Source organism: Triticum aestivum, chromosome 6D (assembly GCF_018294505.1).
Source record: "Triticum aestivum cultivar Chinese Spring chromosome 6D, IWGSC CS RefSeq v2.1, whole genome shotgun sequence".
NCBI lineage: Eukaryota > Viridiplantae > Streptophyta > Magnoliopsida > Poales > Poaceae > Triticum > Triticum aestivum.
In genome coordinates, this window is record NC_057811.1 from 487,745,793 (window position 1) to 487,817,881 (window position 72,089).

Below are 72,089 nucleotides of genomic sequence, written 5' to 3' on the forward strand. Positions count from 1 at the left end.
ACGCCCACACACCAGCACCTTCGCGTGTGGAAACGGACGTGTGGGCGACCAGATGAATGCCCACACACCAGCCCAATCCTACGTGGCAGCAAAAACATGCAAAGATTCGTGCAAACTCAAGCCGACGTTGATCCATGTGTATGGGCAAGATGCAAACGCCCACACGTGTGGGCGTTAGTGTTTCCGAAAACTTTTGAACGCCTAATCAATGATGGTTATGACTTTTTATTAGTGTTGGTTAATACGAATGGACTTGTGGATTATTTTCCAACTCTTTAAGAAGTACGGACTGTTACCACTGATACAACTTCTGGGATTATTTACTCCTAACCGCAAATTAGAATTCTACCAATGCATTTTTTTCTGGCACGTGCTTAGTTTTTTTTTTTGAGATAATGCCACGTGCTTAGGTAGTTTTTTCTTGAACGCATGCCTGTGCACGAAAAACAAAGAAATAAACGAAAGGAAAAGAAAGCGTTGAATGCCTGGTGTCCGCTGGGCCGTACAAGATCGCCCCTCCACCTAGCTAGGGTTCACTAGTAGAAAAAGGGTCAAATGTGAAGCACATTAGCGCCGGTTTGATTTTGAGCCGGTACTAATGTGTCCATTAGTGCCGGTTCCAACGGCTAGGCGGGCGGAGATCATTAGTACCGGTTCGTGAGCAACCTTTTGTACCGGTTCGTGTCACGAACCGGTACTAATGATGCTGCGTCAGGCTGTGGTCAGGCTGGGGCCCCACGGGCACCTTTAGTACTGGTTCGTGCCATGAACCGGTACTATAGTTTCTTAGTAAGCTGTTTTTAGTCCCACCTCGCGAAGAGAGAGGCACTAGGAGCGGTTTATAAGCCCTGAGTGCAGAGACGATGAAGGAGAGGCGCAATGCTCATCTGCACGTTGCTTAGCTTTAAGCCTTGAGGAATAGTGTAGACTGCACGAAGCTATGTGCAGTGCAGTTTGCACTATTCCGAAAGTCTTGAAGCTAATTAACGAGCATTGTGCCTCTTTTTTATCTTTAATAACTTATTACAACTCCGGACTTCTTGTGTTACGGCAAAAACTGGACGCACTTCGTGTACAAACTGGACAATCTCTTTCGAAGTATCAGGGTTTCTGACGAGAACTCATCTGTTATATGGGCACTTCATTTTTTTAAACTTATTACAACTCCAGACTTTTTTGCGTTCCGTACACACCATTCAAAGCGACGTCATCAATTTCCAACACGTTCTGACATCATTTGCTGTTTTTCAGTCATTTGAACTCCAGCCTATTTTTGCATTCAGTATGCATCATTCAAAGCGACGTCATCAATTTCCAACACGTTCTGACATCATTTGCTGTTTTTCAGTCATTTACCGATTTGTTTAGAGAGCTAAATGATGGTGAAATTGAAAATCACTACAAAATGAACTCTGAAAATGTTGGAACTTGGCATGGTATCATCATTTCGCCCGCATAGCATGTGCAAAAGAGTAGAGAGGGTCACGGCGAAAACTGGACGCACCTCGTGTACAAACTGGACAATCTCTTTCGGAGTATCAGGGTTTCGGACGAGAACTCATCTGTTACACGGGCACTTCAATGTTTTTTAAACTTATTTGAACTCCAGCCTATTTTTGCGTTCAGTATGCATCATTCAAAGTGACGTCATCAATTTCCAACACGTTCTGACATCATTTGCTGTTTTTCAGTCATTTACCGATTTGTTTAGGGAGCTAAATGACGGTGAAATTGAAAATCATTATAAAATGAACTCTGAAAATATTGGAACTTGGCATGGTATCATAATTTTGCCCGCATAGCATGTGCAAAAGAGTAGAGAGGGTCACGGCAAAAACTGGACGCACCTCGTGTACAAACTGGACAATCTCTTTCGGAGTATCAGGGTTTCGGACGAGAACTCATCTGTTACACGGGCACTTCAATGTTTTTTAAACTTATTTGAACTCCGGCCTATTTTTGCGTTCAGTATGCATCTTTCAAAGCGACATCATCAATTTCCAACACGTTCTGACATCATTTACTATTTTTCAGTCATTTACCGATTTGTTTAGAGAGCTAAATGACGGTGAAATTGAAAATCACTACAAAATGAACTCTGGAAATGTTGGAACTTGGCATGGTATCATCATTTCGCCCGCATAGCATGTGCAAAAGAGTAGAGAGGGTCACGGCGAAAACTGGACGCACCTCGTGTACAAACTGGACAATCTCTTTCGGAGTATCAGAGTTTCGGACGAGAACTCATCTGTTACACGGGCACTTCAATGTTTTTTAAACTTATTTGAACTCCAGCCTATTTTTGCGTTCAGTATGCATCATTCAAAGCGACGTCATCAATTTCCAACACGTTCTGACATCATTTGCTGTTTTTCAGTCATTTACCGATTTGTTTAGAGAGCTAAATGACTGTGAAATTGAAAATCACTACAAAATGAAATCTGAAAATGTTGGAACTTGGCATGGTATCATCATTTCGCCCGCATAGCATGTGCAAAAGAGTAGAGAGGGTCACGGCGAAAACTGGACGCACCTCGTGTACAAACTGGACAATCTCTTTCGGAGTATCAGGGTTTCAGACGAGAACTCATCTGTTACACGGGCACTTCAATGTTTTTTAAACTTATTTGAACTCCGGCCTATTTTTGCTTTCAGTATGCATCATTCAAAGCGACGTCATCAATTTCCAACACGTTCTGACATCATTTGATGTTTTTCGGTCATTTACCGATTTGTTTAGAGAGCTAAATGACGGTGAAATTGAAAATCACTACAAAATGAATAGCAGAAAATAAATAATGCAGAAAAGAAAAAAACTATATAATTTTTTTATATTCACAAAGAAACTAAATACAGCAAAAAAAATTACTCGGAGATAAGTAGAAGAAAATTATATAAAAAAAATTTGGGGCGCTGCCCGCTGGGCCTGCCAACCCTAGGGTTTGCAAATACAGGCCCAGAAGGGCCAGCAGGCTCTACGGGCAGCGCGCCAGAGTTAGGCCCAGAAGCCTGCTATAGAGAGGAGTTCGAGACAGCAGTCGCGCCAGGGCTTTTAAACTGGTGCGGGCGCCCCTCGGCTAGCGAGGTGGGACTAAACTTGCCCGCACCGCTCCTGCGCCAGCGCACACCTTTAGTACCGGGTCGTGGCTCTAACCGGTACTAAAGGGGGGCCTTTAGTACCGGTTGGAGCCACGAACCGGTACTAAAGGGGCAGTTTCCCGCCCCTTGGCCTGGCGAAAATTGGCCTTTAGTACCGGTTGGTGGCTCCAACCGGTACTAAAGGCCCCTCCTATATATATGGCACTTACGAAAAATTCAGTTTCATCGACCACCACTTCTTCTCCAACTACTTCGCGCGACATCGCCCCCGCCCTCGCCGCCCCCGCCGCGCGCCGTCGCCCCCGCCGCCCGTCGTCGCCGTCACCGCCGTCGCCCTCACCGCCCGTCGTCGCCATCACCGCCGTCGCCCTCACCGCCCGTCGGAGCCGTCACCGCCGTCGCCCCCGTCGCCCGTCGCCGCCGCCCCGTACCACGTCGCCGTCTCGCTCGCGCCGTCGCCCCGGGCCTGCCGCTCGTCGTCGTGCCGTCGCCGTCGCATCGCCGTCTCGCGCCGCCGCCCGTATGCCGCCGCCCCCCGCTCGCACACACACACATACACACACACAGAGACACACACACATATTGTTTTTACTTATTTTCTGTTTTCTGTTGTTTAGATTAATGTTAGATAAATTACGTGGATAAGAATGTTAGAATGTTAATGTTAGATGAATTATATGGAAAATATGTTAAATATTAATGTCAATTTTAGATGAATTAGCTAGATATTAATTAGGTATATATATGAGATTTGAACTAGTTGAATTAATATAACTAGTTTATTTTTAGTATGAAAATTAATAGAACAAGTTTATTTTTAGTAAGAAAATTTAGGTATATGAGATTATTTAAACTAGTTGAATTAATATAACTAGTTTATTTTTAGTAAATGCTTAGTTGAATTAGTAGAACTAGTTTATTTTTAGTAAGAAAATTTAGGTACATGAGATTTGATGATCTAATTAAAATATTACTATATATATAGCTACTTTATATATTTTAGTAAGAAAATTAATAGAACTAGTTTATTTTTAGTAAATTCTTAGTTGAATTAGTTGAATTAATAGAACTAGTTTATTTTTAGTAAGAAAATTTAGATATCTGAGATTTGATGATCTAATTAAAATATTACTATATGGAACTAGCTACTTTATTTTAGTAAGAAAATTAATAGAACAGGTTTATTTTTATTAAATGCTTAGTTGAATTAATAGAACTAGTTGAACTAATAGAAGTAGTTGAATTAGTTGAATTAATAAAACTAGTAAGTGTTTAATGTTTCACCTATATGAACATAGGAAATTATTGGAAATATGCCCTAGAGGCAATAATAAAATGGTTATTATTATATTTCCTTGTTCATGATAATTGTCTATTGTTCATGCTATAATTGTGTTATCCGGAAATCGTAATACATGTGTGAACACATAGACCATAACATGTCCCTAGTGAGCCTCTAGTTGACTAGCTCGTTGATCAATAGATGGTTACGGTTTCCTGACCATGGACATTGGATGTCATTGATAACGGGATCACATCATTAGGAGAATGATGTGATGAACAAGACCCAATCCTAAGCATAGCACTAGATCGTGTAGTTCGTTTGCTGAAGCTTTTCTAATGTCAAGTATCATTTCCTTAGACCATGAGATCGTGCAACTCCCGGATACCGTAGGAATGCTTTGGGTGTACCAAACGTCACAACGTAATTGGGTGGCTATAAAGGTGCACTACAGGTATCTCCGAAAGTGTCTGTTGGGTTGGCTCGGATCGAGACTGGGATTTGTCACTCCGTATGATGGAGAGGTATCTCTGGGCCCACTCAGTATTGCATCATCATAATGAGCTCAATGTGACTAAGTAGTTAGTCACGGGATCATGCATTACGGAATGAGTAAAGTGACTTGCCGGTAACGAGATTGAACGAGGTATTGGGATACCGATGATCGAATCTCGGGCAAGTAACGTACCGATTGACAAAGGGAATTGTATACGGGATTGCTTGAATCCTCGACATCGTGGTTCATCCGATGAGATCATCATGGAACATGTGGGAGCTAACATGGGTATCCAAATCCCGTTGTTGGTTATTGGCCAGAGAGGTGTCTCGGTCATGTCTGCATGATTCCCGAACCCGTAGGGTCTACACACTTAAGGTTCGATGGCGCTAGGGTTATAAGGAAGGTTTGTATGTGATTACCGAATGTTGTTCGGAGTCCCGGATGAGATCCCGGACGTCACGAGGAGTTTCGAAATGGTCCGGAGGTAAAGATTTATATATGGGAAGTCACCATACGGTCACCGGAAATATTCGGGGGTATACCGGTATTGTACCGGGACCACCGGAGGGGTTCCGGGGGTCCACCGGGAGGGTCCACCTGCCCCGGAGGGCCTTATGGGCTGTAGGTGGAAGGGAACCAGCCCTTAGTGGGCTGGGCGCCAACCCCCCTAGGGCCCATGCTCCTAGGGTTTGGGGGAAACCCTAAAGGGGGGCGCCCCCCCTTGCTTGGGGGGCAAGCCACCTCCTGTTGGGGAACGTAGCAATAATTCAAAATTTTCTACGCATCACCAAGATCAATCTATGGAGTCATCTAGCAACGAGAGAGAGGAGTGCATCTACATACCCTTGTAGATCGCGAGCGGAAGCGTTCAAGAGAACGGGGTTGATGGAGTCGTACTCGTCGTGATCCAAATCACCGATGATCCTAGCGCCGAACGGACGGCACCTCCGCGTTCAACACACGTACGGGGCAGCGACGTCTCCTCCTTCTTGATCCAGCAAGGGGGGAGGAAAGGTTGATGGAGATCCAGCAGCACGACGGCGTGGTGGTGGAAGTAGCGGGATTCCAACAGGGCTTCGCCAAGCGCTGCGGGAGGAGGGAGATGTGTCACGGGAAGGAGAGGGAGGCGCCAGGGCTTGGGGTATGGCTGCCCTCCCCTTCCCACATATATATAGGGGCAAGGGAGTGGGGGGGCGCAGCCTTGGCCCTTCCTCCAAGGAAGGGTGCGGCCAGGGAGGAGTCCATCCTCCCCAAGGCACCTAGGTGGTGCCTTCCCCCTTTAGGACTCTCCCTTTCCCTTATCACTTGGCGCATGGGCCTCTTGGGGCTGGTGCCCTTGGCCCATATAGGCCAAGGCGCACACCCCTACAGCCCATGTGCCCCCCCGGGGCAGGTGGACCCCCGGACCCCTTTCGGCACTCCCGGTACAATACCGATAATGCGCGAAACCTTTCCGGCGACCAAAATAAGACTTCCCATATATAATTCTTCACCTCCGGACCATTCCGAAACTCCTCGTGATGTCCGGGATCTCATCCGGGACTCCGAACAACTTTCGGGTTACCGCATACTAATATCTCTATAACCCTAGCGTCATCGAACCTTAAGTGTGTAGACCCTACGGGTTTGGGAGACATGCAGACATGACCGAGACGACTCTCCGGCCAATAACCAACAGCTGGATCTGGATACCCATGTTGGTTCCCACATGCTCCTCGATGATCTCATCGGATGAACCACGATGTCGAGGATTCAATCAATCCCGTATACAATTCCCTTTGTCTATCGGTATGTTACTTGCCCGAGATTCGATCGTCGGTATCCCAATACCTCGTTCAATCTCGTTACCGACAAGTCACTTTACTCATACCGTAATGCATGATCACGTGACTAACTCCTTAGTCACATTGAGCTCATTATGACGATGCATTACCGAGTGGGCCCAGAGATACCTCTCCGTCATACGGAGTGACAAATCCCAGTCCCGATTCGTGCCAACCCAACAGACACTTTCGGAGATACCTGTAGTGCACCTTTATAGCCACCCAGTTACGTTGTGACGTTTGGTACACCCAAAGCATTCCTACGGTATCCGGGAGTTGCACAATCTCATGGTCTAAGGAAATGATACTTGACACTAGAAAAGCTCTAGCAAACGAACTACACGATCTTGTGCTATGCTTAGGATTGGGTCTTGTCCATCACATCATTCTCCTAATGATGTGATCCCGTTATCAATGACATCCAATGTCCATGGTCAGGAAACCATAACCATCTATTGATCAACGAGCTAGTCAACTAGAGGCTTACTAGGGACATGTTGTGGTCTATGTATTCACACATGTATTACGGTTTCCAGTTAATACAATTATAGCATGAACAATAGACAATTATCATGAACAAGGAAATATAATAATAACCATTTTATTATTGCCTCTAGGGCATATTTCCAACAGTCTCCCACTTGTACTAGAGTCAATAATCTAGTTCACATCTGTTGGAAATATGCCCTAGAGGCAATAATAAATGTTATTATTATATTTCTTTGTTCATGGTAATTGTCTATTGTTCATGCTATAATTGTGATATCCGGAAATCGTAATACATGTGTGAATACATAGACCACAACGTGTCCCTAGTAAGCCTCTAGTTGACTAGCTCGTTGATCAACAGATAGTCATGGTTTCCTGACTATGGACATTGGATGTCATTGATAACGGGATCACATCATTAGGAGAATGATGTGATGGACAAGACCCAATCCTAAGCATAGCATAAAAGATCGTGTAGTTTCGTTTGCTAGAGCTTTTCCAATGTCAAGTATCTTTTCCTTAGACCATGAGATCGTGCAACTCCCGGATACCGTAGGAGTGCTTTGGGTGTGCCAAACGTCACAACGTAACTGGGTGACTATAAAGGTGCACTACGGGCATCTCCGAAAGTGTCTGTTGGGTTGGCACGGATCGAGACTGGGATTTGTCACTCCGTTTGACGGAGAGGTATCTCTGGGCCCACTCGGTAATGCATCATCATAATGAGCTCTATGTGACTAAGGCGTTAGTCACGGGATCATGCATTGCGGTACGAGTAAAGAGACTTGCCGGTAACGAGATTGAACAAGGTATTGGGATACCGACGATCGAATCTCGGGCAAGTAACATACCGATTGACAAAGGGAATTGCATACGGGATTGATTGAATCCTCGACATCGTGGTTCATCCGATGAGATCATCGTGGAACATGTGGGAGCCAACCTGGGTATCCAGATCCCGCTGTTGGTTATTGACCGGAGAGGCGTCTCGGTCATGTCTGCATGTCTCCCGAACCCGTAGGGTCTACACACTTAAGGTTCGGTGACGCTAGGGTTGTAGAGATATGTGCATGCGGAAACCCGAAAGTTGTTCGGAGTCCCGGATGAGATCCCGGACGTCACGAGGAGTTCCGGAATGGTCCGGAGGTGAAGAATTATATATAGGAAGTCAAGTTTCGGCCATCGGGAAAGTTTCGGGGGTTACCGGTATTGTACCGGGAGCACCGGAAGGGTCCCGGGGGTCCACCGGGTGGGGCCACCTATCCCGGAGGGCCCCATGGGCTGAAGTGGGAGGGCAACCAGCCCTTAGTGGGCTGGGGCGCCCCCCATGGGCCTCCCCCCTGCGCCTAGGGTTGGAAACCCTAGGGTGGGGGGGGCGCCCCACTTGCCTTGGGGGCAAGGCACCCCCTTGGCCGCCGCCCCCCCTCTAGATGGGGTTTGGCCGGTGCCCCCCCTCCCAGGGGGCCTATATAAAGGGGGGAGGGAGGGCAGTAGTATTACAGCCTTGGGCGCCTCCCTCTCCCCCTGCTACACCTCTCCCTCTCGCAGAAGCTCGGCAAAGCCCTGCCGAGACCCGCTACATCCACCACCACGCCGTCGTGCTGCTGGATCTCCATCAACCTCTCCTTCCCCCTTGCTGGATCAAGAAGGAGGAGATGTCGATGCACCGTAAGTGTGTTGAACGCGGAGGTGCCGTCCGTTCGGCACTCGGTCATCGGTGATTTGAATCACGGCGAGTACGACTCCGTCATCCACGTTCATTGGAACGCTTCCGCTCGCGATCTACAAGGGTATGTATGCACTCCTTTCCCCTCGTTGCTAGTATACTCCATAGATGCATCTTGGTGAGCGTAGGAAAATTTTAAAATTATGCTACGATTACCAACAACATCACCATGTGATTAACACTCAAAGTTCACATCGCCATGTGACTAATACCCAAGAGTTTACTAGAGTCAATAATCTAGTTCACATCACCATGTGATTAACACTCAATGAGTTCTAGGGTTTGATCATGTCATGCTTACGAGAGAGGTTTTAGTCAACGAGTCTGCAACATTCAGATCCGTGTGTGCTTTACAAATCTCTATGTCATCTTGTAGATGCAGCTACCACGCGCTACTAGGACCTGTTCCAAATAACTGCTCTACTATACGAATCCGGCTTACTACTCAGAGTCATCCGGATTAGTGTCAAAGTTTGCATCGACGTAACCCTTTACGACGAACTCTTTTACCACCTCCATGATCGAGAAAATTCCTTAGTCCACTAGATACTAAGGACAAGTTCGACCGCTGTCATGTGATCCATTCCCGGATCACTATTGTACCCCTTGACTAACTCATGGCAAGGCACACTTCAGGTGCGGTACACAACATAGCATACTGTAGAGCCTACGTCTAAAGCATAGGGGACGACCTTCGTCCTTTCTCTCTCTTCTGCCGTGGTCAGGTCTTGAGTCTTACTCAATACTCACACCTTGTAACACAACCAAGAATTCCTTCTTTGCTGATCTATTTTGAACTCCTTCAAAATCTTGTCACGGTATGTATTCATTTGAAAGTACTATTGAGCGTTTTTGATCTATCCTCATAGATCTTGATGCTCAATGTTCAAGTAGCTTAATCCAGGTTTTCCATTGAAAAACACTTTTCAAATAACCCTGGATGCTTTCCAGAAATTCTACATCATTTCTGATCAACAATATGTTAACAACATATACTCATCAAAAATTCTATAGTGCTCCCACTCACTTCTTTGGAAATACAAGTTTCTCATAAACTTTGTAAAAACCCAAAATCTTTGATCATCTCATCAAAGCGTACATTCCAACTCCGAGATGCTTACTCCAGTCCTTAGAAGGATTGCTGGAGCTTTGCATACTTGTTAGCATCTTTCAGGATTGACAAAACCTTCTGGTTGTATCACATACAACCTTTCCTCAAGAAAATCGTCGAGGAAACAATGTTTTGACATCCTATCTGCAAGATTTCATCAATAATGCAGTAACTGCTAATATAATTCCAACGGACTCTTAGCATCGCTACGAGTGAGAAAGTCTCATCGCAGTCAACTCCTTGAACTTGTCGGAGAACATCTTAACGACAAGTCGAGCTTTCCAAATGGTGACATTACCATTATTGTCTGTCTTCCTTTTAAAATCCATCTGTACCCAACAGCCTTACGACCATCAAGTAGTTCTTTCAAAGTCTATACTTTGTTTTATACATGGATCCTCTCTCGGATTTTTATGGCCTCGAGCCATTCGTCGGAATCCGGGCCCATCATCACTTCTCCATAGCTCGTAGGTTCATTGTTGTCTAGCAACATGACTTCCAAGACAGGATTACGTACCACTCTGAAGTAGCATGCATCCTTGTCGTCCTACGAGGTTTGGTAGTGACTTGATCCGAAGTTTCATGATCACTATCATAAGCTTCCACTTCAATTGGTGTAGGTGCCACAGGAACAACTTCCTGTGCCCTGCTACACACTAGTTGAAGTCATGGTTCAATAACCTCATCAAGTCTCCACCATCCTCCCACTCAATTCTTTCGAGAGAAACTTTTCCTCGAGAAAGGACCTGTTTCTAGAAACAATCACTTTTGCTTCCAGATCTGAAATAGGAGGTATACCCAACTGTTTTGGGTATTCTATGAAGATGCATTTATCCGCTTTGGGTTCGACCTTATCAGCCTGAAACTTTTTCACATAAGCGTCGCAGCCCCAAACTTTTAAGAAACGACAGCTTAGGTTTCTCTAAACCATAGTTCATACGGTGTCGTCTCAACGGAATTGCGTGGTGCCCTATTTAAAGTGAATGCGGTTGTCTCTAATGCCTAACCCATAAACGATAGTTGTAATTCGATAAGAGACATCATGGTATGCACCATATCCAATAGGGTGCAGTTATGATGTTCGGACACACCATCACAATATGGTGTTCCAGGCGGTATTAGTCGTGAAACAATTTCCACAATTTCTTAATTGTGTGCCAAACTCGTAACTCAGATATCTCTATGATCATATCATAGATATTTTATCCTCTTGTCACGACGACCTTCAACTTCACTCTGAAATTAATTGAACCTTTCAATAATTCAGACTTGTGTTTCATCAAGTAAATATTCTTAGCATCTACTCAAATCATCTGTGAAGTAAGAACATAACGATATCCACTGTGTGCGTCAGCACTCATTGGACTGCACACATAAAATGTATTACTTCCAACAAGTTGCTCTCTTGTTCCATCTTACTGAAAACAAGGCCTTTTAGTCATCTTGCCCATGTGGTATGATTTGCATGTCTCAAGTGATTCAAAATCAAGTGAGTCCAAATGATCCATCTGTATGGACTTTCTTCATGCATATATACTAATAGACATGGTTCGCATGTCTCAATCTTTTCAAAAACGAGTGAGTCCAAAGATCCATCAACATGGAGCTTCTTCATGCGTTTTATCCCAATATGACTCAAATAGCAGTGCCACAAGTATGTGGTACTATCATTACTATCTTATATCTTTTGGCATGAACATGTGTATCACTACGATCGAGATTCAATAAACCATTTATTTTAGGTGCAAGACCATTGAAGGTATTATTCAAATAAAAAGAGTAACCATTATTCTTCTTAAATGAACAACATAATCCAATCATGTCTATGCTCAACGTAAACACCAAATAACAATTATTTAGGTTTAACACCAATCTCGATGGTAGAGGGAGCATGCGATGCTTGATCACATCAACCTTGGAAACACTTCCAACACATATCGTCATCTCACTTTTAGCTAGTCTACGTTTATTCCGCAGCTTTTATTTCGAGTTACTAACACTTAGCAACCGAACCGGTATCTAATACCCTGGTGCTACTAGGAGTACTAGTAAAGTACACATTAATATAATGTATATCCAATATACTTCTGTCGACCTTACCAGCCTTCTCATCTACGAAGTATGTAGGGTAGTTCTACTCAGTGACCGTTCCCCTCATCTCAGAAGCACTTAGTCTCGGGTTTGGGTTCAACCTTGGGTTTCTTCACTAGAGCAGCAACTGATTTGCCATTTCATGAAGTATCCCTTCTTGCCCTTGCCCTTCTAGAAACTAGTGGTTTTACTAACCATCAACAGTTGATGCTCCATCTTGATTTCTACTTTCGCGGTGTCAAACATCGCGAGTTGCTCAAGGATCATCATGTCTATCCCTGGTATGTTATAGTTCATCACGAAGCTCTAATAGCTTGGTGGCAGTGACTATGGAGAACCATCACTATCTCATCTGGAAGATCAACTCCCACTCGATTCAAGTGATTGTAGTACTCAGACAATCTGAGCACATGCTCAACGATTGAGCTTTTCTCCCTTAGTTTGCAGGCTTAAGAAACTTGTCAGAGGTCTCATACCTCTTGACGTGGGCATTAGTCTGAAATCCCAATTTCAGTCTTTGGAACATCTCATATGTTCTGCTACATTTCAAAATCGTCTTTGGTGCCACAATTTTAAACCGTTAGCATCACACACTGAACTATCACATAGTCATCAAAACGTGTATGTCAGATGTTTCGTAACATCTACAGACGACGCTCAAGGTTCAGCACACCGAGCGGTGCATTAAGGACATAAGCCTTCTGTGCAGCAATGAGGATAATCCTCAGTTTACGGACCCAGTCCACATAATTTCTACTATCAACTTTCAAGTAAATTTTCTCTAGGAACATATCTTAAACAGTAGAACCAAAGCGTAAGCTATGACATAATTTGCAAAGACATTTTGACTATGTTCATGATAATTAAGTTCATCTGATTATTAATGAACTCCCACTTAGATTGACATCCCTCTAGTCATCTAAGTGATACATGATCCGAATCGACTAGGCCGTATCCGATCATCACGTGAGACGGACTAGTCATCATCGGTGAACATCTCCATGTTGATCGTATCTACTATACGACTCATGTTCGACCTTTCGGTCTCTTGTGTTCCGAGGCCATGTCTGTACATGCTAGGCTCGTCAAGTCAACCTAAGTGTTTTGCTTGTGTTCCGAGGCCATGTCTGTACATGCTAGGCTCGTCAACACCCGTTGTATGCGAACGTTAGAATCTATCACACCCGATCATCACGTGGTGCTTCGGAACAACGAACCTTCGCAACGGTGCACAGTTAGGGGGAACACATCTCTTGAAATTTTACTAAGGGATCATCTTATTTATGCTACCATCATTCTAAGCAAATAAGATGTAAACATGACAAACATCACATGCAAATCATAAAGTGACATGATATGGCCAATATCATCTTTCGCCTTTGATCTCCATCTTCGAGGCGTGGCATGATCACCTTCGTCACCGGCATGACACCATGATCTCCATCATCATGATCTCCATCATCGTGTCTTCATGAAGTTGTCTTGCCAACTATTACTTCTACTACTATGGCTAACGGTTAGCAATAAAGTAAAGTAATTACATGGCGTTTTCATTGACACGCAGGTCATACAATAAATTAAGACAACTCCTATGGCTCCTGCCGGTTGTCATACTCATCGACATGCAAGTCGTGATTCCTATTACAAGAACATGATCAATCTCATACATCACATATATCATTCATCACATCCTTTTGGCCATATCACATCACATACCATACCCTGCAAAAACAAGTTAGACGTCCTCTAATTGTTGTTGCATGTTTTACGTGGCTGCTATGGGTTTCTAGCAAGAACGTTTCTTACCTACGCAAAAGCTGTTGGGGAACGTAGCAGAAATTCAAAATTTTCTACGCATCACCAAGATCAATCTATGGAGTAATCTAGCAACGAGGGAAGGGGAGTGCATCTACATACCCTTGTAGATCGCGATGCGGAAGCGTTGCAAGAACGCGGATGAAGGAGTCGTACTCGTAGCAATTCAGATCACGGTTGATTCCGATCTAATCACCGAAGAACGGTGCCTCCGCGTTCAACACACGTGCAGCCCGGTGACGTCTCCCACGCCTTGATCCAGCAAGGAGAGAGGGAAAGGTTGGGGAAGACTCCGTCCAGCAGCAGCACGACGGCGTGGTGGTGATGGAGGAGCGTGGCAATCCTGCAGGGCTTCGCCAAGCACCGCGGGAGAGGAGGAGGGAGAGAGGTAGGGCTGCGCCAAGAGAGAGACCATCTCGCCGTGCATGGCAGCCCCAAAACCTCAAGTATATATAGGGGAAGGGGAGGGGCTGCGCCCCCATCTAGGGTTCCCTCCCCAGGGGTGGCGGCAGGCCCCAAACCCATCTAGGGTGCGGCCAAGGGGAAAGGAGAGAGGGGGCGCCACTAGGGTGGGCCTTAAGGCCCATCTGGACCTAGGGTTTGCCCCCTCCCACTCTCCCTGCGCCTTGGGCCTTGGTGGGGGGCGCACCAGCCCACCTGGGGCTGGTCCCCTCCCACACTTAGCCCACGCAGCCTTCTGGGGCTGGTGGCCCCACCTGGTGGACCCCCGGGACCCTCCCGGTGGTCCCGGTACATTACCGATAACACCCGAAACATTTCCGGTGACCAAAACAGGACTTCCCATATATAAATCTTTACCCCCGGACCATTCCGGAACTCCTCGTGACATCCGGGATCTCATCCGGGACTCCGAACAACATTCGGTAACCACGTATATCTATTCCCTATAACCCTAGCGTCATCGAACCTTAAGTGTGTAGACCCTACGGGTTCGGGAACCATGCAGACATGACCGAGACGTTCTCCGGTCAATAACCAACAGCGGGATCTGGATACCCATGCTGGCTCCCACATGTTCCACGATGATCTCATCGGATGAACCACGATGTCGGGGATTCAATCAATCCCGTATACAATTCCCTTTGTCTATCGGTATGTTACTTGCCCGAGATTCGATCGTCGGTATCCCGATACCTTGTTCAATCTCGTTACCGGAAAGTCTCTTTACTCGTTCCGTAACTCACATCATCCCGTGATCAACTCCTTGGTCACATTGTGCACATTATGATGATGTCCTACCGAGTGGGCCAGAGATACCTCTCCGTTTACACGGAGTGACAAATCCCAGTCTCGATTCGTGCCAACCCAACAGACACTTTCGGAGATACCTGTAGTGCACCTTTATAGCCACCCAGTTACGTTGTGACATTTGGTACACCCAAAGCATTCCTACGGTATCCGGGAGTTGCACAATCTCATGGTCTAAGGAAATGATACTTGACATTAGAAAAGCTCTGAGCAAACGAACTACACGATCTTGTGCTAGGCTTAGGATTGGGTCTTGTCCATCACATCATTCTCCTAATGATGTGATCCCGTTATCAACGACATCCAATGTCCATGGTCAGGAAACCGTAACCATCTATTGATCAACGAGCTAGTCAACTAGAGGCTTACTAGGGACATGGTGTTGTCTATGTATCCACACATGTATCTGAGTTTCCTATCAATACAATTCTAGCATGGATAATAAACGATTATCATGAACAAGGAAATATAATAATAACCAATTTATTATTGCCTCTAGGGCATATTTCCAACAGTCTCCCACTTGCACTAGAGTCAATAATCTAGTTCACATCACCATGTGATTAACACTCACAGGTCGCATCACCATGTGACCAACATCCAAAGAGTTTACTAGAGTCAACAATCTAGTTCACATCACCATGTGATTAACACTCAATGAGTTCTGGTTTGATCATGTTATGCTTGTGAGAGAGGTTATTAGTCAACGAGTCTGAACCTTTCAGATCCGTGTGTGCTTTATGAATATCTATGTCATCTTGTGGATGCTACCACGCGCTATTTGGAGCCATTTCAAATAACTGCTCTACTATACGAATCCGGTTTACTACTCAGAGCCATCCGGATTAGTGTCAAAGTTCGCATCGACGTAACCCTTTACGACGAACTCCTTTTCACCTGCATAATCGAGAAAATTCCTTAGTCCACTAGATACTAAGGATAAGTTCGACCGTTGTCATGTGATCCATTCCCGGATCACTATTGTACCCCTTGACCAACTCATGGCAAGGCACACTTCATGTGCGGTACACATCATAGCATACTATAGAGCCTACGTCTAAAGCATAGGGGACGACCTTCGTCCTTTCTCTCTCTTCTGCTGTGGTCAGGTCTTGAGTCTTACTCAATACTCACACCTTGTAACATAGCCAAGAACTCCTTCTTTGCTGATCTATTTTGAACTCTTTCAAAATCATGTCAAGGTGTGCGTTCTTTGAAAGTATCATCAGGCGTCTTGATCTATCTCTATAGATCTTGATGCCCAATATGTAAGCAGCTTTATCCAGGTCTTCCTTTGAAAAACTCCATTCAAACAACCCTTTATGCTTTCCAGAAATTCTACATCATTTCGGATCAACAATATGTCATTCACATATACTTATCAGAAATTCTATAGTGCTCCCACTCACTTCTTTGGAAATACAAGTTTCTAACAAACTTTGTATAAACCCAAAGACTTTGATCATCTCATCAAAGCGTACATTCCAACTCCGAGATGCTTATTCCAGTCCTTAGAAGGATTGCTGGAGCTTTGCATACTTGTTAGCATCTTTCAGGATTGACAAAACCTTCTGGTTGTATCACATACAACCTTTCCTCAAGAAAACCGTCGAGGAAACAATGTTTTGACATCCTATCTGCAAGATTTCATAAATAATGCAGTAACTGCTAATATAATTCCGACAGACTTTTAGCATCGCTACGAGTGAGAAAGTCTCGTCGTAGTCAACTCCTTGAACTTGTCGGAAAACATCTAAACGACAAGCCGAGCTTTCTTAATGGTGACACTTACCATTATTGTCTATCTTCCTTTTAAAATCCATCTGCACCCAACAGCCTTACGACCATCAAGTGCATGGATCCTTTCTCGGATTTTATGGCCTTGAGCCATTCGTCGGAATATGGGCCCACCATCGCTTCTCCATAGTTCGTAGGTTCATTGTTGTCTAGCAACATGACTTCCAAGACAGGATCACGCATTACTCTGAAGTAGTACGCATCCTCGTCGTCCTACGAGGTTTGGTAGTGACTTGATCCGAAGTTTCATGATCACTATCATAAGCTTCCACTTCAATTGGTGTAGGTGCCACAGGAACAACTTCCTGTGCCCTGCTACACACTAGTTGAAGTGACGGTTCAATAACCTTATCAAGTCTCCACCATCCTCCCACTCAATTCTTTCGAGAGAAACTTTTCCTCGAGAAAGACTCGTTTCTAGAAGCAATTACTTTTGCTTCCAGATCTGAAATAGGAGGTATACCCAACTGTTTTGGGTATACTTATGAAGATGCATTTATCCGCTTTGGGTTCGAGCTTATCAGCCTGAAAATTTTTCACATAAGCATCGCAGCCCCACACTTTTAAGAAATGACAACTTAGGTTTCTCTAAACGGTGTTGTCTCAACGGAATTGCGTGGTGCCCCTTTTAAAGTGAGTGCGGTTGTCTCTAATGCCTAACCCATAAACGATAGTTGTAATTCGATAAGAGACATCATGGTATGCACCATATCTAATAGGGTGCAGTTATGATGTTCGGACACACCATTACACTATGGTGTTCCAGGCGGTATTAGTCGTGAAATAGTTTCCACAGTTTCTTAATTGTGTGCCAAACTCGTAACTCAGATACTCATCTCTATGATCATATCACAGACATTTTATCCTCTTGTCACGACGATCTTGAACTTCACTCTGAAATTACTTGAACCCTTCAATAATTCAGACTTGTGTTTCATCAAGTAAATACACTCAGCATCTACTCAAATCATCTGTGAAGTAAGAACATATCGATATCCACTGCGTGCCTCAGCACTCATTGGACTGCACACATCAAATGTATTACTTCCAACAAGTTGCTCTCTTGTTCCATCTTACTGAAAACGAGGCCTTTCAGTCATCTTGCCCATGTGGTATGATTTGCATGTCTCAAGTGATTCAAAATCAAGTGAGTCCAAACGATCCATCTACATGGAGTTTCTTCATGCATATATACCAATAGACATGGTTCACATGTCTCAATCTTTTCAAAAACGAGTGAGTCCAAAGATCCATCTACATGGAGCTTCTTCATGCGTTCTATACCAATATGACTCAAATGGCAGTGCCACAAGTATGTGGTACTATCATTACTATTTTATATCTTTTGGCACGAACATGTGTATCACTGCGATCGAGATTCATTTTAGGTGCAAGACCATTAAAGGTATTATTCAAATAAACAGAGTAACCATTATTCTCCTTAAATGAATAACCGTATTGCGATAAACATAATCCAATCATGTTTATGCTCAACACCAAATAACAATTATTTAGGTTTAACACCAATCTCGATGGTAAAGGGAGCATGCGATGCTTGATCTCATCAACCTTGGAAACACTTCCAACACATATCGTCATCTCACCTTTAGCTAGTCTCCGTTTATTCCGCAGCTTTTATTTCGAGTTACTAACACTTAGCAACCGAACCGGTATCTAATACCCTGGTGCTACTAGGAGTACTAGTAAAGTACACATTCATATAATGTATATCCAATATACTTCTGTCGACCTTGCCTGCCTTCTCATCTACCAAGTATCTAGGGTAGTTCTGCTTCAGTGACCGTTCCCCTCATTACAGAAGCACTTAGTCTCGGGTTTGGGTTCAACCTTGGGATTCTTCACTAGAGCAACAAATGATTTGTTGTTGCATGAAGTATCCCTTTTTGCCCTTGCCCTTCTAGAAACTAGTGGTTTTACTAACCATCAACAATTGATGCTCCTTCTTGATCTCTACTTTCGCGGTGTCAAACATCACGAGTTGCTCAAGGATCATCATGTCTATCCCTGATATGTTATAGTTCATCACGAAGCTCTAATAGCTTGGTGGCAGTGACTATGGAGAACCATCACTATCTCATCTGGATGATTAACTCCCACTCGATTCAAGCGATTGTGGTACTCAGACAATCCGAGCACATACTCAACGATTGAGCTTTTCTCCCTTAGTTTGCAGGCTTAAGAAACTTGTCAGAGGTCTCATACCTCTTGACGTGGGCACTAGTCTGAAATCCCAATTTCAGTCTTCGGAACATCTCATATGTTCTGCGACGTTTCAAAACCGTCTGTGGTGCCACAATTCTAAACCGTTAGTATTACGCACTGAACTATCACGTAGTCATCAAAACGTGTATGTCAGATGTTCCGCAACATCTACAGACGACGCTGAGGTTCAGCACACCGAGCGGTGCATTAAGGACATAAGCCTTCTGTGCAGCAATGAGGACAATCCTCAGTTTACGGACCCAGTCCGCATAATTGCTACTACCAACTTTCAACTAAATTTTTCTCTAGGAGCATATCTTAAACAGTAGAACTAAAGCGCAAGCTATGACATAATTTGCAAAGTCCTTTTTTACTATGTTCATGATAATGAAGTTCATCTGATCATTTAATGAACTCCCACTCAGATAGACATCCCTCTAGTCATCTAAGTGATACATGATCCGAGTCAAACTAGGCCGTGTCCGATCATCACGTGAGACGGACTAGTCATCATCGGTGAACATCTCCATGTTGATCGCATCTACTATACGACTCATGTTCGACCTTTCGATCTCTTGTGTTCCGAGGCCATGTCTGTACATGCTAGGCTCGTCAAGTCAACCTAAGTGTTTCGCATGTGTTCCGAGGCCATGTCTGTACATGCTAGGCTCGTCAACACCCGTTGTATTCGAACGTTAGAATCTATCACACCCGATCATCACGTGGTCCTTCGAAACAACGAACCTTCGCAACGGTGCACAGTTAGGGGGAACACTTCTCTTGAAATTTTAGTGAGGGATCATCTTATTTATGCTACCGTCGTTCTAAGCAAATAAGATGTAAACATGACAAACATCACATGTAAATCATAAAGTGACGTGATATGGCCAACATCATCTTGCGCCTTTGATCTCCATCTTTGAGGCACGGCATGATCACCTTCGTCACCGGCATGACACCATGATCTCCATCATCATGATCTCCATCATCGTGTCTTCTTGAAGTTGTCTCGCCAACTATTACTTCTACTACTATGGCTAACGGTTAGCAATAAAGTAAAGTAATTACATGGTGTTTTCATTGACACGCAGGTCATACAATAAATTAAGACAACTCCTATGGCTCCTGCCGGTTGTCATACTCATCGACATGCAAGTCGTGATTCCTATTACAAGAATATGATCAACCTCATACATCACATATATCATTCATCACATCTTCTGGACATATCACATCACAAGGCACATGCTGCAAAAACAGGTTAGACGTCCTCTAATTGTTGTTGCAAGTTTTTACGTGGCTTGTATAGGTTTCTAGCAAGAACGTTTCTTACCTACGTAAGACCACAACGTGATATGCCAATTTCTATTTACCCTTCATAAGGACCCTTTTCATCGAATCCGTTCCGACTAAAGTGGGAGAGACAGACACCCGCTAGCCACCTTATGCAACTAGTGCATGTCAGTCGGTGGAACCTGTCTCACGTAAGCGTACGTGTAAGGTCGGTCCGGGCCGCTTCATCCCACAATACCGCCGAAACAAGATAAGACTAGTAGCGGCAAGAAGAATTGGCAACATCTACGCCCACAACTGCTTTGTGTTCTACTCGTGCATAGAAACTATGCATAGACCTAGCTCATGATGCCACTGTTGGGGAACGTAGCAGAAATTCAAAATTTTCTACGCATCACCAAGATCAATCTATGGAGTAATCTAGCAACGAGGGAAGGGGAGTGCATCTACATACCCTTGTAGATCGCGATGCGGAAGCGTTGCAAGAACGCGGATGAAGGAGTCGTACTCGTAGCAATTCAGATCGCGGTTGATTCCGATCTAAGCACCGAAGAACGGTGCCTCCGCGTTCAACACACGTGCAGCCCGGTGACGTCTCCCACGCCTTGATCCAGCAAGGAGAGAGGGAGAGGTTGGGGAAGACTCCGTCCAGCAGCAGCATGACGGCGTGGTGGTGATGGAGGAGCGTGGCAATCTTGCAGGGCTTCGCCAAGCACCGCGGGAGAGGAGGAGGGAGAGAGGTAGGGCTGCGCCAAGAGAGAGACCATCTCGCCGTGCATGGCAGCCCCAAAACCTCAAGTATATATAGGGGAAGGGGAGGGGCTGCGCCCCCATCTAGGGTTCCCTCCCCAGGGGTGGCGGCAGCCCCCAAACCCATCTAGGGTGCGGCCAAGGGGAAAGGAGAGAGGGGGCGCCACTAGGGTGGGCCTTAAGGCCCATCTGGACCTAGGGTTTGCCCCCTCCCACTCTCCCTGCGCCTTGGGCCTTGGTGGGGGGGATTCCTCGTGACGTCCGGGATCTCATCCGGGACTCCGAACAACATTCGGTAACCACGTATATCTACTCCCTATAACCCTAGCGTCATCGAACCTTAAGTGTGTAGACCCTACGGGTTCGGGAACCATGCAGACATGACCGAGACGTTCTCCGGTCAATAACCAACAGCGGGATCTGGATACCCATGTTGGCTCCCACATGTTCCACGATGATCTCATCGGATGAACCACGATGTCGGGGATTCAATCAATCCCGTATACAATTCCCTTTGTCTATCGGTATGTTACTTCCCCGAGATTCGATCGTCGGTATCCCGATACCTTGTTCAATCTCGTTACCGGCAAGTCTCTTTACTCGTTCCGTAACTCACATCATCCCGTGATCAACTCCTTGGTCACATTGTGCACATTATGATGATGTCCTACCGAGTGGGCCCAGAGATACCTCTCCGTTTACACGGAGTGACAAATCCCAGTCTCGATTCGTGCCAACCCAACAGACACTTTCGGAGATACCTGTAGTGCACCTTTATAGCCACCCAGTTACGTTGTGACGTTTGGTACACCCAAAGCATTCCTACGGTATCCGGGAGTTGCACAATCTCATGGTCTAAGGAAATGATACTTGACATTAGAAAAGCTCTGAGTAAACGAACTACACGATCTTGTGCTAGGCTTAGGATTGGGTCTTGTCCATCACATCATTCTCCTAATGATGTGATCCCGTTATAAACGACATCCAATGTCCATGGTCAGGAAACCGTAACCATCTATTATTCAACGAGCTAGTCAACTAGAGGCTTACTAGGGACATGGTGTTGTCTATGTATCCACACATGTATCTGAGTTTCCTATCAATACAATTCTAGCATGGATAATAAACGATTATCATGAACAAGGAAATATAATAATAACCAATTTATTCTTGCCTCTAGGGCATATTTCCAACAAAAGCCACAACGGTGATATGCCAATTTCTATTTACCCTTCATAAGGACCCTTTTCATCGAATCCGATCCGACTAAAGTGGGAGAGACAGACACCCGCTAGCCACCTTATGCATCAAGTGCATGTCAGTCGGTGGAACCTGTCTCACGTAAGAGTACGTGTAAGGTTGGTCCGGGCCGCTTCATCCCACAATGCCGCCGAATCAAGATAATACTAGTAACGGTAAGCAAATTGAACAAATCGTTGCCCACAACTACTTTGTGTTCTACTCGTGCATAGAATCTACGCATAAACCTGGCTCATGATGCCGCTGTTGGGGAACGTAGCAATAATTCAAAATTTTCTACGCATCGCCAAGATCAATCTATGGAGTCATCTAGCAACGAGAGAGAGGAGTGCATCTACATACCCTTGTAGATCGCGAGCGGAAGCGTTCAAGAGAACGGGGTTGATGGAGTCGTACTCGTCGTGATCCAAATCACCGATGATCCTAGCGCCGAACGGACGGCACCTCCGCGTTCAACACACGTACGGAGCAGCGACGTCTCCTCCTACTTGATCCAGCAAGGGGGGAGGAAAGGTTGATGGTGATCCAGCAGCACGACGGCGTGGTGGTGGAAGTAGCGGGATTCCAACAGGGCTTCGCCAAGCGCTGCGGGAGGAGGGAGATGTGTCACGGGAAGGAGAGGGAGGCGCCAGGGCTTGGGGTATGGCTGCCCTCCCCTTCCCAGATATATATAGGGGCAAGGGAGAGGGGAGGGCGCAGCCTTGGCCCTTCCTCCAAGGAAGGGTGCGGCCAGGGAGGAGTCCATCCTCCCCAAGGCACCTAGGTGGTGCCTTCCCCCTTTAGGACTCTCCCTTTCCCTTATCTCTTGGCGCATGGGCCTCTTGGGGCTGGTGCCCTTGGCCCATATAGGCCAAGGCGCACACCCCTACAGACCATGGGCCCCCCGGGGCAGGTGGACCCCCTTGGTGGACCCCCGGACCCCTTTCGGCACTCCCGGTACAATACCGATAATGCGCGAAACCTTTCCGGCGACCAAAATAAGACTTCCCATATATAAATCTTTACCTCCGGACCATTCCGGAACTCCTCGTGACGTCCGGGATCTCATCTGGGACTCCGAACAACTTTCGGGTTACCGCATACTAATATCTCTATAACCCTAGCGTCACCGAACCTTAAGTGTGTAGACCCTACGGGTTCGGGAGACATGCAGACATGACCGAGACGACTCTCCGGCCAATAACCAACAGCGGGATCTGGATACCCATGTTGGCTCCCACATGCTCCTCGATGATCTCATCGGATGAACCACGATGTCAAGGATTCAATCAATCCCGTATACAATTCCCTTTGTCTATCGGTATGTTACTTGCTCGAGATTCGATCGTCGGTATCCCAATACCTCGTTCAATCTCGTTACCGACAAGTCACTTTACTCGTACCGTAATGCATGATCCCGTGACTAACTCCTTAGTCAGATTGAGCTCATTATGATGATGCATTACCGAGTGGGCCCAGAGATACCTGTCCGTCATACGGAGTGACAAATCCCAGTCTCGATTCGTGCCAACCCAACAGACACTTTCGGAGATACCTGTAGTGCACCTTTATAGCCACCCAGTTACGTTGTGACGTTTGGTACACCCAAAGCATTCCTACGGTATCCGGGAGTTGCACAATCTCATGGTCTAAGGAAATGATACTTGACATTAGAAAAGCTCTAGCAAACGAACTACACGATCTTGTGCTATGCTTAGGATCGGGTCTTGTCCATCACATCATTCTCCTAATGATGTGATCCCGTTATCAATGACATCCAATGTCCATGGTCAGGAAACCATAACCATCTATTGATCAACGGGCTAGTCAACTAGAGGCTTACTAGAGACATGTTGTGGTCTATGTATTCACACATGTATTACGGTTTCCAGTTAATACAATTATAGCATGAACAATAGACAATTATCATGAACAAGGAAATATAATAACAACCATTTTATTATTGCCTCTAGGGCATATTTCCAACACCTCCCCCTTGGTCGCCGCCCCCCCTCTAGATCCCATCTAGAGGGACCGGGCCCCTTTCCCCTTCTCCCTATAAATAGAGCGGTGAGGGGAGGGCTGCAGGACGACATCCAAGGCGCAGCTCCCAACACCTCTCCTCTTCCGCGTGTGCTTGGCGAAGCCCTGCCGGAGAACTGTCACTCCACCACCACCACGCCGTCGTGCTGTTGGAGCCTTCTTCCTCAACCTCTCCCTCCTCCTTGCTGGATCAAGGCGTGGGAGACGTCACCGCTCCGTACGTGTGTTGAACGCGGAGGTGCCGTCCGTTCGGCGCTTGGATCATCGGTGATTTGGATCACGACGAGTACGACTCCATCAACCCCGTTCTCTTGAACGCTTCCGCTCGCGATCTACAAGGGTATGTAGATGCACTCCTCCCCTCTCGTTGCTAGTAAACTCCATAGATTGATCTTGGTGATGCGTAGAAAATTTTAATTTCTGCTACGATCCCCAACAGTGGCATCATGAGCTAGGTCTATGCGTAGTTTCTCTGCACGAGTAGAACACAAGTTGTTGTGGGCATTGATTTTGTCAATTTACTTGCCGTTACTAGTCTTATCTTGATTCGGCGGCATCGTGGGATGAAGCGGCCTGGACCGACCTTACACGTACGCTTACGTGAGACAGGTTCCACCGACTGACATGCACTAGTTGCATAAGGTGCCTAGCGGGTGTTTGTCTCTCCCACTTTAGTCGGATCGGATTCGATGAAAAGGGTCCTTATGAAGGGTAAATAGAAATTGGCATATCACGTTGTGGTTTTGGCGTAGGTAAGAATCGTTCTTGCTAGAAACCTATAGCAGCCACGTAAAAGTTTGCAACAACAATTAGAGGACGTCTAACTTGTTTTTGCAGCAAGTGTCATGTGATGTGATATGGCCAGAAGGATGTGATGAATGATATATGTGATGTATGAGATTGATCATGTTCTTGTAATAGGAATCACGACTTGCATGTCGATGAGTATGACAACCGGCAGGAGCCTAGGAGTTGTCTTAATTTATTTATGACCTGCATGTCAACTGAAACGTCATGTAATTACTTTACTTTATTGCTAACCCTTAGCCATAGTAGTAGAAGTAATAATTGGCGAGACAACTTCATGAAGACACAATGATGGAGATCATGATGATGGAGATCATGGTGTCATGCCGGTGACGATGATGAACATGGCGCCCCGAAGATGGAGATCAAAAGGAGCAAAATGATATTGGCCATATCATGTCACTATTTGATTGCATGTGATGTTTATCATGTTTTACATCTTATTTGCTTAGAACGACGGTAGCATAAATAAGATGATCCCTCGCTAAAATTTCAAGAAAGTGTTCCCCCTAACGGTGCACCGTTGCGAAGGTTCGTTGTTCCGAAGCACCACGTGATGATCGGGTGTGATAGGTTCTAACGTTCGCATACAATGGGTGTAAGCTAGATTTACACACGCAATACACTTAGGTTGACTTGACGAGCCTAGCATGTACAGACATGGCCTCGAAACACATGAGACCGAAAGGTCGAACATGAGTAGTATAGCAGATACGATCAACATGAAGATGTTCACCGATGATGACTAGTCCGTCTCTCGTGATGATCGGACACGGCCTAGTTGACTCGGATCATGTATCACTTAGATGACTAGAGGGATGTCTGTCTGAGTGGGAGTTCGTTAATAATTTGATTAGATGAACTTAATTATCATGAACTTAGTCTAAAAACCTTTACAATATGTCTTGTAGATCAAATGGCCCACGCTAATGTTGCCCTCAACTTCAACGCATTCCTAGAGAAAACCAAGCTGAAAGACGATGGTAGCAACTACATGGATTGGATCCGTAACCTGAGGATTATCCTCATAGCTGCCAAGAAAGCATATGTCCTTGAAGCACCGCTAGGTGATGCACCTGTTTTCCCAGCAACTCAAGACGTTCTGAACGCCTGGCAGTCACGTAGTGATGATTACTCCCTGGTTCAGTGCGGCATGCTTTACAGCTTAGAACCGGGGCTCCAAAAGCGTTTTGAGCAGCACGGAGCATATGAGATGTTCCAAGAGCTGAAAATGGTTTTCCAAGCTCATGCCCGAGTCGAGAGATATGAAGTCTCCGACAAGTTCTATAGTTGTAAGATGGAGGAGAATAGTTCCGTCAGCGAACACATACTCAAAATGTCTGGGTTGCACAACCGCTTGTCTCATCTGGGAGTTAATCTCCCGGATGACACGGTCGTTGACAGAATCCTTCAGTCGCTCCCACCTAGCTACAAGAGCTTTGTGATGAACTTCAATATGCAGGGGATGGAAAATACCATTCCTGAGGTATATTCAATGCTGAAATCAGCGGAGGTGGAGATCAAAAAGGAACATCAAGTGTTGATGGTGAATAAAACCACTAAGTTCAAGAGAGGCAAGGGTAAGAAGAACTTCAAGAAAGACGGCAAGGGAGTTGCCGCGCCCGGTAAGCAAGCTGCCGGGAAGAAGACAAAGAATGGACCCAAGCCTGAGACTGAGTGCTTTTATTGCAAGGAAAACGGTCACTGGAAGCGGAACTGCCCCAAGTACTTAGCAGATAAGAAGGCCGGCAATACCAAAGGTGTATGTGATATACATGTTATAGATGTGTACCTAACCAGCGCTCGTAGTAGCTCCTGGGTATTTGATACCGGTGCGGTTGCTCATATTTGTAACTCAAAGCAGGAGCTACGGAATAAGCGGAGACTGGTGAAGGACGAGGTGACGATGCGCGTCGGGAATGGTTCCAAGGTCGATGTGATCGCCGTCGGCACGCTACCTCTACATTTACCTACGGGACTAGTTTTAAACCTCAATAATTGTTATTTAGTGCTAGCTTTGAGCATGAACATTGTATCTGGATCTCGTTTAATGCGAGATGGCTACTCATTTAAATCCGAGAATAATGGTTGTTCTATTTATATGAGAGATATGTTTTATGGTCATGCCCTGCTGGTCAATGGTTTATTCTTAATGAATCTCAAACGTGATGTTACACATATTCATAGTGTGAATGCCAAGAAATGTAAGGTTGATAATGATAGTCTCACATACTTGTGGCACTGCCGCCTTGGTCACATTGGTGTCAAACGCATGAAGAAACTCCATGCAGATGGACTTTTGGAGTCTCTTGATTATGAATCATTTGACACGTGCGAACCATGCTTCATGGGCAAAATGACCAAGACTCCGTTCTCCGGAACAGTGGAGCGAGCAACCAACTTATTGGAAATCATACATACTGATGTGTGCGGTCCAATGAGCGTTGAGGCTTGCGGTGGCTATCGTTATGTTCTCACCCTCACTGATGACTTGAGTAGATATGTGTATGTCTACTTAATGAAACACAAGTCTAGACCTTTGAAAAGTTCAAGGAATTTCAAAGTGAGGTTGAGAATCAACGTGACAGAAAAATAAATGAGGCATAGGAACTAATTTCATGTCGATCTAACATGGTCTAGGAATTCTTGGATCTATTATTCGATACAAAGACATAGTACAACAAATGAGGCATATACTACGAATCAATCGCAGAAAACACATCCAGCTATCGGCACGTGGTAGACTTTTTTTTACTGATATATCACTTGCTCCTACGGAGCCTAGGTCAAATGGATTAGAGAAGTTAGGCATTCATCCAAATGGTTCATCTTACCAAGTGTACCTAACAAGATCACAATAAACAGACCGTTGTATTGCAGCTAAGCAAGTACCCCCCCTTTGTCAAATTTATAAGGTTGGGTGCGGGTTTTACGTCCTTAGTTTGACTAACAAAACATGTATTATATACCATAAAAAGCACATCATTGGATTTGTAATTGAACAAAGTTTCTAAACATATAATTTTGGTGGTATATAACATGTATTTTGTTAGTCAAATTGATGACCCAGGAACACGCACATGCCCTATGCACCTGTTTGGAGGGAGTAATAAATATTAATATATTATTATTATATATTAAAGAGTTTATGGTCGAGATAGAAAATATCATCATAATTCTCACACACATAAAAATGCCCAATCACATATCTGGTGCATACTTCCTTAAATAATATCATAGGATACTTGTGGCCAGCTCATAAAGATATCGACGGTGCCACGGGATTGAAAATTTTATGTGGGTGAAGACACACAACAATAAAAGCATTACCTACCAAGATAGTAAGATGTCAATATATGTATTAATCTTTTTGCGAGAATATATTTGTATTGAGTTCATTAAGCAATTTATTCCCTTTTTCATTCATAAATACCATCAAATGGTTCTAGAAGCACCATAAAAAATATTCATATAATGTTGTCTGACTATTTAGACGTTGATCCACATATGAAAATATATACGCCTCAAATATATTCATGACATAATGTACTAAAGGCACATGATCAACAACAAAAGAGAATTGAGCTATAAGTCCAACATAAAAACATTCTTAGTTAATAGGCCCGAGAAAGATAGATCTTCAAATCAATTTAGCATCGGATATAGAATACAGTCTGAATTTTACTCTCAATGTTATTATGAACAACAGACAATTAGAATTTTGACTTCATAAACAATTTTAACATCAGATAAAAACTGCATCTAACGCGTGATCTAAACTTTAGTTTTATGTATACTAAAGTTATAATTATGCGCCCAAAACATAAAGAACTAATATGGTTCAATTAAGTGCTAGAGCGTAGCGATTATGTCAGAAGGGAAACAAGGAGCAAGATTGACCTAGGTCTGGGCCCTCTCGGATCGAGGTATTAACCTAACCCTGCTCATGTATATTGCGATAGGGGTGTATAAAATACATGTATAGAACCAAAGGAATTTTATAATGATATATTGATAAGCCTTCACATGGCTTATATAGCACACCAGGGGTTCCAGGGTTACAGATCCTAGTCAACTATGTTAGTGGAGGTAGAGTTCTCCTCGGCTCCGGTACCATCGTCTTGTACTACAAGTCTTCTATAGCCTTTCGTATAAATATCATGGGCTGCCCAATATGATCTAGGACGGAACCGACCTAGGGGTATGCAGCCTGATCCACCGGGCCAGGAACTAACGTAGCGAGATACCCCTGGGCCGAGAAACTGCCATTGTCCATATCATAAAAATGTTCTTCAATTGCTTCCACCTTCCATGAGCCGAAGTATGGTCAATAGACTCATTAACCAACTACAACAGATGTAAAGATTCTTGGCAAACCGGACGTACCTTCAAATTTCATGTTTTCAACAATGTCAATCTTGTTAATGAGGCCCAACTTGAGGGTATCCCTTCCCTCAAAAATGGACCACCAAACTTGTGAGGTGTGCTTCTCGAGGCTCGCTTCCAAAATAGATCTCGTAGGGTCATACATAGACTTTAAGGAGAGCTCCTTGTTAGTGCTCATTGCGGCAGGTAACGCAACCAACGCTAACATGAGAAGATTTGTGGGCCGGCCCAAGAAACTGACTCTCACATGAGCGAGGATTTGTTTTTGACCGCTGACTCCTTTGACCCGGTGACCGCTAATAGCTTAACCTTTGACCTCTAACTGCTGCCCATTGGCCATTTGATTTTTGATGGAAACATTTGCAAAAAAAAAAGGGATTGCAATAACAGTTTACATGAATTTGAAAAATAAAACATCACATATTCAAAAAAGTTTATGAATTTGATTTAATAATCACGTAGTTGGTAAAAGTGTTCATGAATTTTAAAAAATTACGCGGATTGGAAAAACTTTACAATTTTAAAAATTGTTTGTGAATATGAAAATTGTTCATGATTTCCAAAAAATTCTATGGATTTTGAAAGAGTTCATAGATTTGGAAAATGTTCATTCATTTTGAAATAATCAAGAAATTTTAAAAAAATCATGAAAAACATTTACGTATTTGAAGAAAGGTTACAAATTTGAAAGTTCCATTTTTCAAAAAAACTGTGAATTTGCAATTTTCAAAATTTTATAAAAATAAAAGTTCATGAAATTAAAATGAAAAGGGAGAAGAAAAGAAAAATAATACTGAACAAAAATCAGCCAAAAAATAGACAAAAAGAATTAAAAATGAACCAACCTTGAGAAAAAATAGCTAGAAACCCACACTACTGGTACAATCCTTAGTGAGCCGGCTTGTTCGGTCGTAGTGGGTGTGCACCCTGGACGAATTATCCTCTATTTTGGAGACTTTAAGATGCAAGCACTCAAAGAGTCAGGTTTCTGGAGTAGGGCTCTGGGCGGTCTCTCTAGATTTTTATTTTTTTATTTTTTTCGCACGCGTTTTCAGTTTTTTAAGTATTTTTTATTTTTGAACTTTTTGTTTTTTCAACAGTCTTCCTTAGCTTTTGGAAAAAAAAGAATTCTTGAAAAAAAATTGCACAAAAAAACGCGTTCTCTTTCGAGAGACACGATTTTTGCTTTCACGAGAGGCGCAACCGTGTGTCTCGGAAACGAAAAAAATGTGTTTTCTATTTTTTTTCCATCCGTGAGACACGGTTGTACTTTCGCTAGAGGCATGGCGTGTCTATCACAAACGGAAAAAAGAATGTGTTTTTTGTTTTTTTTCTTCCGCGAGAGACATGGTTGTGCCTCTTGGAAATAAGGAAGCCCACCCCGGTCTATGGGCTTTGGGTAGCAACGGGCCCGAACTTCCTTCTATCCACCGGTTCACTCCGACACGACACGACGACCCCTAAAAAAAAAAAAACTCCGACACGACGACCCTAATCCGCTTCAGCATTCCAAATCTCCACCCCTCGCCGCCGGCGACTCCCGCTCCGGCAAGGAATCCTCACAAATCCCTCCGGCACCGGCGCGGGTTCACCATGGTGAAGAACTTCCGCAAGCGAAGCCTCGAGTCGGACGCCGCCGACAACTCCGACGACGAGGACACCCGCCGGTACCCTTCTCCCGCTCCCCCTCTCTTGCCCCGTTAGGGATTCTTGCTGATGCCTCCTGCCCTTCACCCCTCGCAGCGTTGCTCTGGAGGAGATCAGGTACATGCAGAAGCTCCGGGAGAGGAAGCTGGGCATCCCCGCGGCGTCCGTGGCCACCGGCGCCGCCGGCTCCGCCACCACCGACGCGTCCTCCGCTCGGGGCCGAGGTGGCAGCGGGGCAGGGGCACCGGGCGAGGAGGACCTCGTGCTTCAGGACACCTTTGCGCAGGAGACCGCTGTTACCATCGAAGACCCCAATATGTGCGTTGTTGCATCTGACTCTGCTTATTCTTGCCAATCCGATTTCCAGAACTGACTTAAGCCTGGGTCTGATCGTTCAAGGTTGAGGTATGTGGAGAACGAGCTGTTAAAGAAGAGGGGCAAGACGATTGAGGTGAACGACAAGGACGATAAGGACGAGGTGGATGAGCTCTATGTTGTGCCGGACCACCTGAAGGTTTGTTTGTAGCTGAACAGCTCTGTGATTCACTCCTCAGGGTGAGATTGTTGTGGGACTGCAATGATATTGGTGTTGTATTGTTTGCTTGTAGGTCAGGAAGAAGAACATGGAGGAGAGCTCAACCCAGTGGACCACTGGCATCGCTGAAGTTCAGCTGCCCATCGAGTGTGTGCTCGCACCCCTCTTTTTCTGTCTTTATTTAGAGTAAAACTTGCTGAAGTTATGTCATTATGTTGGATTGAGAGGGGAAGGTGCCTAAAAGAAGCCTCAAGTGTCGTGTACTTGTTATTGTTGCCTATATCGATCAGTGAGGGAGAGCAATTTACTACTGTTCATAAATCTCTAGATAAGTGCATGAAACAGTTATAACCTATGCCAACTATTCGGTCCAATGGTCCATTGTCAGACAAAGTTTCTTTGCTGGGTGCTGGCAGTTCTACTTCGAGCATTTAATTAGCTAGATAGGTTTAATTTTGTATGAACTCCAAGCATCCTATTCTTTAGAGTTCATTTAGAATTTATTTTTTGTTTTTCATGATCAGCAAAATCCTTGCGGCCAGAAGTCTAGGAATGCATTCGGATCTCGTTTGGTGTTATTAAGTGTGCTATGCATTTTATCCCTGTAATATCTACAATGCCAATTCAAGATTGCTTTGCAATGAGTTCAGCCTATCATGGCTAGTTTATTGATCTTCTTTGAAATTGATGCATGCTAGTAAATAGGAACTGAAGCTATTAAGTTGTGTAAGGATGCAGAAAACCTACAGACATATCTCTGCTGCACTAATGCTATTGTTGATATTCAAGGCCTAACAGTGTGGTTAATGTCTAGGTTAATAAATTTGTCCATGACAATTTCTCATGGATATAGGATTTTCAGTAACCAGGTTTCTTGCTTACAATAATTCGATGTTGGTGATATATTATATTTCTTGCTTTCTGAAATTAATCTTGGTGATCTCAAAAGATTTTTCTGTGAATATCATCACTAACAGAAACAATCGTCACATGATAGGTACAAATTGAGAAATATTGAAGAAACCGAGGCAGCTAAAAAGATGTTGCAAGAGAGAAGGCTTGCGGGTAAAACAAAATCAGATGCAAACATTCCATCAAGTTACAGTGCTGATTATTTCCATCGTGGGAGAGATTATGCTGAAAAATTGCGAAGAGGTTTGTATACGCTTAAGGTCATTTCCTTAGTTTTATTTTCATAGTGAGGACATGTATCACTGTTACATGAAATATTTATATGATATTGTTCGGCATGTTATGTGTCAAGAAGACAGTTTTGTTCCTGTAGCAGAACTCTTCAGAGAGTGTCTGCTATTGGTATTTTGAGTCTGGTATGATTAGTTTAGAAAGTCGAATGCAAGATTTAATGTATATTTTCCTATCATTAAAAATGCACTACTGGTTAAATCCGCCTGCGTAACAATCTGTGCTTCTGCAAATTGACGTCCCATGGAAAATCTAGTGGCAATGATGCCATTTTAATGCTATTATGTTGTTGATGCCATTTTAATGCTATTATTATGTTGTTGAAATGCAGTCAGTGTCGTGTTATTGATGTCACATATTTGTTATGTTTCTTCTCAATTTAACCATTGCTTACAATGCAGAACATCCTGAGTTGTACAAAGGTCAAGATTCACAAGCTAATGAAACTGGAGGCAAACCAACAGATGGTAACAATCCAGGTGGTCCACCTCCTGGACGTAGAGAAGCTGCTACCGATGAATTGTTGCTTGAGCGTTTCCGCAAGCGAGAAAAATTCCGTGTCATGCGAAGATAGCAATAGCTGACCGAGTAGGCTGATGGCTGGCTTGGTGCTGTTGCCCTTTAAGCAGGAAACATGTTAGTGGCGACACATGGTTGCCCTCCGTATATTTGTTGGGTTGTTCAGTGAACCTATCACGCTGCCTTGGTTGGTTACTCTGCTTCTGCAGCTCCAGTTATACAGAGGAGCTATCAAGCAGATTTGAGTGGGTCTGTTTCCTTCATGTGTTGCATCAATCTGGAGGCTTCATACAGTTCGAGGACTTCACAGTGGATGTCAAATTGCAGGAGCACTCTTATTTTAGGGATGTGTGACTCTCGCAAATTGTCCGCCTGCATGCTCATCTTCGTTCGAAGAAACTCTGTTCTCAGTTGTGCTCTTCTGCTATACTATGCATGAGCAGCATCTTGAGCCAAGGGGTGGTCGGTCTAGTGCATTTTCTTATGTTCACTTTAGCCTAAGTGCATTTTGGCGTGGAATATACTTTCATCAATCTAGCCTGGAAGCGCAATTTACTTGTGTGAATTACTTGCAGTTTTTTTTTTTTTTTTTTTTGCAGTTTTGCTGCAGTATCTTCATCAGTTTCTGCTTCGGTTCAACAGTTTACAGTTTCCTCAGTTAACATAATAAGAGCACCTCTAATGGCTATCTATCCTGGATAAAAACTGCCACTTATGGAAAGTCAAGGCAAAACTAGCCGTCCAATGGCTCTCGGAAACCTGAATTTTCTTTTCTGGGATATCATATAATTGTCCCCAATTCATTTCATGTTTACTCGAAGACGACTTTCGGTATAATTTTGGTGGGCTGAAACCGCTTGAACTTTCACGCCCGGACACCTTTCCATGTCACCGCTGCCATTTGTGTCGCGCACCTGCCTCTCCACGCCCGCTGGCTCGCTAAACCTTATCCGCGCCGACCCTTTCGCCTCGCCGGACCTTCCCTGGCCTGCATCTTCCATTTTCTCAAATGACATGTGGAGTACCTTGTGTTGTGGACCAGTCTTTAAAAGAGAAATAGGAAATATCTAAACGAGAGCAGTCAGCTTTGCCGCGATTTTTCTTGCTTTGCTTTTGGCCACAAGGTTAAAGTGTCAGCTTAAAAACATCCAAGTTTCCAAACCAGTACATGAGACGAACTAATTAACCCGGCAAATGAATCCTTACACGCGAGCTGATCCCCATGCCCAATCCTTCCGTGCCGTGTGCTTACAGTACTCGCACACTGGCTTCTCATACATGTATACGTCCTCCAGGGCTGCCGACGCTTTCATGACACTTTCGACGCAGTTCACAATCTTGTCCTCGCACTGAAACCCAAAGACCCTGAGCACGGACAAATTGCGGTGCTTGAAATCGGATGCCGGTGCTGTCGACAGCACGTGCGCATCCTTCTTGTCCTCGCTGAACCCATACCGCCTCCTCTGCTCCCCGTCCACTATCATCTCACATCGATGATCCCACACCTGCATTTTGGAGGCAAAATTTACAAATGAAAGGGAAAAAACACTTTTGTGATCACTCAAACATTTTGATGCGCTCGTGAAGCTTGAGATGGGAAAATTCCGCTGCAAGTTGAACGGGCGGCAGAAAGGGAAACAAATTGTTTGGAGATTAGCTGTACAAAACTTTACTACCTTCTCCAATACTGAGAGTTCCATCGGCCAAGAAGAATTGCAGACACAGGAGGTTAATGGTGCATAGACTTGTAGTCCTGCTTTCCAGCATGCTCCTGATCGCTCCAAGCACGGTGGCATTGGCCCGAGCTACATCATCAGAGGTCAACCCTCTATTGCGCACATCGTCAAAGGGACCAACTGTTAATAAAATTTTGGAGAGCATAGTAGGAATCTCCTTCCACCGTCTGGCGAGGATTCTGGTTCTAGCAGCATCTGCGATGTCAAGTCGCCCTACAATATCGAGCAACACGCCATCAGGCAAACTACTGAGCCGGTCCAGTTGATCTTCTTCCTCTGCCTGCATTTAGCATGGAATAAAATCAGAGTTGATTTCTTGCAGTCTCCTGGATGTGCTATGTTTATACGGAGTACATGTTACCAAACAATATGTAATTTTTGCTGATTTCCAACCGCAAAACTGCAATTATGCTATTTTCCGCTCACACACGATGCAATGAATTTTGACCACTCGTTTCTAAACGATTCCTACCTTGTATCTGCAAGAGGATTTAGATGAAGAACTGATTCAGGGGTAAAAATAATATCTGCAGGATAAGTAAAACACCAGATTGGCTAGAGGGGACCATCGGTTATAGCTGCTGAGGGCCTTGATGGACGGTCGCCGGCGAAGAGATCTCGAGATCGCCTGAGTTGCTGATGGCGGTCACTCTGAAACTTGATGTCGATGGACCTGTTGATCGTCTTCCTCTTAAAACTGGCGGGTACCGATGGCAACTCGGAGACTGAATTTGAAAGCGGGCATGTTTCTGATTGTAGCCCGGAAAGGATTGCTTCGAGGAGTTGCTCCTGTTTCGAGGAGCTGCTTATTTGGGCGCCTCTGCTCAAACACCGCTCCATCCTCATTCGAGGCCTCCGACGACGGCAGGCGGCGGCGCATAACAGACCTCTGATCCCTTTTTCTATAGGGATCTCGAATTATTATTTTTCTCTCGAGGCATCTCCAATAGCCCTGTAAGAGCAACTTTAGCAGACCCTGCAAAATCCCGACCCGCAAAACGCGTTTGCAGTTTGACGAAGATCCTGTTTATGGGTTGAGAACGAGCGTGGTCGAAAAGAAACCGTAGGTGAAACTGCATAATTTGAAAAAACGGTTTCACGGAAGAAATTGCACCATACTAGTTCATCACATACTACATATATTTACATGATCAAACACTACAAACACTAGTTCATACTACATACTACATCAGTACTAGTACTAGAGGGGGTGGGGATCTCACGGCGGTGAGCTCGCGGCCATGGACGACGCCGTGGACGAGCTCAATCCTCCTCGCCGGAGCTGTCGAGGTCGCTGTACTTCTCCCGTTGTTCCACGCGGATGCGCCGCCACTCATCGTCCTTCTCCTTGGCGGCGAGGTTGGCCGTGACCGCCTGCCGGAACACGAGGTCTTCGAGCTCCTCGTGGTGGCGCCGGCGCTCTGCCTCCTCGAGCAAGTTCCGCTGAGCAATGGCGGCCGCGACCGCGTCGACATCGGCGACGTAGTCCTTCGGCCCGACGACTCCGCGGCGGCCGAGCTCCTCGGGCTCCTCCTTGACGGGGACGAACTCGATCTCGTCCGGCTCCTCCGGTTCCTCCGACCACTCCCTCTTCACGGGGAGAAGGCCCGCACCGGAAGAGGAGGAGCTCCCGGCGTACGAAGATCTCGCCGCGGAGGACGAGCCCGCGACAGAGGACGGGGTACGGCTGTGCCGACGGTCGTACTCGTCTGTCTCGCGGACGCGGAAGCTCGGCAGCGACGAGAGGCCGCGGTTGGTCCACTTCCTCGCGCCGTTCGACCGGATGCGCCGCTCGTGCTCGGGGTCGCTGCCGCCGCCAGATCTGCTCCTGGAGCCGCGTCCGGAGCTCCACATGCGTCCCCACATGGCGGCTGGAGGCGGAAGAGGCTCGCCGGCGGCGAGAAATGTGGGAGGGAAGTGGGGAATTGCGGGGCTCGGCGGCGCGGGGGGATTTTCGACCCGCAAACGCGTCGCGAACCCGTAGATATACTGGTCGAGGCGGGCGGTTTGCGGGCCGCGGTAAAAAAATTACGGGCCATGCGAGTATGCGGGGTCTGTTCTGGCCGCAAAATTGGGCCGAGCCGGTATACTCGCCAGAATTATGCGGGTTTGCGGCTTTTGCGGGGTCTGCTAGAGTTGCTCTAAGCATCTTGAATGATAACCCACAAATTTGCTCCTGCATCCGTCCAAAGATAGAGGGAACCAGTCCGTCCAACGCTAACCGCATACATTTTCACAACAACTCAAAATAACCGGACGAAATTCAATCAAATCAGACGATTTTAATATAAACACGGCGGATTTCATTAAAACTAAGATAATTTGTACATAAAACCGGACAATATTTCGTCCGATGAACTAAAAACCTTAAAATAAAACCCCGAAACTAGCCTATACTTCATGGTGACCTCGCAAGTCATGCCAAGCTGGCTGGCGGCTCCTCCTCCATCATCGGCGCCCGACCCGACGTCAGTGTCGTCGTTGTCGGCCTTGGGGCGGCGGAAGGTGGCGGTAGGGCTTCCCGGCGGCCGCCTGACGCTCGTGGATGATCATCTCCGCTTCCTCCTGCGTCGTGCGCAGTGCGGCCGCGACCACCGAGAACGTGGGTTTGGGGATGGGTGGCGGTCGTTGGAAGGGCCGTCGGTATCGGTGATGGACCATTCCTCGCCGTACCTGGCCGTCTCACCGTCGAGGCGGCCGAGACGGCGCTTGGCCATCTCCGACATCGTCAATGAGCGGTCTAGGTCCCAGGCGTACGCCAGGTCCTGGTCCGCCGCGATGTGTGTCGGGGGGGACGTCCGAGTCCGCGAACCCGGACCGGCGCGCAGTGTTGCGGCGGTCCCACAAGCGCTGCTCCCGGTCAGCGTATTCATGTGTCTTCATGGCGCTCCGGGAGGATGAAGAGTTGCCGCCACTCCGGAGGTAGTGGAGAAGGCGACCGCGCGCCTTGGATAGAGACGGCGACCCTCCACCTTGACGACGCACCGGAGCAGTGGCGAGAGCTGCTCCTCCTTAACGCGCCGGGCGGCGGCAATCACCGCTCTTCCTTCACACGACGTACGATTTAGACGGGGACGGGCGTCGGTGGAGAGCATGGAGGGGATGCGGGCTCCGGCTTCACAAGGAGGAGCACCCCGGTGGCGGGGACGGGTCGTTCACGTGGACGACGGAGCGACGGAGCATCAACTCCCTATGCTCCTTGAACTCCACGTCAGTGGCGGCGTAGACTTTGCCCGGCACCTCTAGCGCGGAATGCAGCGGCGACGACTTCTGGTCCTCCTCGTCGCTGGAGGAGATGAAGATTTCCGCCCATGTCGAGTCGCCGCCAGCCTATGAGGACGATGACCCCGGAGTTCGAGTTGAGAGGCAATAATAAAGTTATTATTTATTTCCTTATTTCATGATAAATGTTTATTATTCATGCTAGAATTGTATTAACCGGAAACTTGATACATGTGTGAATACATAGACAAACATAGTGTCACTAGTATGCCTCTACTTGACTAGCTCGTTAATCAAAGATGGTTGAGTTTCCTAGCCATAGACATGAGTTGTCATTTGATTAACGGGATCACATCACTAGGAGAATGATATGATTGACTTGACCCATTCCGTTGGCTTAGCACTCGATCGTTTAGTATGTTGCTATTGCTTTCTTCATGACTTATACATGTTCCTATGACTATGAGATTATGCAACTCCCGTTTACTGGAGGAACACTTTGTGTGCTACCAAACGTCACAACGTAACTGGGTGATTATAAAGGTGCTCTACAGGTGTCTCCGAAGGTACTTGTTGGGTTGGCGTATTTCGAGATTAGGATTTGTCACTCCGATTGTCGGAGAGGTATCTCTGGGCCCACTCGGTAATGCACATCACTTAAGCCTTGCAAGCATTGCAACTAATGAGTTAGTTGCGGATGATGTATTACAGAATGAGTAAAGAGACTTGCCGGTAACGAGATTGAACTAGGTATTGAGATACCGACAATCGAATCTCGGGCAAGTAACATACCGATGACAAAGGGAACAACGTATGTTGTTATGCCGTCTGACCGATAAAGATCTTCGTAGAATATGTGGGAGCCAATATGAGCATCCAGGTTCCGCTATTGGTTATTGACCGGAGACGTGTCTCGGTCATGTCTACATAGTTCTCGAACCCGTAGGGTCCGCACGCTTAAAGTTTCGATGACAGTTATATTATGAGTTTATATGTTTTGATGTACCGAAGGTTTTTCGGAGTCCCGGATGTGATCACAGACATAACGAGGAGTCTCAAAATGGTCGAGACATGAAGATTGATATATTGGAAGCCTATATTTGGATATCGGAAGTGTTCCGGGTGAAATCGGGATTTTACCGGAGTACCGGAGGGGTTACCGGAACCCCCCGGGGGTTAATGGGCCATCGTGGGCCTTAGTGGAGATGAGGAGAGGCAGCCAGGGAAAGGGCCGCGCGCCCCTCCCCCTAGTCCGAATAGGACAAGGAGAGGGGGGCGGCGCCCTCCCCTTTCCCTTCCTCCCCTCCACCTCTTTCCCCCTTCTACTATTCCAACAAGGAAGGGAGGGAGTCCTACTCCCGGTGGGAGTAGGACTCCTCCTGGCGCGCCTCCTCCCTGGCCGGCCGCACCTCCCCCCTTGCTCCTTTATATACGGGGGCAGGGGCACCCCAAGGACAACAATTGATCGTTTGATCTTTTAGCCGTGTGCGGTGCCCCCTCCACCATAGTCCACCTCGATAATACTGTAGCGGTGCTTAGGCGAAGCCCTGCGTCGGTAGAACATCATCATCGTCACCACGCCGTCGTGCTGACGAAACTCTCCCTCAACACTCGGCTGGATTGGAGTTCGAGGGACGTCATCGGGCTGAACGTGTGCTGAACTCGGAGGTGCCGTACGTTCGGTACTTGATCGGTCGGATCGTGAAGACGTATGACTACATCAACCGCGTTGTGCTAACGCTTCCACTTTTGGTCTACGAGGGTACGTGGACAACACTCTCCCCTCTCGTTGCTATGCATCACCATGATCTTGCGTGTGCGTAGGAAATATTTTGAAATTACTACGTTCCCCAACAGTGGCATCCGAGCCTGGTTTTATGCGTTGATGTTATATGCACGAGTAGAACACAAGTGAGTTGTGGGCGATATAAGTCATACTGCTTACCATCATGTCATACTTTGGTTCGGCGGTATTGTTGGATGAAGCGGCCCGGACCGACATTACGCGTACGCTTATGCGAGACTGGTTCTTCCGACGTGCTTTGCACAGAGGTGGCTGGCGGGTGTCAGTTTCTCCAACTTTAGTTGAACCGAGTGTGGCTACGCCCGGTCCTTGCGAAGGTTAAAACAGCACCAACTTGACAAACTATCGTTGTGGTTTTGATGTGTAGGTAAGAATGGTTCTTGCTCAGCTCGTAGCAGCCACGTAAAACTTGCAACAACAAAGTAGAGGACATCTAACTTGTTTTTGCAGGGCATGTTGTGATGTGATATGGTCAAGACATGATGCTAAATTTTATTGTATGAGATGATCATGTTTTGTAACCGAGTTATCGGCAACTGGCAGGAGCCATATGGTTGTCGCTTTATTGTATGCAATGCAATCGCCCTGTAATGCTTTACTTTATCACTAAGCGGTAGCGATAGTCGTAGAAGCATAAGATTGGCGAGACGACAACGATGCTACGATGGAGATCAAGGTGTCGCGCCGGTGACGATGGTGATCATGACGGTGCTTCGGAGATGGAGATCACAAGCACAAGATGATGATGGCCATATCATATCACTTATATTGATTGCATGTGATGTTTATCTTTTATGCATCTTATCTTGCTTTGATTGACGGTAGCATTATAAGATGATCCCTCACTAAATTATCAAAGTATAAGTGTTCTCCTTGAGTATGCACCGTTGCGAAAGTTCTTCGTGCTGAGACACCACGTGATGATCGGGTGTGATAGGCTCTACGTTCAAATACAACGGGTGCAAAACAGTTGCACACGCGGAATACTCAGTTTAAACTTGACGAGCCTAGCATATAACAGATATGGCCTCAGAACACTGAGACCGAAAGGTCAAGCGTGAATCATATAGTAGATATGATCAACATAGTGATGTTCACCATTGAAACTACTCCATCTCACGTGATGATCGGACATGGTTTAGTTGAAATGAATCACGTGATCACTTAGAGGATTAGAGGGATGTCTATCTAAGTGGGAGTTCTTTAAGTAATATGATTAATTGAACTTTAATTTATCATGAACTTAGTCCTGGTAGTATTAGCATATCTATGTTGTAGATCAATAGCTCGTGTTTAGCTCCCCTGTTTTATTTTTGATATGTTCCTAGAGAAAACTATGTTGAAAGATGTTAGTAGCAATGATGCGGACTTGGTCCATGATCTGAGGATTATCCTCATTGCTGCACAGAAGTATTATGTCCTCGATGCACCGCTAGGTGACGGACCTATTGCAGGAGCAGATGCAGACGCTACGAACGTTTGGCTAAGCTCAATATGATGACTACTTGATAGTTTAGTGCACCATGCTTAACGACTTAGAATCGGGACTTCAAAGACGTTTTGAACGTCATGGACCATATGAGATGTTCCAGGAGTTGAAGCTAAAATTTTCAAGCAAATACCCGAGTTGAGAGATATGAAGTCTCCAACAAGTTCTATAGCTAAAAGATGGAGGAGAATAGCTCAAGCAGTGAGCATGTGCTCAGATTGTCTGGGTACTACAATCGCTTGAATCAAGTGGGAGTTAATCTTCCAGATAAAATAGTGATTGACAGAATTCTCTAGTCACCATCACCAAGTTAGTAGAACTTCGTGATGAACTATAGTATGCAAGGGATGACGAAAGTAATTCCCGAGCTCTTCGCGATGCTGAAATCGATGAAGGTAGAAATCAAGAAAGAGCATCAAGTGTTGATGGTTGACAAGACCACTAGTTTCATGGAAAAGGGCAAAGGGAAGAAGGGGAACTTCAAGAAGAACGGCAAGCAAAGTTGCTGCTCAAGTGAAGAAGCCCAAGTCTGGACCTAAGCCTGAGACTAAGTGCTTCTACTGCAAAGGGACTGGTCACTGGAAGCGGAACTGCCCCAAGTATTTGGCGGATAAGAAGGATGGCAAATTGAACAAAGGTATATGTGATATACAGATTATTGATGTGTATTTTACTAGTGTTCGTAGCAACCCTTCGGTATTTGATACTGGTTCAGTTGCTAAGAGTAGTAACTTGAAACGAGAGTTGCAGAATGAACATAAACTAGTTAAGGGTGAAGTGACGATGTGTGTTGAAAGTAGTTCCAAGATTGATATGATCATCATCACACACTCCCTACACTTTCGGGATTAGTGTTGAACCTAAATAAGTGTTATTTGGTGTTTGCGTTGAGCATGAATATGATTTGATCATGTTTATTGCAATACGGTTATTCATTTAAGTTAGAGAATAATTGTTGTTCTATTTTACATGAATAAAACCTTCTATGGTCATACACCCAATGAAAATGGTTTGTTGAATCTCGATCGTAGTGATACACATATTCATAATATTGAAGCCAAAAGATGCAAAGTTAATAATGATAGTGCAATTTATTTGTGGCACTGCCGTTTAGGTCATATTGGTGTAAAGCGCATGAAGAAACTCCATGCTGATGGGATTTTGGAATCACTTGATTATGAATCACTTGATGCTTGAGAACCATGCCTCTTGGGCAAGATGACTAAAACGCCGTTCTCCGGAACAATGGAGCAAGCAACAAATTTGTTGGAAATCATACATACTGATGTATGTGGTCCGATGAATATTGAGGCTCGTAGCGGGTATCATTATTTTCTGACCTTCACAGATGATTTGAGCAGATATGGGTATATCTACTTAATGAAACAGAAGTCTGGAACATTTGAAAAGTTCATATAATTTCAGAGTAAAGTGGAAAATCATCGTAACAAGAAAATAAAGTTTCTACGATCTGATCGTGGAGAAGAGTATTTGAGTTACGAGTTTGGTCTTCAGTTAAAACAATGTGAAATAGTTTCACTGCTCACGCCACCTGGAACACCACAGTGTACTGGTGTGTCCGAACATTGTAACCGTACTTTATTAGATATGGTGCAATCTATGATGTCTCTTACCGATTTACCACTATCGTTTTGGGGTTATGCATTAAAGACAGCTGCATCCACGTTAAAAAGGGCATCGTCTAAGTCCATTGAGACGACACAATATGAACTGTGGTTTGGCAAGAATCATGTTAGCAATTGCCGCATTTTATGAAATCTGGCAAATGGATAACAAAAACTGCAATCCTTAAATGGATTTATTAAAGAAGAGTTGTATATGATGCAACCAGAAGGTTTTGTCAATCCTAAAGGTGCTAACAAAATATGCAAGCTCCAGCGATCCATCTATGGACTGGTGCAAGCATCTCAGAGTTGGAATGTACGCTTTGATAAGTTGATCAAAGCATATAGTTTTATACAGACTTGCGGTGAAGCCTGTATTTACAACAAATTGAGTGGGAGCACTACAACATTTCTGATAAGTATATGTGAATGACATATTGTTGATCGGAAATAATGTAGAATTATTCTGCAAAACATAAAGGAGTGTTTGAAAGGAATTTTTCAAAGAAAGACCTCGGTGAAGCTGCTTACATGTTGAGCATCAAGATCTATAGAGATAGATCAAGACGCTTGATAAGTTTTTTTTTTCAATGAGTACATACCTTGACAGGATTTTGAAATAGTTCAAAATGGAACAGTCAAAGAAAGAGTTCTTGCCTGTGTTACAAGGTGTGAATTTGAGTAAAGACTCAAAACCCGACCACGGCAGAAAAATAGAAAGAGAATGAAGAGTCATTCCCTATGCCTCAGTCATAGGTTCTATCAGGTATGCTATGCTGAGTACCAGACCTATTGTGTACCTCACCATAAGTTTGGCAAGGGAGTACAATAGTGATCTAGGAGTAGATCACTGGACAGCGGTCAAAATTATCCTTAGCGAAATAAGGATATATTTCTCGGTTATGGAGGTGATAAGGAGTTCGTCGTAAAGAGTTACGTCGATGCAAGCTTTGACACCGATCTGGATGACTCTAAGTCACAATCCAGATACATATTGAAAAGTGGGAGCAATTAGCTAAAGTAGCTCCGTGCAGAGCATTGTAAACATAGAAATTTTCAAAATACTTGCGGATCTGAATGTGACAGACCCGTTGACTAAAATTATCTCACAAGCAAAACATAATCACACCTTAGTACTCTTTGGGTGTTAATCACATAGCGATGTGAACTAGATTATTGACTCTAGTAAACCCTTTGGGTGTTGGTCACATGACAATGTGAACTATGGGTGTTAATCACATGGTGATGTGAACTATTGATGTTAAATCACATGGCGATGTGAACTAGATTATTGACTCTAGTGCAAGTGGGAGACTGAAGGAAATATGCCCTAGAGACAATAATAAAGTTATTATTTATTTCCTTATTTCATGATAAATGTTTATTATTCATGCTAGAATTGTATTAACCGGAAACTTGATACATGTGTGAATACATAGACAAACATAGTGTCACTAGTATGCCTTTACTTGACTAGCTCGTTAATTAACGGGATCATTTAGTTGTCACTCCGATTGAGTTTCCTAGCCATAGACATGAGTTGTCATTTGATTAACGGGATCACATCATTAGGAGAATGATATGATTGACTTGACCCATTCCGTTAGCTTAGCACTCGATCGTTTAGTATGTTGCTATTGCTTTCTTCATGACTTATACATGTTCCTATGACTATGAGATTACGCAACTCCCGTTTACCGAAGGAACACTTTGTGTGCTACCAAACGTCACAACGTAACTGGGTGATTATAAAGGTGCTCTACAGGTGTCTCCGAAGGTACTTGTTGGGTTGGCGTATTTCGAGATTAGGATTTGTCACTCCGATTGTCGGAGAGGTATCTCTGGGCCCACTCGGTAATGCACATCACTTAAGCCTTGCAAGCATTGCAACTAATGAGCTAGTTGCGGATGATGTATTACAGAATGAGTAAAGAGACTTGCCGGTAACGAGATTGAACCAGGTATTGAGATACCGACGATCGAATCTCGGGCAAGTAACATACCGATGACAAAGGGAACAACGTATGTTGTTATGCGGTCTGACTGATAAAGATCTTCGTAGAATATGTAGGAGCCAATATGAGCATCCAGGTTCCGCTATTGGTTATTGACCGGAGACGTGTCTCGGTCATGTCTACATAGTTCTCGAACCCGTAGGGTCCGCACGCTTAAAGTTTCGATGACAGTTATATTATGAGTTTATATGTTTTGATGTACCGAAGGTTGTTCGGAGTCCCGGATGTGATCACGGACATGACGAGGAGTCTCGAAATGGTCGAGACATGAAGATTGATATATTGGAAGCCTATATTTGGATATCGGAAGTGTTCCGGGTGAAATCGGGATTTTACCGGAGTACCGGAGGGGTTACCGGAACCCCCCGGGGGTTAATGGGCCATAGTGGGCCTTAGTGGAGATGAGGAGAGGCGGCCAGGGCAAGGGCTGCGCGCCCCTCCCCCCTAGTCCGAATAGGACAAGGAGAGGGGGGCGCCGCCCCCCTTTCCTTCCTCTCCTCCACCTCTTTCCCCCTTCTCCTATTCCAACAAGGAAGGGAGGGAGTCCTACTCCCAGTGGGAGTAGGACTCCTCCTGGCGCGCCTCCTCCCTGGCCGGCCGCACCTCTCCCCCTTGCTCCTTTATATACGGGGGCAGGGGCACCCCAAGGACAACAATTGATCGTTTGATCTTTTAGTCGTGTGCGGTGCCCCCCTCCACCATAGTCCACCTCGATAATACTGTAGCGGTGCTTAGGCGAAGCCCTACGTCGGTAGAACGTCATCATCGTCACCACGCCGTCGTGCTGATGAAACTCTCCCTCAACACTCGGCTGGATCGGAGTTCGAGGGACGTCATCGGGCTGAACGTGTGCTGAACTCGGAGGTGTCGTACGTTCTGTACTTGATCGGTCGGATCGTGAAGACGTACGACTACATCAACCACGTTGTGCTAACGCTTCCGCTTTTGGTCTACGAGGGTACGTGGACAACACTCTCCCCTCTCATTGCTATGCATCACCATGATCTTGCGTGTGCGTAGGAATTTTTTTGAAATTACTACGTTCCCCAACACGAGTGCGGTTGATGACCTGCAAGGGCACATGGCTATTGCAATTCGCGGTAAGCAGAGTATGTCGATCCCAGAGGGAGCGGTGGTTGCTTTGATAACTATCAACCCCGCAGCTACGTCATCACTTACGTGACTACATTCACACCCAGAGTGTTTTCCCCTCTCTATTTTGTTGTGATGAATTGAGTTTTCCCCTTTGAGATTTCGTTTTATCGGATTGAATACTTTTATGGATTTGAGAGCACTTGATATATGTCTTGCATATGAATACCCGTGGTGACAATGGGGTATTATATTGATTCACTTGAGATATGTTTTGGCACTCCACTCACGAATTCCCGAGGTGACATTGGGGTAATCTATGCATGCACGTTCTCGTCTTTTGTTTGTCCGGTAGTAATCTTGGGGCACTCTTTGAGGTTCTTTGTGTTGGATTGAGTATTATAAATCTGAATTTGTTTGGTGTTATTTTAGTACGAACTCTTGATAGATCGATCGGAAAGAATAACTCGGTGTTATTTTAGTACGAACTCTTGATAGATCGATCGGAAAGAATAACTTGGTGTTATTTTAGTACGAACTCTTGGATAGATCGATCGGAAAGAATAGCTACAAACAATTTCTTCTTATGTTCTCCGCTAGATAAGAACTTTGGAGTGATTCTTCATCGCACTTTGAGATCTGATCATAAACTCAAAGTTCATCGGATCCCAACAAACACACCGCATAAAGATTTACATCAAATAGATCTCCAAGAGATCATTGTATTGAGAATCAAGAGAGAGAGAGAGAGAGAGAGAGAGAGAGAGAGGAAGCCATCTAGCTACTAACTAAGGACCCGTAGGTCTACAATGAACTACTCACGCATCATCGGAGAGGCACCAATGAGGATGATGAACCCCTCCGTGATGGTGTCTAGATTGGATCTGGTGGTTCTGGAGCTTGCGGCGGCTGGAATTGTGTTTCGTCGACTCCCCTAGGATTTTTGGATTTTCAGGGTATTTATAGAGCAAAGAGGTGGTGCGGGAGGCGGGCGCGCCTGGGCCCCCAGGCGTGCCCAGGTGGGTTGTGCTCCCCTTGGAGCCCCCGTCTGGTACTTCTTTGGCCCAACAGGTGTCTTCTGGTCCAGAAAAATTCTCCAAAAAGTTTTGCTGCGTTTGGACTCCGTTTGGTACTGATATTCTGCGAAGTACAAAACAAGCAAAAACAGCAACTGGCACGGGCACTATGTTAATAGGTTAGTCCCAAAAAATGATATAAAGTTGCTATAAATGATTGTAAAACATTCAAGAATAATAATATAACAACATGGAACAATAAAAAATTATAGATACATTGAAGACGTATCAAAACCTCTATTCTGCTCTACCCTCGAGTATTACCCTCTGGTATCTCGAGAATATCACAGAACTACATACCTTCTTATGAGTTGTTCATCAACTATTATTCTCGCCGATTCCAATTTTCTACGGGTTCTGAGTTGTTAGACACTTGAGAAGACCGATAACTGATTCGAATCTACACTTTCCTTTCCATTGTTTTGTTTAACCTTTCTTCTAACCTAACATATATGAGCAGTGATAATTCCCTGCTTATGTGTACACCTCGGTGTACAAGCTCTGTTTGTAAGACCTTATTACTATTGTTGATGACATTCCGGTAGCCACTGATGGACGAGAACTTTGCCTATTGGTCCGCCTCGCCTTGCGAGCAGGAAAATGGTTCTCTTCGTCCCTCGCCCTTGGTACCGACGTTGTTGCCAACATAATTGACAAGCTATCCTCTGACCTGCCTTGCTATCATGACTGTGCAAAATGTTAGCACCCTTCCTGCTTTTAACCCACATGATGGGCCCATAACCCACAGTTCCACATGATCGAAATCTGGCTCTCCTATACAACCTTGATTCTGAAATATTCTTTGCACTTGGCTTCGTATGTAATTCACGAGCTAACTTCCTCACCATGTTTCATTCTGGTATCAGAGGCAACATTATTCTTCATTGCTCTGTACCCACTGATCACATGTTTTAGGCATCAGTTGGATGCCTACCTGGTTGAAATTTGTTAGACCTCCTTATAGCACTCTTAGTACGTTTCCTAGTGCTTCTAAAATCTCCTTCCTTGAGATAACTACCGGATGCCGATCCTTTCAGACATCCGTCCTTATAGCTTTCCCTCTTTCTAGCCTTCACTTGTACTAAGCGGGAATACTGCTTGTGCATCCAATCCCTTAAACCCCGAAGTTATTCCATATGAGTCCACCATACCTTCCTATATACGGTATCTACCTGCCGTTCCAAGTAAATTTGTATGTGCCAAACTCTAAACCTTCAAATAAAATTCTGTTTTGTATGCTCGAATGGCTCATATATCAACTAGGGCTGTCTGTATCTTCCATGCTAGGCGGGTTATTCTCAAGAGGAGTGGACTCCGCTCCTCACTCATGAGAAAATGGCCGGTCACCGGGATGCCCAGTCCCATGCTTTAAGCAAATCAAATCAAAATAATTGCAAACAAAACTCCCCCAGGATTGTTGTTAGTTGGAGGCACCCGTTGTTTCGGACAAGCCATGGATTGATGTTTGTTGGTGGAGGGGGAGTATAAACTTTACCATTCTGTTTGGGAACCGCCTATAATGTGTGTAGCATGGAAGATATCGAGATCTCTCGGTTGTTATGTTGACAATGAAAGTATGCCGCTCAAAATATTATTTATCTTTATTTCAAAACCGAGCTCTGGCACCTCTACAAATCCATGCTTCCCTCTGCGAAGGGCCTGTCTATTTACTTTTATGTTGAGTCATCACCCTCTTATTAAAAAGCACCAGTTGGAGAGTACCGCTGTCATTTGCATCCATTACTATTAATTTATATTGAGTATGACTATGAGTGGATCTCTTTTACCATGACTTACAATGTTTAGTCAATCATTCATAAGTACGTTGGAGTTTCGGAAGAAGGGATGATGACTTCATCATGATGCCCTGAAGCAGCGAAATGAAGACATCAACGTAGTGGATCGACCTCTTCGAGAAGGGCAACCAAGACCGAGAAGACCCGTTATAAATTCATAATCAAATCCGTTCCCCCTTACTCCCCCTTCTAAATCTTGGAACGAGATTTCTTGTAGTGGAGGAGAATTCTGGCACCCGAATAATTAAGCTACAGTAACCCTCTACTAATGAGGCCACGTCACCACGGTTATTGTTGATAAACTCGCGTTGATTCAAACCCCGTTCAAATTCTAATTTAAAATCAAGTCAAACTATAAAGTTTTCAAATGTCAAAATTAAAATGTTCAAAGTATTGCAACTGTTCCATAACTAATTATGGTGGTCAACCAATTTTTTTTGCAAAGTGCCTAAATGCCTAAACTAATCAAAACAGTGGCCTAAACAATAATTTAATTGCTTTTTAAATTATAAAAATACTATGATATTTTATTTAAACCTCAAACTTTTTGTGGCAGTGGCATAATTACTAATGTTGATTTAGGGGCTAGTGTTGTATTTTATCATACTAAAAATAAAAAGAGGCTAATAAGAAAATAGAAACTGTAAAAAGAAAAGAAAATTGCAAATAGAAAAACAAAACATTAAAACAATGGAAAAGCCCCCCGCCCCTGCCTTTTTCCCGGACTGTAGCCCACCCGCCCGGCCTAGGTGGCCCAACTGCCACCTCCCTATCGTTGTCGTCTGACCGCGCCCGCTGTCGCCGACGGACCAGCTCGCCGTCCCGCGCCGCTACAGGCCTCCGGAGGGGATAAGGACGCCGCTTGCGCCCCCTCGATCCCCTCTCCCACTTCCCCCTTCCACTCCACTCGCCCTCGCCTGTCGTTCTCTCCCTCCCCACGATTTCCCCCACCTCCCGAGCGCGGCCACATTTGTTTTCTAAAAATACTTTTCTACAATTTTCAACTTTTTGCATACACATTTGTTTTTTCTGTATATTTTTGTGTATACATGACACACATTTTCTCTGCATGCATTTAACATATTTTTTGCAATTGCTTGGTTAACATTTTTAAAAATGTTTTGTACGTAAATATTGACAGTTAGTTCTTCTTTTCTCTATCTGTTACTACAACAGGTCGCCCATGCGGCCAGGGTTCAACCTTGGTACTCCATTTTTAGTTTTTCTGTGTGTTCCAGCAGCACTGTATAAACACTTGGCGAGCCCACCAAAATCCGACTCGTTTTTGCTTGCAACTTTCTGTGATTAGCTCAAGGTCCTGGGCTGAAGACGCCACCCACCGATCGGCCCAGCGCGGCCTCACGTCAGGAACATTGGGCCTTAGCCTATCATTCCTCCACCGCAGGCCGCCCCCTCCGACCAGGCCCTAGGGTTCCTTCCACAAGAGAGCAAAGGGGATCGGGTGTCAGTTATGCGCCGCCGCCTGCCGTGCGCCCATCTCCACTCTCTCGCCGTCGCCGTCGCCGTCGGATGCCTCGAATGAGGATCCACCGGTGCTTGAGCAGAGGCGCCCAAATAAGGACCGGCAATCGAAGCAATCAAGCGGCTCCACTCCGAGCCGCAGTCCGCAAACGAAGCGGCTCCCTTTTTTAGCGGCAATCCGGAATCAAAGCAGTCCTTCCCGGGCTACAATCACAATCAGGTCTTCTTTCGAATTCCTTCTCCCCTTTTGGATATTTTCCGTTGCATAGATAGAATTTTCATCAGTATTTAAACGAGAGTTTCCATCGGTGTCGGGAACCCAGCAGTTATATATATCTGGCCTGCCGGCACCGCGCCGCCCTCCAATATTCGGACAAGACGCAGCAGCAACTCCTTAGACATCAGTTTTTAGACTGACCGGCGGCAACTTGGGCGATGGCGAGGACTAGTAGCCGGCGACGGGCTGCCAAATTGATGGCCAAACCGTCCGGTTCGACCATGGTGGTGAGTTCCTTGTCCTCCCCTTCCTCTCAATGTCTTATTTGCCTTAGCAACCAGGGGTCAAATTTCAGTCTTTCAGACAGTATCAAAATCGTATCACATCCAACTTTTTTTTGGGTACAAATTAAATTGAATTTGTGTTATCTTACGTAGATCAAATCTGCATCTTTGCGACAGTAGACAAATTGTATCTCTGCATTTTTTTAGACTTACAATATTGCATAACTGACTATATGGTGATATCAACTCTCATCTGTTTTGAGTCCAAATGTAGAAAGGCAACCCAGATGATAGGATCAGCAGCTTGCCCAATGACATCCTGGTCAACATTCTCAACCGGCTCGATGTTCGCGCCGCTACGAGAACCAGTGTCCTCTCGAGACGGTGGAGTCAGCTTCCTGCCATGGTCCCACAGCTTACAATCAGTGCTCGGGACCTCCTGCCGTCAGAAACTAAAACCAGCATTTCCAAAGCTGAAATTGTTCGGAGGACCACTGCAGCTGTGGCCAAAGATCCGGCCAATGCAGCAGTGTCCGATGCTGAATTGGTTCGGAGGACCAGTGCAGCTGTTGCCAAAGCCTTGGCTGATGCAGCAGCTGTAGCCAAAGCCTTGGCCAATGCAGCAGCTGTAGCCAAAGCTGTGGCCAATACAGCTGTAGCCAAAATGATAAAGAGCATACTGGCACGCAGGGATCCGGGTGGATGGCCCATTCGCCTCAGCATGACGTTTTACTTGAGAGACGGTGTCCCCATATCTGTTGGGCATACTGTGGGCAATGCCATGGCGACACTCAAGGTTGAGAAAGCCGAATTCACAGTTTTGACAGAGAAGAAGGGACGCAAGTGCAGTATTGATGATGTGGTGAACTATGGGACACGGTTTGTGTCATTTTTTAATGAATGCCACAATGCATTTGCTGGTCTCACGCGCCTCTACCTGGAGAATTTGAGATTCCGTGAATCCAACTTTGTCTCTAACATCCTTGTCACTTGCAAGCAATTAAATTATTTAGGTTTTTTCAATTGTGACACAGAGGATTGGATAACACTCCAAGTTGAACACGCACAGCTCATTGAGCTCAGTATTGTTAATTGCCGTTTTGACATGGTCAAACTCACCTGGGTTCCGAAACTCACCTGCCTGGTGTTTTTGTTTTGGTTAACTTCCAGAGAACCTCCACTGGCACTGGGCTATGTCCCATTGCTCGAGGTTCTGAGACTTTCAAATGCTGCTCGTAGTTTGGACAAAATGCTCAAGTTAAGTACTTTTCTTCATGAGACCTCTGTTCGAGACCTGACGTTGGGGTTTCAATGCGAAAAGGTAAGCTGTGGGTTGATTGCTTTGTCCTGGTTTCACTTGTTCTCTACTCATCCTATCATGTGCTTATTGCAGATTTGGGTTCAACCAGAGTGTTTGACCAGAAGGCAGGCATATGTGTTCCAGCAACTAAGGATTCTCAATCTAGTTAAAATTCCTGAAGGGTATGATCTCACCTGGACAATGTTCTTCTTGGAAGCGGCGCCGTCCCTGGAGGAGCTCTACATGACGGTATGTTCTTAGCTAATAAAGATTGTTCTATTCTTTCTTTTTTTGAGGAGTTGCTCTACTACGCAACTGCACCTCCAGTCTTTTGTTTGAAGGATTGGTCTGTTATCTTTGTTGCATGATTGTATGCACCTGTGCTTTCACTTGGAGTGCAAAATTAACCTGTTTCATTTACCTTTGTCCTATTGGTGGCATGCATGTAGGTATGGGACCATCCATGTGAAATGGAAATGAATCAGGAGATTAGGAGGGAGCAGTTGTATAGTGAGAACAAGGGCGTTGAATGGGAATCGCCTACATCAAATTTCAAGCACCACTGTCTGGCCAAGTTCATCCTCGTCGGCTTTCAAGCTAAAGACTACATGGTGAGTCATGTCAGGCGTGTCCTGAAAGCAGCGGTGAATCTACAGGATGTCTACCTGTATGATAGACTGGTATGTGCCAAGTGCCAAGAGAAAGTAAAGAATGCGCGCAGGTATGATGCACTGGTACGTTGCATATGCCCAGGCGTGAATCTGCCTATAAAGTTCCCATGTACAAACGAGGACCAGCGTGCAGTGCAGAAGCGAATGCCCCGGGGCATTGGGTCACTTGCCAAAATCCACTTCCTGTCATCTAATAAAATAAAGGCTGAACATTGGCCAAGGATAGCTGTAGATTCTTTGGGTGCCATTGAAGATTAGCTGGAGGTTATCCTTGTATAGCTAAATTTAGTTGAATGTTGTTTTGTAGAATTATTGTCCGTGAATTCAAGAATTTTCATGATCCACTTAAATTTCATACAAAGTGCGTTGAGTTGTATTGATCTGATGTGGCTGTTAGCATAAAGTTGATATTCAATAAAATGTAACTTCCGAATGATCGAAAATGAACCAAAGATCCGAACGACGTCGCTGGATCCTCCTGGTTTCCCTGGCTCCTCGCTAGGAATCCTTCGTCCCCTGTTTTTTATTTCGTGCAAAAATTAATGTGCAAAAAATAATGTGAGGATTCAAAACTTGAACCTTAGCAAACTCAGCTAGCCTACAACCTCAGCTAGGTTCTGTTTCTTGCAAGATTGAAAGCAAATATACTATTTAACCTGTCTACGCTACTATATTTGCGCACAAACAAGTTAGTTCAGTTTCTGATTTTATTTTTTTTGCACTTGATTCGATTTTTTACCCATCAAACCAGTGATCGGCGAACCAGCAACCTACCTCATCCATTCATCCCTTTGGTTTTAGAAGTTATTTGGCAAACGTTCCGATTTTTTTGGGACACCGTTGAACGTCTCGCTTGATACCCTTGGTAACTCATGTGTAATTGCATGGTAATATACGCACAACAAGTATGATAACTATTTGATCTGAAAGAGAAAACTTGTTGAAAAACATCCGCTGATAACTTAGATCTGGAGTCTGTTTTGGGCTTTGAAGAAGAGAAATCATCGTCATCATCATCATCAACCATCCTCCATCACCAGTTTCATGATGCTCACCGCCGTGCGTGAGTAATCCCATAGTAGGCTTGTTGGACGGTGATGGGTTGGATGAAATTTACCATGTAATTGAGTTAGTTTGGTTAGATTTGATCCCTATGTGTAAATACCATGATAATATATGCACGATAACCTACTTAGCCCAGCTTGATTACTTTTTTGACCCGAGAAAATAAATTGTTGAAAAACACCCCAATACTCATGTGTAAATAGTAGCGTGATAGCTTTCTTGTTTTTATTTTCATGAGTTTTCTCTAGCGCATCGTAGTTGTTCCACTTCAACGTGGTAGTAAGCATCTCCACCAATGCTCGGAGGATGGTGGCGACGTTTTTGGTGATGTGATTAATGGGGCCTTTACAGGATAATCAATCCGAGAGGTAGGAGATTTTGGCAAAGGAGAGGTGGCAGGTCGTCTCGAAAGGATGGTAATTTACGCATCACAGACATGGTAGGTTACGTACAAACATCGTGGTAACTTTGGTCGGGGGGGGGGGGGGGGGGGGGGAAGAAGTTGTTGAAACATATCGCCCGATAAAGTCTATGTGAATAGCATTGTGATTTACACACCACGGGTCTGGTAACTTACGTGCAAACATTGTGATAACTTTTTTATTCATATTTTTACTAACTAGTAAGGTACACATGCATTGAACGCATAAGATTTGGAAATCAAATTATGAATAAATACACACTATAACATGTCAAGCTTTGAGTCATATATGCATGATGTAGATGTTCGTTTAGTTCTTATAGTTCATCTCATTCAAAATCAATTAGTTTCATTAAAAGGTTAAGATTCATGTGATTGTGCATTTTAAAGCATAAAGTAAAAAACAAATAATGACAATTCATTTAGAAAAAAAAGTTTGGGCAATTATGATACGGAAGATTCTAGAACAAACGAGAAGTGCTTGTGTTTTGAGGTTTGTGCATTATGCTTAAGTTCAACCATGGAGTATACTAGATTGTACATGTGGCAGAATTTGGTGGAATGTTGATGATATCCAACAGCCAGTAGGGCTTGGATTTGCCATCTCTGCACTATCGGATTAGCTTCATCCAACGACCATCTTTCAAAGTTATTCGCACACTATATAGAGGTATAGAAATATACCCGGATAAATTATGTGTGAATAGCATGATAACTTGTGCACCACGGGCCTGATAACTTGCGTGCAAACACGACGGTAGGTTTTGATCCATAAAAAATCATAAATATATACCAGTAAATTATATGTGAACATCATGCTAATTTATGCATCACAAACCTGATAACTTACGTGCAAACTGTTTTGGGGAATGTAGTAATTCAAAAATTTCCTACGTCACGCAAGATTTAACTAGGAGATGCATAGCAACGAGAGGGGAGAGTGTGTCACGTACCCTCGTAGACTGAAAGCGGAAGCGTTTAGTAACGCGGTTGATGTGGTCGAACGTCTTCACGATCCAACCGATCCAAATACCGAACGTACGGCACCTCCGTGTTCAGCACACGTTCAACACAATGACGTCCCTCGAGCTCTTGATCCAGTTGAGGATGAGGGAGAGTTCCGTCGGCACGACAGCGTGGCAACGGTGATGATGAAGTTACCGGCGCAGGGCTTCGCCTAAGCACTACGACGATATGACCGAGGTGGTAAACTGTGGAGGGAGGCACCGCACACGGCTAAGAGATTGTCTGTTGTGGTTTGGGGTGCCCCCCTGCCCACATATATAAAGGAGGGGGGAGAAGGAGGCCGGCCAAGGGGGGGCGCGCGCCATAGGGAAGTCCAACTAGGATTCCCAATCCTAGTTGGAGTCCCCTTCCTTTTCCTAGAGGGGGAGAGAGGGAAGGAGGAAGAGAGGGAAAAGGAAAGAGGGGGGCGCCGCCCCCTCCCTAGTCTAATTCGGACTTGCCACCGGGGGGGGGGGGGGGCTCCCCTTGTGGCCCTTCTCTCCTTTCCATAAAGCCCATTAGGGCCCAATACTTTCCCGAGGGGTTCCGGTAACCTCTCGGTACTCCGAAAATTACCCGAATCACTTCGGAACCATTCCGGTGTCCGAATATAACCTTCCAATATATCGATCTTTACCTCTCGACCATTTCGAGACTCCTTGTCATGTCCGTGATTTCATCCGGGACTCCGAACAAAATTCGATCATCAAATCACATAACTCATAATACAAATCGTCATCAAACATTAAGCGTGCGGACCCTACGGGTTCGAGAACTACATAGACATGACCGAGACACATCTCCGGTCAATAACAAATAGCGGAACCTGGATGCTCATATTGGTTCCTACATATTCTACGAAGATCTTTATCGGTCAAACCGCATAGTAACATACGTCATTCCCTTTGTCATCGGTATGTTACTTGCCCGAGATTCGATCGTCGGTATCATCATACCTAGTTCAATCTCGTTACCAGCAAGTCTCTTTACTCGTTCCGTAATGTATCATCCCGCAACTAACCCATTAGTAACATTGCTTGCAAGGCTTATAGTGATGTGCATTACAGAGAGGGCCCAGAGATACCTCTCCAATACTCGGAGTGCCAAATCCTAATCTTGATCTATGCCAACTCAACAAACACCATCGGAGACACCTGTAGAGCATCTTTATAATCACCCAGTTACGTTGTGACGTTTGATAGCACACAAGGTGTTCCTCCGGTATTCGGGAGTTGCATAATCTCATAGCCAGAGGAATATGTATAAGTCATGAAGAAAGCAATAGCAATAAAACTAAACGATCATTATGCTAAGCTAACGGATGGGTCTTGTCCATCACATCATTCTCTAATGATGTGATCCCGTTCATCAAATGACAACACATGTTTATGGTTACGAAACTTAACCATCTTTGATTAACGAGCTAGTCAAGTAGAGGCATACTAGGGACACTCGGTTTGTCTATGTATTCACACATGTACTAAGTTTCCGGTTAATACAATTCTAGCATGGATAATAAACATTTATCATGATATAAGTAAATATAAATAACAACTTTATTATTGCCTCTAGGGCATATTTCGTTCAGTCTCCCACTTGCACTAGAGTCAATAATCTAGATTACATAGTAATGATTCTAACACCCATGGAGTCTTGGTGCTGCTCATGTTTTGCTCGTGAGAGAGGCTTAGTCAACGGGTCTGCAACATTCAGATCCGTATGTATCTTGCAAATCTCTATGTCTCCCTCCTTGACTTGATCGCGGATGGAATTGAAGCGTCTCTTGATGTGTTTGGTTCTCTTGTGAAATCTGGATTCCTTCGCCAAGGCAATTGATCCAGTATTATCACAAAAGATTTTCATTGGACCCGATGCACTAGGTATTACATCGAGATCGGATATGAACTCCTTCATCCAGACTCCTTCATTTGCTGCTTCCGAAGCAGCTATGTACTTCGCTTCACACGTAGATCCCGCCACGACGCTCTGCTTGGAACTGCACCAACTGACAGGTCCACCATTCAATATAAATACGTATCCGGTTTGTGACTTAGAGTCATCCGGATCAGTGTCAAAGCTTGCATCGACGTAACCATTTATGACGGGCTCTTTGTCACCTCCATAAACGAGAAACATATCCTTAGTCCTTTGTGAAAGTTCAATTAAGTGTCTTGATCTATCTCTATAGATCTTGATGCCCAATATATAAGCAGCTTCACCGATGTCTTTCATTGAAAAATTCTTATTCAAGTATCCTTTTATGCTATCGAGAAATTCTGTATTATTTTCAATCAACAATATGTCACTACTGGAATTAGCTTATTTGCCGTCTGCCAACTCTTTGCCGTCCGCTGGCTGACGGCAAAGACCTTCTTTGCCGTCAGCCACACGAAAACGAATGACAAAGATGTGGCTGATGGCAAACAAGGTCTTTGCCATCAGCCAATTCTTTGCCGTCCGCTGGCTGACGGCAAAGAATCTTTACCGTCCGCTAGCAGACGGCAAAGAGGTGGGTGGGTCCAGTTATTGTTTAACCAACTCAAGCCCACCGGCCCCACCTCTTTGTCGTCCGCAAGCGGACGACAAAGAATCTTTGCTAACCGTTGGCTGACGGCAAAGAGGCGGGTACGTTAACGGCCGCCCCGCCCCGTCCTCTGTCTCTTCTCTCCACTCTCTCATTCCCTCCCCACCCACACCCGCGCCGCCGCCGCCGACCCCGTCTGCCGTAGCCGGCCGCCCCGCCGCCCTGCACCCCTCCCCTGAGGCACCCCGACCTCCACCGCACCCCGCCGCCCCTTCCACGTCGCCCACTCCCTCCCCTCCGTCGCCATCCCCCACCCACATCGGCCCGCGCCGCTGCCGCCGACCCCGACCGGCATAGCCGGCCATCCCGCACCCCTCCCCGACCTCCACCGCGGCCCCGCCGCCTCTTCCACGTCGGCCAGCCGCGCCGCGGCCGTCCCCGCCCCGTCCCGCCGCGGCCGTCCGGCCTCCCCCTCCACCGGGTCGCCGCCTCCTCCAACGGCCGCTGCAGCCATCCGGCCTCCCCCTCCACCAGGTGAGCTCCTCCCCCTTTTTTTGTTTAATTAGTTTCTTTTTGTTTCTTTTAGTTTAGTTTCTGTTTTAGTTATAGTTATAGTTTAGTTTATTTTAGATTAGTTTTAGTTTTAGTTTAGAAGAAGAAGTAGAAGGAGGAGGAGGGAGGGAGGAACAGGAGGAGGGAGAAGAAGAAAGAAGAAAAGAAGAAGAAGAGGAAGAAGAAGAAGAAGAAGAAGAAGAAGAAGAAGAAGAAGAGGAGGAGGAGGAGGAGGAGGAGGAGAAAGAAGAAGAAGAAGAAGAAGAAGAAGAAGAAGAAGAAGAAAGAGGAGAGGAGGAGAAGAAGAAGAAGAAGAGAAGAAGAAAAAGGAAGAAAAGAGACCCCAACCCCGACCCGACCCCCGACACCCCGACCCCGACCCCCGACCCCCGACACCCTGACACCACACCCCGACCCCGACCCCCTGACACCCCGACCCCGACACGACACCCCGGCACGACACCCCGACCCCGACACGCCGACACCCTTACACCACACCCCGACCCCGACCCCGACCACCGACACCCCGACACCTGACACCCCGACCACCGACACCCTGACACCACACCCACCCTTACCCCCGACCCCCGACACCCTGACACCACACCCCGACCCACACCCCGACCCCGACCCTGACACCCTGACATACCCGACCCTGACACGACACCCCGACCCCGACACCCTGACACCAAACCCCGACCACGACCATCGACACCCCCACACCTGACACCCCGACCACTGACACCCCGACCCCGACCACTGACACCCCGACCCCGACCCCGACACCCTGAGACCCCGACAATCGACACCCCGACACCCTGACACCCCGACACCCTGACACGCCGATCGACCCCGGACATGATGATGATACAAAAACATCATATATATTTGTGTTGATCGGGTGTATTTTTATTATGTTCATGATTATGATACACTTAAATTATATACATATTATTATGTTCATGTCAGGTATCCAAATTTTTTATGTTGTACTAATTTTGTTTACTTTTTGTCATTGCAGGTGTTGACAGGATGGTGGGCAAGGGTCCAGAGCGCCCCGATCCTCCTGCGAGCACTACTGGGAGGGGTGGTTCCATTATTCCAGCCCAGCCCCTCCGGAGAGTGCTACTAGACAGTATGCAGACAACTGCGGCGGGCGCTTCTTCTTCGGCTGGGAGAGGTCGGGGGAGGACGAAGAAGGCTGTAGAGGTGGACGTGGCAGCGGGAGAGGTAGGAAGGCTGTTATGCCTTCCTCGCCGCCACCCTCAGCTGATTCACCCGACCACAGGACTGCTCCGTCTGACGTGGACCCGTCTCGGACTCCGGTCCATGAGCCTCCGGTCGCTGATCCTTCGCCCCACCAGACTCGGGTCGCCGATCCTTCGCCCCACGTGAGTCCGGTCCCAGAGTCTTCGTCCCAGAAGACTCTGGTCACGGGGTCTTCGTCCCAGAAGACTCCGGTCACGGGTTCTTCGTCCCAGAAGACTCCGATCCCGCAGTCTTCTTCCCACGAGACTCCAGAGGCTAGTGGCCCGGAGGATGGTAGCGAGGACACCTTTTTAGATGATAGCTATAGTGATGACGAGCTGGTTGAGAAGGGCAAGAAGGTCTACAAGCGTGGTTGTACAAAGCTCCCGGTCGTGCCGACGACCCCCGACCAGAGGTGGTTGATTGCGCCTAAAGGGTTGAAGTAAGTGCATTTACTATTTTTTAACCTTTTGCCTTCATGTTCCTTCAAATTAATATCTAATGCGTTGGCCTTGTCATACTGCAGGGGCTGGGTACGCCCCCGTGGTGTCCGCATGCCCAACCAGGTCCTTGGTGTGCTTTGCCGGCAGCACTTCCCTTGGTGGGTCACGTTGCCCGGTGAGGGTCAAGTTCCACAGCTAGCACTGACCTGGGAGTTGTACTCGGTTGCCCCGGCCCCGCCAGAGGAGAGGGTCGATGGTGTCTTGTGCGAGACGGTGGCCGACATTGTGTTCCGTCGGTTTTGGGTAATTTCTCCTTTACAGAATTAAAAATCAACACTACCTAGTGATTGTACTAATCAGTGTTGTCTTGTTTGATTGCAGACCTTCTACAGGGTTTCAGAGGGAGAGCAGGAGGCCGGGTGTATGGTTGTCGAAACCGAGTGCAAGCGCCTACTTCAGAACTTAAGGCACGAGGCTCGGGTGCAGGCCGTTCGAGACTACTACGCCTCGAAGGGTATTAGGAGGGGCAAGAAAAAGTGTCGCGGCAAGTTTCTAAGTAAGGAGAAGTACATGCAGGTAATTACCTATTCTTAAGGCCTTGAACTTAGTTTTCTTGATTTGATTCGTAGGCGTAGCGCTGAAATTTCTCTTGACTCACTTAGGTGCCCCCGAGATGGTGTGTGGATAAGATGGACTGTTGGGAGGCGTTGGTGGATGCGTGGTGCTCTCCCCAATGGAAAGTCGAACACCAAAGGGCCAACGATAAGCGCGACCAAATGGAAGGTGTGCCACACCATCAAGGGAGCTCCAACCTGTTTGAGTACGGGGATAACTGGGTATGTGGTTTGCTACATGATTCATGCAATTTCATTCTTCACGCTAGCATTTATCCCTTCCAAATGACTTAATTAATATGCTTAGTTAGTTAAGAAATGGCATAACTACCTTGGATAGTTCATTTATGACATATTTAGCTCTAAAATGGCATAATAACCTTAGATAGCTCTATAAAATGACTTAATATGCTTTAGTTAGTTAAAAAATGGCATAACTAATATTTTGTTCCTCTCTCTCAGGAGCACCACCACAAGAAGCCTGTGCCAAGTCTATTCGACCTCTATGGCATGGTCCATATGGCCCCGTACAAGAAGGCCAAGCCATTCACGGAGTCTGACCTAGATCATCCAGAGAGCTTCACCAACAGATCCTCCCACCATAAGCTTGTGAAGTACAGAGACGAGGGGAAGACGAGGAAAGGGGAGGACTTTAACCTAAGCCAGGATCCTTTTGATACAGAGCTGGTGATGATATCTGGTGGCGGGAGGCCCCATGGCTCTCAAGCCATTGGTGATGGACTGATACGTTGTCCTAGGACTCTCCCACAGATCAAGAAGCACCTGAGTAGCTCTGATCCTGAGATAACGCCTCGTGCATGGCCCGTTGAGCTCGCCATGGCGGTTAGTTATACGCACTCTATCACCTTTCCTCCATTACATTGTGTGTGTGTCCGTCGATTATTACAATGCTAACGAGGAGTGGTGTGTTGCAGGCAGTGGTTGAGAAAGAGAGATTGAAGACCCAGTCGCTTTTGGAGGAGGCAAAAAGGGAGGCGGCGGAGAGGGGGAGGGAGATGGAGGAGAGGACGGCTAAGCTGTTGGAGGAGGAGAGGAACCGGAACGACAGCGCTAACCGGGCCCTATACGAGCTCATCGTGGTACGTTTCTTGTGCATATAAGCCCAATCATGCACGTAATGTTCGCATTACTATCTAATATGACTGACTCGTGAGAACCAAATGTGCAGACCATGTGCGAGAAAAACGGTCAGGCCCCTCCGCCGATGCCCCAGATTGCTCCAGCGACCACGGTGAGTTTGTTTTGAATGGTCGTTAGTTACTACTATTCACATTTCAGTTTGCGAACTTGCTAACAAGACATTATTGGAAATGATCTTTGGTGCAGCATGGCTCCCAGCAAGCATCGACCACTCCTTCTGCCAATGCCGGAACCCCGACCGGTCCTTCACCTCCGTCTGCCACTGGCGCAGCCCCGACCATTCCTACACCTCCGTGATAACATTCTTCTTCTTATTTAGGTCTAAGTTATATAAAAAAATGGAATAATATGCTTAGTTAGGTCAAAAATGGCATAATTAGCTAGGTAAGCTCAAAAATGGTATTTTTCTTCTTATTTAGCCTGTTTAGTCCATTTATGACATGATTGAGCCTATATAGTCCACAAATGACATAATAAGATGAAGAAAATCAAGGAAGAGGAAGGAAATAAGGAATAGGAAGAAAAGAAGAAGAAGAAGAAGAAGAAGAAGAAGAAGAAGAAGAAGAAGAAGAAGAAAAGAAGATCTTTTCGTCTTCTTCTTCTTCTTCTTCTAGTCTTCTTCTTCTTCTTCTTCTAGTCTTCTTCTTCTTCTAGTTTTCTTCTTCTCCAAAATGAAGTTAGCTCTAAGTTATATCAAAAATGGAATAATATGCTTAGTTAGATAAAAAATTGGCATAATTAGCTAGGTAAGCTCAAAAATGGCATTTTCTTCTTATTTAGCCTATTTAGTCCATTAATGACATAATTTATCCTATTTAGTCCACAAATGACATAATAAGATGAAGAAAATCTAGGAAGAGGAAGAAAAGAAGGAATAGGAAGAAAAGAAGAAGATCTTCTTCTAGTTTTCTTCTTCTTCTTCTTCTCTAAAATGAAGTTAGCTCTAAGTTATATCAAAAATGGCATAATATGCTTAGTTCACTCAAAAATGGCATAATTAGCTAGGTTAGCTCCATTTTACCTAAGTATGCTTACTTCTTCTTCTTCTTCTTCTTCTAGTCTTCTTCTTCTAACTTTCTTGTTTCCCATTTTGCAGATTTAATTCACTATATGGAAGCTTGCATGGATGGAGCGAGTGCTTGTCTCCCTGTTCTTTTTTTCGTTTGTATCGATGAAAAATGTGGAACTTGTTATATGGATGCATGGAACAATGTGTTGGATGAACATTGTGATGTTACTGTAATATGTATGGATGGAACTCTGTTTCTTATGTATATATGTATGTTGTCATGGATGGAGCTATGTGTTGGATACATCATATGTCTGCTGTGCATGTGAAAAAAAATATGTATATCTGTGTGTGAATTCCTGTGAAATTAAATGGATTCAAATAAAAACAGGGGATATATAGCCTCTTTGCCGTCTTCTAGCAGACGGCAAAGAGATTTGCCGTCTGCTAGCGGACGGCAAAGAAACAGGGGATATATAGCCTCTTTGCCGTCTTCTAGCAGACGGCAAAGAGATTTGCCGTCTGCTAGCGGACGGCAAAGAAACAGGGGATATATAGCCTCTTTGCCGTCTTTAGCAGATGGCAAAGAGATTTGCCATCTGCTAGCGGACGGCAAAGAGGACACGTGGCAGCTACCTGTAGAAACTGGGAACACTGGCTGCCTATTTGGTCACTTTGCCGTCAGCCAACAGACGGCAAAGATTCAGATCACTTTGCTGTCCGCTGGCAGACAGCATAGCTGGCCACGTGGCAACTTCCCAGTGCTGCCTAGCTGAGCTCTTTGCCGTCTGTCAGCGGACGACAAACATTTTTGAATCTTTGTCGTCCGCTGGCGGACGGCAAAGAGCGCCGTTAACCCCCTAACGGCTCTCACCCCACCCCACTGTCGTCCGTTATCTTTGCCGTCTGCTGGCCTCGGATGGCTTACGGCACAATCCTTTGCCGCCCGTTTCTAAGAAGCGGACGGCAAAGAAGGCCTTTGCTGGCACGTGTTCGGACGGACAGTTTGCCATCTGCTGGCGGACGACAAAGATGTTTGCCGTCCGTGATCTATGCCTTTGCCGTCTGCCATGGCGGACGGCAAAGAAGCTGATTCCAGTTGTGACGCCCTCGATTCAATCGTACACTAAACATACACGCAAATGTGTACGATCAAGATCAAGTACTCACGGGAAGATATCACAACACAACTCTAGACACAAATTAAAATAATACAAGCTTTATATTACAAGCCAGGGGCCTCGAGGGCTCGAATACATAAGCTCGAAAACACAAGAGTCAGCGAAAGCAAAAATATCTGAGTACAGACATAAGTTAGACAAGTTTGCCTTAAGAAGGCCCGCACAAAAGCATCTACGATCGAAAAGGCAAGGCCTCCTACCTGGGAGCCTCCTAACTACTCCTGGTCGTCGGCGGTCTCCACGTAGTAGTAGGCATCGGCGGTGGCATCTGGCTCCTGGGCTCCAACATTTGGTTGCATCAACCAGAAAGAAGAAGAAAGGGGGGAAAAGGGGTAGCAAAGCAACCGTGAGTACTCATCCAAAGTACTCGCAAGCAATGATCTACACTACATATGCAACATTATCAAAGGAAGGTTGTATATGTGGACTGGGCTGCAGAAATGCCAGAATAGAGGGGAGAACCTAGTCCTATCGATGACTAGCATCTTCTGGAAACCACCATCTTGCAGCAACAGGAGGGAGTAGAGTAGCATAAAGTAAAGTAGTAGTAGTGTTATCAACCTCGGCCAGAGATCCTTTCTTGACTCCATGCGAGAAAGCAATCCAAGAGCCATACTATCCATTTCTCATATCCATGTCTCATCTCAAGTATCCAGTTCTAGTTGTATCGATCGGGATACAACTCCAAGTGTCTGTTACCGTAGGACATGCTATCGATAGATATTTTCTTCCCTGGAGGGGTGCACCAACTTACCCACCACGCTCGATTAACTCCGGCCGGACACACTTTCCTGGGTCATGCCCGGCCTTGGCCAAACAATACGCCGCAACCCGACCTAGGCTTAATAGAGAGGTCAACACGCCAGACTAAACCTATGCCCCCAGGGGTCATGGGCCATTGCCTCGGGAACTCCTGCACGTTGCGAATGTGGCCAGTGAGCAGACCTAGCTACCTCCTTCAAAAAGGCAGGTGCTTACGCAGTCCAACCCGGCGCGCGCCGCTCAGTCGCTGACGTCTATTAAGCTTCAGCTGATGCATACGACGCAGAACGCCCATACTATGCCCACGTGATGGTTAGTGCTATTAGGCCAGAGGCCCCTCGGATCAAATACCCAGATCGTAGTGGATTAGGAGCACGCGGTAACAAGCAGAGACTCACGAAAGATGTGACCCCGTTGCCCCGTCTCGAGGACTTGCGGCAAGGGCTAGGAATGCCCGACCACGCCTCGTAATTATCTCGCGGGCACCCTCCAGATCAACCCGTCTCCACATCACTCGCGGGTACCCCTCAGGGTCGACCCGCCTTTCCAAGTAACAGTTGTAAAGTCCAAGTATCTGTGTGTCCAAACATCAAGGGGAAAATCTGAGGAATCACCCCCGGTGAATTCCACTCGATGTAATCATCAAGGTGAACGTAAGAGGATCCACCCTCGAGGTTCACACTTGAGGGTTGCACGACAGAGCCGTATCGGAAGTGGTTAAGGAGGAGATCACCCTCGATGACCACGACCGAATAGCTATACTACAGGGTTAACATCAGAAGTGCTGATGAGGTCTCACCCTCGGCACTCGATAGTAACCCAGTAGTGTCGAGCAACTAAGGGGAAAGTGATGTGCGGTGCCGGGGCCTGGTCTTCGATCCCGTTGATCGGGTCTTCGATGATGAAGTAGGGGCAACAAGGACAAGGTGGGGGTCACTGATGGATTACTAACCAACCTATACTAAGCAGTTTAGGATAAGCAGGTAAGGTACAATGAGCAGGTTACAAAAGCAGGCTATGCATCAGAATATGAGCAAACAATAACAGTAGCAAAATCTAATGCAAGCATGAGAGAATGGAATGGGCTATATCGGGATGATCAAAGAGGGGGCTTGCCTGGTTGCTCTAGCAAGGAGGGGTCGTCGTCGACGTAGTCGATCACAGGGGCATCGGCATCGGTCTCGAGGTCTACCGGAGAGAAGAGGGGGAAGAAACAGTAAATATAAAGCAAACAGATGCAACACTAAGCATGCCATGACGATAAGCATAACTAGGGTCGACCTAACATAGTACTACACGTTGCGGACGGAGGGGATAAACATCCGAGGATGAATTCCCGACGTTAGGTGGATTCCGGACAGAGGAAAAGAGGGGGAAAGTTCCATGTTCAGCATGCTAGGGGCATGTGACAGATTAACTGACCGCGTATTCGGACAACACTCTCCCCTCTCGTTGCTATGCATCACCATGATCTTGCGTGTGCGTAGGAATTTTTTTGAAATTACTACGTTCCCCAACAAAGAAGCAGAGATGCCCAAATATAATTTGCCTCGTACCGCGGAGGTTCGGCCGTGCGAATGGCCTTCCAATGATTTCTTGAGAGCAGCCGGGATTTATGATGATTTTTATGAATTGGCTGAGAATGCAGGCCAGTATCTCGTTCCGTTGGCGGCCATCCACGCCTACCGGAACCCTACATCAGCTACAGAGCCAGAGCCGGAACCACAATTTGATCCTCCACGACAGTCTAATTACCAGTGGGATCCGGAGATGATTGCCAACCAGTGGCAGTCAGAGTCTTCCTCATCTCAGTACAACCCCAACTACAACTTTGGATATCCGCCAGGCCATCCGTGGCACTAAACCAACTTAGGCCAAATGCCTAAGCTTGGGGGAGTACGTATTTCTCACCGACATTACATTTATGTTCACACACTCATTGCTAGATGTCGGTGCTCATACTTTTTCACTGTAATATCCATGCTAGTTTATTTTCCTGTTATGTTTTCTTCTTGTGTGTTTAATAAATCTTAAGAAAAACAAAAAAAATAGTTGTAACTTTTGGTTAGTTTACTTTCTTGCTGTAGTAGTAATAATTAAAAAGAAAACCCAAAAGATTTCCCGTTCTACTTTTGCTTGTTGGGAGCTTTCCCGTGTAAATAGTTTTATTTCTTTTCCTTTCTTTGGGGGTCGATAGGAGAAGACCATGATTAAAATATTGAAGTGGCTCTTATATGCATTATTGTTGATTTAACCAAGAGCCCATATTGCCTTGTCTTCTCCTGTTTATTGATTGCTCGCAGATTCCAGCTTAGTCCAATGGACGTGCACTATTATTATTATTCACATCGTTCTGTCGTGCAAGTGAAAGGCAATAATCATGATATTTGATGAGCTGACTGAGATGGGAGAAGCTGGTATGAAGTCGACCTCTCTTGTTTTTGTAAATATGATTAGTTCATCGTTCTTGATTCAGCCTATTATGAATAAACATGTTTGCAATGACAATTAGAGATCATAGTTGCTTATGACATGCTTAATTAGCTATGAGTTATAATGGTTTACCTTGCGTGCCAACATGTTATTAAAATGGTTGTGATGTGGTATATTGGGGTGGTATCCTCCTTTGAATGATTTAAGTGACTCGACTTGGCACATGTTCACACATGTAGTTGAAACAAATCAACATTGCCTTCACGATATTTATGTTCATGGTGGATTATATCCTACTCATGCTTACACTCAATGTTTATTAATTTTAATGCATGTTCATGACTGTTGTCGCTCTCTAGTTGGTCACTTCCCAATCTTTTGCTAGCCTTCACTTGTACTAAGCGGGAATACTGCTTGTGCATCCAATCCCTTAAACCCCAAAGTTATGCCATATGAGTCCACTATACCTTCCTATATACGGTATCTACCTGCTGTTCCAAGTAAATTTGTATGTGCCAAACTCTAAACCTTCAAATGAAATTCTGTTTTGTATGCTCGAATAGCTCATGTATCAACTAGGGATGTCCGTATCTTCCATGTTAGGCGGGTTATTCTCAAGAGGAGTGGACTCCGCTCCTCACTCACGAGAAAATGGCTGGTCACCGGAATGCCCAGTCACATGCTTTATGCAAATCAAATCAAATTAATTGCAAACAAAACTCCCCCGGGGCTGTTGCTAGTTGGAGGCACTCGTTGTTCCGAGCAAGCCATGGATTGATGCTTGTTGGTGGAGGGGGAGTATAAACTTTACCATTCTGTTTGGGAACCGCCTATAATGTGTGTAGCATGGAAGATATCGCCAGCTCTTGGTTGTTATGTTGACAATGAAAGTATGCCGCTCAAAATATCATTTATCTCTGCTTTAAAATCGAGCTCTGGCACCTCTACAAATCCCTGCTTCCCTCTGCGAAGGGCCTATCTATTACTTTTATGTTGAGTCATCACCCTCTTATTAAAAGCACCAGCTGGAGAGCACCGCTGTCATTTGCATCCATTACTATTAATTTATATTGGGTATGACTATGAATGGATCTCTTTTACCATGAATTACAATGTTTAGTCAGTCCTTGATCTTTAAAGGTGCTCTGCATTTATGTTTTGCGGTCTCAGAAAGGGCTAGCGAGATATCATCTTGTTATATCATATCATGGTTGTTTTGAGAAAGTGTTGTCATCCGAGATTTATTATTATTGCTCGCTAGTTGATTATGCCATTGACATGAGTAAACATGAGGCCTAAATGTTATTGCGAATATGGTTAGTTATAATCTTTGCTGAAAACTTGAATGCTGGCTTTACATATTTACAACAACAAGAGCAAATAGAGTTTGTAAAAGTTTTTCTTTATCACTTTCAGTTTATCAACTGAATTGCTTGAGGACAAGCAAAGGTTTAAGCTTGGGGGAGTTGATACGTCTCCGTCGTATCTACTTTTCCAAACACTTTTGCCCTTGTTTTGGACTCTAACTTGCATGATTTGAATGGAACTAACCCGGACTGACGCTGTTTTCAGCAGACTTTTCATGGTGTTATTTATGTGCAGAAACAAAAGTTCTTGGAATGACCTGAAACTCCATGGAACTTATTTTTGGAAAATATAAAAAATATTGGCGAAAGAATCAAGGCCAGGGGGCCCACCACCTGTCCACGAGGGTGGGGGCGCGCCCGCCTGCCTCGTGGGCCCCTTGACGCTCCACCGGCCTCAACTCCAACTCCATATATTCGTGTTCGGGGAGAAAGAAATCAGAGAGAAGGATTCATCTCGTTTTACGATACGGAGCCGCCGTCAAGCCCTAAACTCTCTCGGGAGGGCTGATCTGGAGTCCGTTCGGGGCTCCGCAGAGGGGAATCCGTCGCCATCGTCATCATCAACCATCCTCCATCACCAATTTCATGATGCTCACCGCCGTGTGTGAGTAATTCCATCGTAGGCTTGCTGGACGGTGATGGGTTGGATGAGATTTATCATGTAATCGAGTTAGTTTTGTTAGGGTTTGATCCCTAGTATCCACTATGTTCTGAGATTGATGTTGCTATGACTTTGCTATGCTTAATGCTTGTCACTAGGGCCCGAGTGCCATTATTTCAGATCTGAACCTATTATGTTTTCATGAATATATGTGAGTTCTTGATCCTATCTTGCAAGTCTATAGTCACCTACTATGTGTTATGATCCGACAACCCCGAAGTGACAATAATCGGGACCACTTCCGGTGATGACCATAGTTTGAGGAGTTCATGTATTCACTATGTGTTAATGCTTTGGTCCGGTACTCTATTAAAAGGAGGCCTTAATATCTCTTAGTTTCCATTAGGACCCCGCTGCCACGGGAGGGTAGGACAAAAGATGTCATGCAAGTTCTTTTCCATAAGCACGTATGACTATATTTGGAATACATGCCTACATTACATTGATGAACTGGAGCTAGTTCTGTGTCACCCTATGTTATGACTGTTACATGATGAACCGCATCCGGCATAATTCTCCATCACCGATCCAATGCCTACGAGAGCTTTTCACATATTGTTCTTCGCTTATTTACTTTTCCGTTGCTACTGTTACAATCACTACAAAACCCAAAAATATTACTTTTGCTATCGTTACCGTTACTTCCATATTACTTTGCTACCAAATACTTTGCTGCAGATACTAAGTTATCTAGGTGTGGTTGAATTGACAACTCAAATGCAAATACTTGAGAATATTCTTTGGCTCCCCTTGTGTCGAATCAATAAATTTGGGTTGAATACTCTACCCTCGAAAACTGTTGCGATCCCCTATACTTGTGGGTTGTCAAGACTATTTTCTGGCGCCGTTGCCGGGGAGAATAGCTCTATTCTTTGAGTCACTTGGGATTTATATCTGCTGGTCACTATGAAGAACTTGAAAGACGTGAAAACAAAAATTTATCCCTCAACTACGAGGGGAGGTAAGGAACTGCCATCTAGCTCTGCACTTGATTCACCTTCTGTTTTGAGTAAGCTTGCGACACCAAAACCTGCTTTCGCTATTAATTGTGATATGTCGCATGTTATTGATGATGCCACTTCTGCTATGCATGATACTTATGATGAAACTACTTCTATGCTTGATACTACTGTGCCACTTAGTGAATTTCTCGATGAACAACTTGCTAGGGCTAGAGAGAATGAAATTATTGAATCTGATATTATTGAAGATAGTGATGATGAAGGCTCTCCCAATAAATATGAATTGCCTGTTGTGCTTGAGGGCTATGTTATGGATGAAGAAACTAAAAGAGACTTTCTTGCTTGCAATGATAGAAGTGATCTTAAGAAATTATTAGCTAAGCTTAAACAAAAAACTCTGAATGCTAGAATGAAATATGATCCTGCTTATGCTACCTCACCTATCTTTGTTACTGATAAGGATTATGAATTCTCTATTGATCTTGATATAATTACTTTGGTTGAATCTAATCCTTTTTATGGCTATGAATCTGAAACTGTTGTGGCACATCTTACTAAATTGAATGATATAGCCACCCTGTTCACTAATGATGAGAGAACTCGCTACTTTTATATCCTTAAAATATTTCCATTCTCATTAAAGGGTGATGCTAAGATATGGTTTAATTCTCTTGATCCTGGTTGTGTGCGTAGTCCCCAGGATATGATTTATTACTTCTCTGCTAAATATTTCCCCGCTCATAAGAAACAAGCTGCTTTAAGGGAAATATATAATTTTGTGCAAATCGAAGAAGAGAGTCTCCCACAAGCTTGGGGGAGGCTTCTCCAATTACTTAATGCTTTGCCTGATCATCCTCTTAAGAAAAATGAAATACTTGATATCTTTTATAATGGACTAACTGATGCTTCCAAAGATTACCTGGATAGTTGTGCTGGTTCTGTTTTCAGGGAAAGAACACCGGATGAAGATGAGATTCTATTGAATAATATGTTGACAAATGAAAATAATTGGACACTTCCTGAGCCAGCTCCTGAGCCTATTCCTAAGCCAACTCCGAAGAAGAGAGGTGTTCTATTTCTCAGTCCTGAAGATATGCAAGAGGCAAAGAAATCTATGAAAGAAAAGGGTATTAAAGCTGAAGATGTTAAGAATTTACCACCTATTGAAGAAATACATGGTCTTAATTTACCGCCTGTTGAAGAAATATATAATCTTAATTCATCAC

General features: G+C 45.2%; 3 protein-coding genes across 4 annotated transcripts; 2 read left to right on the forward strand and 1 right to left on the reverse strand.

The window, feature by feature from the left end:
- The first annotated feature begins 31,158 nt into the window (after positions 1 to 31,158).
- On the forward strand, positions 31,159 to 34,211 carry LOC123146274 (protein COP1 SUPPRESSOR 2). The gene is made up of 6 exons (XM_044565897.1): positions 31,159 to 31,409; positions 31,486 to 31,707; positions 31,789 to 31,903; positions 31,998 to 32,071; positions 32,922 to 33,079; positions 33,529 to 34,211. Exons 1-6 carry the CDS (start codon positions 31,336 to 31,338, stop codon positions 33,699 to 33,701), a joined length of 816 nt encoding a protein of 271 aa, XP_044421832.1. The 5' UTR covers positions 31,159 to 31,335; the 3' UTR covers positions 33,702 to 34,211.
- Positions 34,212 to 34,848: 637 nt separating this feature from the next.
- On the reverse strand, positions 34,849 to 36,295 carry LOC123142792 (uncharacterized). Its single transcript, XM_044561541.1, has 3 exons — positions 35,744 to 36,295; positions 35,323 to 35,662; positions 34,849 to 35,151 (listed from the first exon to the last, which is right to left on the reverse strand). The coding sequence occupies exons 2-3, from the start codon at positions 35,440 to 35,442 to the stop codon at positions 34,849 to 34,851; spliced, it is 423 nt and encodes a 140-aa protein (XP_044417476.1). The 5' UTR covers positions 35,443 to 35,662; positions 35,744 to 36,295.
- Positions 36,296 to 50,923: 14,628 nt separating this feature from the next.
- On the forward strand, positions 50,924 to 53,831 carry LOC123146276 (uncharacterized). 2 transcript variants are annotated; one of them, XM_044565899.1, is made up of 5 exons: positions 50,924 to 51,203; positions 51,307 to 51,487; positions 51,759 to 52,805; positions 52,878 to 53,033; positions 53,234 to 53,831. In XM_044565899.1, exons 2-5 carry the CDS (start codon positions 51,419 to 51,421, stop codon positions 53,711 to 53,713), a joined length of 1,752 nt encoding a protein of 583 aa, XP_044421834.1. In that variant the 5' UTR covers positions 50,924 to 51,203; positions 51,307 to 51,418; the 3' UTR covers positions 53,714 to 53,831. The 2 variants fall into 2 exon arrangements, with proteins under 2 accessions (XP_044421834.1, XP_044421833.1); XM_044565898.1 differs by having other exon boundaries at positions 50,925 to 51,203; positions 51,310 to 51,487.
- Positions 53,832 to 72,089: the final 18,258 nt, after the last annotated feature.

Coding starts and splice junctions, on each gene's coding strand:
- LOC123146274 (XM_044565897.1), top strand. CDS start 31,336: ATGGTGAAGAACTTCCGCAAGCGAAGCCTCGAGTCGGACGCCGCCGAC. Junction 31,904..31,997: donor TTGTGCCGGACCACCTGAAG/GTTTGTTTGTAG, acceptor GTTTGCTTGTAG/GTCAGGAAGAAGAACATGGA. Junction 33,080..33,528: donor TGCTGAAAAATTGCGAAGAG/GTTTGTATACGC, acceptor CTTACAATGCAG/AACATCCTGAGTTGTACAAA.
- LOC123142792 (XM_044561541.1), bottom strand. CDS start 35,442: ATGCCACCGTGCTTGGAGCGATCAGGAGCATGCTGGAAAGCAGGACTA. Junction 35,152..35,322: donor AACTCTCAGTATTGGAGAAG/GTAGTAAAGTTT, acceptor TCCAAAATGCAG/GTGTGGGATCATCGATGTGA.
- LOC123146276 (XM_044565899.1), top strand. CDS start 51,419: ATGGCGAGGACTAGTAGCCGGCGACGGGCTGCCAAATTGATGGCCAAA. Junction 51,488..51,758: donor CGTCCGGTTCGACCATGGTG/GTGAGTTCCTTG, acceptor GTCCAAATGTAG/AAAGGCAACCCAGATGATAG. Junction 52,806..52,877: donor TGGGGTTTCAATGCGAAAAG/GTAAGCTGTGGG, acceptor TGCTTATTGCAG/ATTTGGGTTCAACCAGAGTG.